This window comes from Nicotiana tomentosiformis, chromosome 7 (assembly GCF_000390325.3).
Source record: "Nicotiana tomentosiformis chromosome 7, ASM39032v3, whole genome shotgun sequence".
Lineage (NCBI taxonomy): Eukaryota > Viridiplantae > Streptophyta > Magnoliopsida > Solanales > Solanaceae > Nicotiana > Nicotiana tomentosiformis.
Window position 1 is genome coordinate 45,365,519 of NC_090818.1, and position 72,089 is coordinate 45,437,607.

Genomic DNA, 72,089 nt, shown 5'->3' on the forward strand with positions numbered 1-72,089 from the left:
TGAGCCAATGAGTAGTTAGTAGTTGATTCAAGAAGAGCCTAGTTATGGCTAGACAAGAGGATACAGAAAAATCAATAAATCGTGCAAGATAAACGGAGTGAACCCCAACATGGGGAATTCAATCTCGCAAATATGACATCGTGACCTTGAGAAATATTCGGATAGGAGTTGGGGAAGTTAAAGATACCGTATGAGTGTTAAGGGAAGACAGTCAAAACTTCAGTTCAGGAGAAACCGTACAAGCATATAAGTATGGAGGTAAGTAACTAAGGAATTTTATATGTGAGTATGAACATCAAAAATTCCGACGAGTATACGATGTAATAAGCTCGCAAGCCTTGCAAGAATCAGAGGGTCCTCCCTAAGTATTACAATGAAAGACTAGCGGAGAAAATAAGGAAGAAGGCTTTAACCAAGCACAGTCACCTAAAGAGGAAATGGTCATGTAACAACAGTCTCACAACAACATTTTATGCACTCCATCAGCAGGTGGCACCTATTGTGGCTAATGAATGGGAAGAAAAAAAATATATATATATATCAAAATCAAAAGGTGATATTCAAGATCATATGGGTTGTATGGAATTCAAATATGTGTGGGCACTAAAATATGCATGCAACAAGAAGGCAGAACGACCAGGTAAAACAATTGCTTGCATTTAAAGAAAGTTGAGAAGGAATGAAAGGAATTATTCGATCAATGATCCAGAGATAATTACATAATAAATGTACCTAAGATTTTAGAGTATTATCTATGCGGCATATATGTTGACAATCATACAGCCGTAGAAGATTCCGGTATAGGTTAAAAGAAAGAATTGAGCCCAAGTCATAGACAAAAGATTGAATTGTTATAAGATTGTATCATGGATATTCCATAGCGTCCATGAAGGGTTAAAGTAATAACTACTGCCATGAGCCACAGATCGGAAGATAGCTTAGGCCTACATAAAGGTTGATCAGAAGGAAGAGGAAACTAAAGAGTTACAACAACGAAGTAAATCAGAAGTCTGATTATTGGACCTAGAAAATTATAGAAATTACGCTTGAGAACATGGCAGAATCACTCTTAATGTCAGAGGTGCAAGAGAGATAATGCAACAACCATATTCTATAATGGCTCTATAAGGAAGCCAGTTAGAAGAAGTACCAACCTTATAAGAAGTCGATATGAAGCTCTCACTAGATTGTGTATACACCAGAGGTGCAAGTATTATAATAGAGCTTTAAGTTATGAATATGAATTATACCTATGTGGAAAGGAGGTCATGAAAGAGATAGAAGATGTGATGCGAGATTTTAAGGTAAGTAAGGTAAAAATGAACAACATACGAGATACTCAGATGCAAAAGATTGGGAATAGTCCATACTTCGGATAGAAGGCTAGAACCGCGGGGATTCAATATCCAGGAATGATAGCGGTATCGTCAGTGGCATATCTTATAGCCTATGGTTTTTAGGTATCGAGAGGTCTAGTTAATAAAGTAAAAGAAGAGTTAGAGACGATGTGATATCTCACTTGATGTTCCAGAATAACACAAGGAAATCTATGGTGCAAGGAAGTTGAAGGAAGGTTGCGAGTAGTATAAATAGATATGTATGGGTCGCAAGCTAAAGTATGGTAGAGCGACAAGATTGTAGGAAGACAGGAGTAAGGATAAGAAAGGTCGAGTGAGAAGGTGACGAGAATGGATAAGCCCTCGGGATTAAGCCCACGAAAATGACAGAGAGCTGATGGGTGCCTGAATAAGCTCAAAGGAGTCTATGACTAGTAGCATTTAGAAGAGATGGAATACTACACTGGTAGTGAAACAAGGGTGTGATTGCCATAGATAAAGGATGATGTTTAGGCCTTCGAGTGAGTAATGATTTGAATAGGATTTCATGGATTGTACGAGATTAAAATACCCACATAAGTGAATCACATTGGGAGGCTATAAAATACGGTCATTGAAGTACAATATCACCCCCTAAGTGGATTAGGAAAGTCACTTCAAATGTTCCCCGATGAGACGTGAGCCCTAGCGGTAGTGTTACATAAGAGGCCAAGTTATCGGTATTAAGATGAATCAACAATGGATGGACAAAGGTCACAAAGTATGAGATAAGATTAGGCCGTCATTATTAAGATGAACAGTAATGAGGGGGCATTAAAGGACTTAGCTTATTGCATATAGGATAAGCAACGAAAGTAACCTGGAGTTCGGTAGCAACCCTCAATAACGATAAATCAAAGTAAGAGTTATGGCAGTAAATTCATACGGATGGATAAACGGATCTATGACAGAAGGTAGCAACAGTTACAAGATTAGAAGGATTCCGACTACAAGTCGTGGTGTGAGAAAGAAGCTTAAAGGGGGGAATGCCCTGGCCCTTAGAATTATTCACAGAACAATTGATTAGATGGAAAGGAAAGTACTAAAGTATTCAGAGGACATAAGTTATGAAAATGATAAATATATCAGTCAACATTCGAGGACAAATGTTCCAAAGGGGGGAATAATGTTACATCCCGCATTTTCGTACGATAAAGTTCGTCGTAAGTTAATCGACGCAAGTTAGGGAATGAAATTATTTTGTGATTATAAGCATTATGCTATTTTAAAAAGTGATGAGTAAATTGGTGAAGGTGAGAGGGTAAGCACATCGAAGAAAATGAATTTCGTCGAAGTTTGACATTTTGGGATAAGATATGGCCCGAGCTAAAATACCCGATATTTATAGACTAGTACCATACAAGGTACTACATGACCATGGTAGTAAGGTATATTAAAAATGGGTAATTGATTAATTATTGGGTAATGAGAGATTGCCTAGTTAATTAAGAAATTATTGGGTAATTAATTAAAAAGTTGAATAAGATTTAACCCTCCCCACGTGGCAGTAAGCCACCCCATGAAATTGTGACTCTTAAGACCTTACATTATGTGGAAAAATTATAGATATGGGATTTTGCATTCTTAAAAAAAACGTGAGTCACATATATCCACTCTTAAGAAAGTGTAATATATCCATTCTTAACATATCCTTTCTTAAGAAACGTGAGAGTTATATAGTCATATATCCACTCTTAAGAGAGAGTATGATATCCATTCTTAACATATCCTTTCTTAAGAAACGTGAGAGTTATATAGTCACATTTCCATTCTTACAAGAGAATCACATATCCTTTTAGTAAAAGAAAACCATTATAAGTCTTAAGGAACTTGAAATCACACCTCCATTCTTAAAGACGTAAGATTTCAAGGATCTTGCAAGAATGGAAACAGTTGTAAGTTTCTGCATGGTGGATTTGGAGAGGAAAATACTCCTAGCAATGTTGAGTATTTTGATGAGATTTTGCGTGTGAAAGCATTACAACAACGGCAAGGATTTTTCAATTATAAGAGAGTACAGTGCAATCTTTCTCAAGAATATCATAAGGATTTTTCCCTACTTTGATCGAGCGTTACATGTTTTTCGCAAAGATGTGTATTAGAAGGATTGTTAAGAAAACTGGCTCAGGTATATTACGGCTAAGCTCTTCCTTCATTTTGCATGATCTCGTAATTACACAAGTTTGATAACGAGGTATAAAGAAAAAAATTTATGTCCCGGAATTTACGTATATTTTTCTAGTCTTGTAAGTTACAATATTCTCCTTATCGGGACTTTATATTCAATTGAGTATTTTTTTTTTCTAGTCAAGAGATCAGAAAGTCTATATATAAAGTGTTACAGTATTTTTATTACCATCGAGCTATAATCGATGGGCAAGCCCCTATTAGGCAACCTTTGATCAGATGGTAAGTTATATACCTAGCCTACTATGGCCGAGCGCCTATGAGCGAGCCTAGTTGGTCGAGATACAGATCCTATCTGTTCTATTATATTATCTGCTTTCAGTTATTATATTATCTGTTCAGTTTCAGCTTTCAGTATAGTGCCTTACATACTCGGTACATTATTTCGTACTAACATTCCTTTTCTGGGGGCGCTGCATTTCATGCGTTCAGGTTCAGATAGATAGACGGGTAGACCTCCTTATTAGGTGTTGCCCAAGTTCAGCTTGATCAATAAACTCCATACCCTTCGGAGTTGCCGGGTCTAGCTATATATATATATATGTGTGTGTGTGTGTATGTTATGAGTAGGTCGGAGCTTTGTTCCGATCACAGTATATCCATCAGTAGAGGCTTGTAGACATATCCTGTCAGTTAATGCAGTATGTTGGGCTTGTAGGCCTTTTATGTACATTTTGTTGTGTTGTCTGCTGTAGTAGTTATGACGGCCTTGTTGGCCCAACTTTTTATTGATATTTAGTTAGTATTCGCAATTGTCTTGCAATGTGGCCCATGGTCAAAGTATGACATTATATGTTCAGAGTTTCTTAGTCGCAAGTTGGTACGCGAGGATAGGTGAGGCACCGAGTGTCGGTCTCGCCCCCAGGTTCGGGATATGGCAAATAATTTGTAAATGAGACAGTTGGGGAATTAGTGGAATGGGGAACGAGTATCCTTTAATCTTCATATAAATGGGCAGAGAGCATGCCTAAAGGGGTTCACATGCTTTGTTTGCTGCTTTGTTCTACATGCTCCTATTCTACACCCTCATAGAAATCATGTCTATAGGAATCATGCACACCTCACTTGTACACTGTTCAAACACGTTAGTCCAAGTATTTTCCATACATGTTTCTATGTTAGTACTGTGCATTTAGACAGTATGCCTATAGGATGTAATAACATATGCTTTGTTAATCTGGATACCATGCCTATAGGACTCCTACTAATCAATCGGCCAATCGCTTCTATTGCTTTTAGTATGCTGCCCATCTAGATATCATGAATATAGGATCTTAATTGATTAATCAACTACTTTTGTTGCTTCATTGTATTGCCATACTTTGATGACATGCCTATAGGGATAAAGTATCATAAAACCAGTTTCAATTGCCAACCATTAGAAATCCTGCCTATAGGATATTGTCACCTTTTTAAAACGCATATCTATAAAATCAGCATTGGTAATTCAGAGTTCTGGGATTGTTTTCACTACTTTATTACGCAAACAATTAGAGATCCTACCTATAGGACTTAACGACTCTAAGTCTTAATTCTGAAATCTTCTATTGCCTAATATAAGAATCTGAACGCGAGCTTTTGTGCTTACGTGTGGAGGTCAACTTGAACATTTCATTGCAATTATGTGCAGTCCTATCTGTTTTGAATGTCGCCTAGTTTTATCATTTTGAGCAACCTAAGTGAAGTATAAAACTACCAAATAGTAGGTCCAAAGCCTCCTGGACCATAGGCATGGGGAGGGTAGTGCACGCATAGGATACAGTTTAGAATTGAATTAGCGCGCCTCTAAGTAATAATTTCAATATAGTAATTGGGTAGTAGGAGATGATAGTCTGTGCCCGCTGAATAATATGAGCAACCCCTACCCCAAGGAAGTTGCGAAGTATTATTTATGTTGCACGGGGTGATCCTTTAGGCTAAAGAACTTAGGACCCCCTATCCTTTATATATACTTGTTGTTCACACTTAGTCGTAGATCGACGCAATTGTACTCTTTGTGATTTTTTAAGACTTGTGTCAATTTGTCATGTTATAATATAGTTTTTAACTTTTACATCTTTCTTTACTTATTTGATCACATAGCTTAATTATCTAATCCACATAGCATAAATTTCGGATGGGACCTACAATTGTGGACCTCGAAGAGTGCCTAATACCTTCTCTTTGAGGTAATTTGAGCTCTTACCCAATCTTTGGTGGCGTTGACTAGTCAAATAGAGTTATTTTCAAATAGGTGCCCTAACGTACCTTAAAATCATTAGGTGGTGACTCTTCTCTTTTAATACCCATTTAAAAGAGTTGTCATATGTCGAAACCCGCTTTCGCAAGAAAACGGGGCGCGACAGCATGACGACTCTGCTGGGGATATACTTAGGCTCTTACCATAACAAATTTGACTTATGTGGATTATTTCCCTTTATTTGTCTAAATTACTATGACGTGCACATCCCTTCCTTTATTCCCCCTTATTTGTCTAAATTACTATGACATGCACATCTCTTCCCTTATTTCCCTTTATTGCTGTGACATGTACTCCCTCTCCCGCTCCTTTCATCTTGTCTAAAACTACTATATCATGACTCTCCCGTCCATGTTTCCCTATTTTCTTCATTACGTTCTCGCACATTTTCATGAGTTAAACTGACTTCTCTCTTTTGTTCTTCTTTTCTTTTATCTTCTTTTTCATCTTTACCGTGTTATTTACTGTTTTGTGCACTTTTAGCATGCAAATACTTGGTAACATGTTACTATTTCTGCATAAAGCATGCTCCACTCATTCTTATTATCAACATAGTGACACTTGATGAGTGTCCGCGCTTTCTTAAAATAACCCCTTTTAAATCTGAAAAGCTTATTTGAGATAGACTAGTCGATCAACGGTGCAGTCAACAGTCCAGTGTCTTTCCCTCTCAAGTTGTCCACTTGAGAATACCAGTCTAGACCCTTTCAGAAACCCCACTCTAATTTGAAATGTACATGCATCATGCTAAACTAGTACGGATTGAAGCGTCATTGACGTAACAACCCGCTTAGATAAACCTTTTCCAAAGTCCGACGGGATTTCCATAATCCCAAAGGACACTATCATGTTATGTGCATTACTATGAGAAAATGTGCCAACATGTTGATCATTATTGCGTAAGTAGTCGAATCTGGATGGGGAAAAGGCTAACCTTTGTTTGTTTGCAGAAAATGAAGCATGAAGTCCCCAGGTTCGGTATGGTCCAAAATTTCTCGCCTTTGCTAATTGACCAGTGGAAAGACCTCGCACCGTGTGATAAAAATCATGTGAGGAAAGTATTAGGTAACCTACCATCTTTGCTGAACATTCAACCTAATGGGGAACTGATTGAGGTTGCTACCATGTTCTGGGATGAGAAGAGAGCTGCTTTTTGATTTAGCAATTTACAAATGACTCCTCTCCGAGAAGAAATATGGGGTTTCGCCAAGTTACCATGTGATAGTCCGGGACTACTGGTGCCAGAAAATCGCACTCCTCGTGGTTTATTGAAAATGTTGGGGTTTAAGAAGAATGATGAACATCATATCGCCTTCATCATGACGAACTAGCCATTACCTCTTTGGGATGGGTGCACCGCCGGGTTTATGTTTTCATCATATGCTTCTTGGGATTGTTGATCTTTCCGATGCAAAGAGGAAGGATTCATACCCACTTAGCCATGGTCACCAGGACCTTAATGGATGGCATCAAAGGATAGACTTACACAATCATCCCCATGATCTTAGCTGAGATGTACCGTGCTCTGGATCGGTGCAAGTAGGGGTTCGAACACTTCGAGGGTTGTAATCTATTGCTACAAGTTTGGATGTTGGAACACTTTCAGGGGGGAGAGTATCATCAAGAGCATCTGCGAAGGCCACTGAACGACTACATAGCCAACTATCACCCAAAGAAAATGACCTTCATTCTGGACAGATTTGCAAAGCCCGAAAATGATGTAATCTGGGTACGTTTCTTTAGCAATCTGACGGACGAGCAAGTGCATTGGATGTTTAAATGGTTTCCTAGTAGTGAGTTCATCATCAGATCAAAAGGTACTGCTCACTTGGTACTGATCGGGCTGCGGGACATCTACCCTTACGCTCCTATAAGGGTAATGAGACAAGCTAGACGAAAACAAGTCATACCTCGGGTTTCCAACATGGTTCATTACAAGGCAGATTTCAAAGGGGATGTCATCCATTCAAGTTCGAAGTGCAACACATGTGGAACCAAAAGATCATCATGGAAGGAGAAACTATTGAGCCAGACAGGTATTACACTGGCCATATGTACTACTATCTATCATGGTTAGAAGACGATATAGCTGGGGACGTCAAACCAGGAATCAATCTGAAGGATATGATCATAGACGAAGTGGCAGAGGCACATGTGAAGTACAAGAGGCTACGCAAAAGGGTGTTCGAATCTCAAGCTAAGCATCTGGAGCAACATAAAGTAAACATGTAGGCGATAAGGGAATGAAAAGAGATTGCCACTAAGTCGACGGAGAGGTTAGGATACCAAGAGCAACGGTTGATGGAGCTAGAAGGGAAGATGAGAAAGAGGCTTTGTGATTGTCAAGGCATGGACTATGATGAAGGAGGAAAGTTAACAAAAACTTACTTATTGCTGGACATGCGCGATCTGGGAAACATGATTGATGGGGTCAAGAGAGCCAAGCATGGAGAAGGTCCTTCAGGGGCAAAATATAGGAGTGTTCATAAAAACCCGAAAAACTGAACCAAACTGTAAACAGAACCAAACCGACCAAAAAACCCGATACAAGATCCAGAGGTCCTCCACCTCCTCCTCCACCTAGCAACTCGAAAAGCAAAGGCAAGGGAAAAGAGAAGATGGATGACATAAGTGGTATTCGGAAAGATAACGCTACCATGACAGAGAATGTTGAAACTTCAGATAGTAGAAGCACCCCAGGGCAGAATGAGTTGGTCTTACGTTTGGAGCAGAAAATCCTGGAGCTATAGGGTGATCTTGAACAAGTCCGAAATCTGGAAAACCTTTCCCTTACTCTTAATGTTCCCGACATCAACCAGCAAAACCTAATTACCTAAAACCAAACACCGCCACAAAATGCACAAAACCAGAATCCACCACCCATAGCTCCGAATACTCTCGCACCGCACTAGTATCATAATCCCATGCCTCTCTAAAATCTTAACCCACCACCAGTGCAAACCCCTCAACAACACCACCATCACCCAATTCAATACCCGTACACCACTACTTACCACACTCCCTAAAATGCACCACAACCTACTCCCGATCCCCAAAACTTAACCAACGATCACCCATATACCCAAGTTCCAGGAACTCATCAAAATAACCCGATAAATGTGGAAACCTTACCCCATACCCTGCAACAAATCATATACATACCTGAGCCGACTGAGAATGACCTGCTCATTCGAAACATGGCAGAGGAATTCAAGAAACTTACAGGGAGAGTCCAGAGTGTTGAAGGTGGGAAATACGTTGGAAGTTTAAACTATGAAGATTTGTGCATTCAGCCAGATGTAGAACTGCCAGAGGGTTACAAACCTCCTAAGTTCGAAATATTCGATGGCACTGGTGATCCGAAGGTGCATCTAAGAACCTACTATGACATTCTTGTAGGAATGGGTAAGAATGAACAAATCCGCATGAAACTGTTTATGTGAAGTCTTACAGAAGATGCCTTGTCCTGTTATATCAATCAAAACCCGAAGAAGTGGGCACATTGGGTAAGTATGGCCTCAGATTTCATGGACATATTTAGGTTCAACATAGAGAACGTGCCAGACATTTTCTACATCCAAAACATCAAGAAGAAGCCGATAGAAACCTTCCGCGAGTATTCTACTCGTTGGAGATCGGAGCCTTCAAAGGTAAGGCCAGCACTTGAACAAGAAAAAATGAACAAGTTCTTTTTTAGAGCTTAAGATCCGCAGTATTATGAAATGTTGATGGTTATCGAGAATCACAAGTTCTCAGACATCATCAAGTTAGGATATAGGATAGAAGAAGGAATCAAGAGTGGGATGGTGACTAATTTTGAGGCACTGCAAGCCACAAATAAAGCCTTGCAATGAGGAGGTATCTCAAAGAAGAAAGAAGTGTGTGTTGTGATGGTAGCCCAGGGCCCTAAGCCTCCCCTCACATACCAAACACCTCCACCCGCATATCAACCCTCACCCCCAAAATACCAATACCCTGCCACCACCTACCATACCTATAACACTCAACCTGCATACTACCATTCACCTCCACCCGCCCGCCAAAACTACCCAAATCCATGCCCAAACTTTGATCGCAGAACTCCCAGATAATACACCCCAATTGCTGAACCCATAGCCCAACTGTATGAGAGATTGAAGGCCACTGGTTATGTCACCCCTATTCCTGCTGGTCATCTATATTCCTGTTGTTGCTATCGAGAACCCTTCCCGGTGGATCAATCCCAACAAAATTTGTGCCTATCATTCATACATGAAGGGTCATACCAATAAAGAGTGTCGCATGTTAAAAGACAAGATTCAAACACTGATCGACACTTAGGTTATACAAGCAAAAGAAGCCATACAAAATGTTCGCAATTACCCTCTCCCGGATCATAGGGGTTGGGGGTGAACGTGATAGAAATTGATGAGGAATGGGATCCGGAAGGGTCTATCAGACTCATTCGGGAGGGAGACACTCCTAAAACATCTCCGGTCACCCTCATGCCACTCGTGGTACAAACCCAAGCACCATTTGATGTCAAGGTAACTTCACCCTTCACTGTAATGGTAGCTCTTACACCATCTTACACGTCTGATGCCGTCCCATGGGATTATGTTGCAGAAGCGAGAAGAAAGGGAAAAGCCAAGATGGAAGAAATGGGTGCCGCGCAAGGTATAACTAGAACTAGCAGAGTTTACACACCCGAGAATCTGGGAGGAACAAGTAAAGAATCTGAACCTAAGCCGCCTATTGTTGAGACATGCACTGACGATCTTTGGAGGAAGATACAATCAAGGGAATACTCTGTTGTGGACCAAAACTCCCGCTCAGATATCCATTTTATCACTGTTGCAAAATTTAGACGCATACAAGAATGCCTTGATGAAAGTGTTATGTGAAGCTTTTGTACATGCCGAAATCACTAGTGGACAGATGGCTAACATGGTCGGACGAGTACTGGAGAGTCACAAAATTACTTTCCACGAAGATGAGTTACCGCAGGAAGGATTGGGTCACAACAAGGCATTGCACATCACAGTGCAATTTGTAGGATAAGTTCATTGCCATGGTCCTGATAGATGGGGTTCAAGCCTGAAAAAATGCTCATTGACCACTCTGAAAAGATTAGGTAAAGTCCTGCACGTGATACGGATGGGAAGCATGAATGTGAAGGCATTCGACGGATCTCAAAGAGCCACTATCGGAGAAATCAACCTGGATCTACAGATGGGTGCGACTTGGTTTATTGTTGAGTTCCAAGTGTTAGATATATCTGCTACTTACAACCTATTATTGGGATGACCATGGATACATGCAGCTGGGGCAGTGGCTTCTACTCTACACTAGGCTGTGAAGTTCGAATGGAATCATCAGGAGGTGAGCATTCATAGAGACAGAAGCAACCCTATCTACACCAACAAGACCATTCCAGTCATCAAAAACATGAGGAAGTTAGGAGGAGAAATATATCACCACATTGAGCGGGTTAACACAATCGAAAAGGATCGATGGTGGAGCAATAAGATACAAAGCATATTGTTGTGGACAAGATATGAACCACGCAAAGGTCTTGGTCGAAAGCTTCAAGGGATCACAAAACCCGTACAACCACAGTATCATGGCACGACCTTTGGACTCGGGCATGAATACACCGTGCAGAAGTATCAGGATTGGATACCACCATGGCACGTCAATTACTACCCTCTAGAACAACCCATACCACCTTTGCACCATACATTCTATCAAGCTGAGATGATGTGGCAATCCGAGGAAGATGAGATTTTGGCAGGTATGAGGAAGTTATTTCTGGAAGAGGAAGACATGGATTGCAGTGTAATTGTGGAAGAGGAGTAGGAGGAAGACCTTACTATTCATACAGTGGGAGATGGAGTTGTTCTCAAGAACTGGACCACTGCACCGTCCCGGGCTCGCCAAGTACCTGGGTAGCCTAGCAGAATTAGCATGACTTATTTTTAAATTATTTTTGAGCATTTAAGACATTTCCAATGTTTTGTTTTGAAAATATTACTCGAGCCATCGAGTCGTACTTGTTGACAATTTTAAGCTTTATTAATGCATTATTACTTTTCGTATTTATTATTATTTTTCTACATTCTTTTCAGCATAATCATTACATATATCGATGAACCTATGATTGTGACATGTAATGAGATAACACAACATAAGGACAGTGATTCGGAAGATGATATAATACCTGAGAAAATTGTCAAAGAAGTAGAAAATTTTGAAAACAAACTAAAGTCTAATTTGGAGGAAACCGAGACCGTTAACTTAGGGGATTCTGAAACAATCAAAGAAACTCGCATAATATTCATCTATCACTGTTAGATAAGAAAGAGTATATCAGGTTCCTAAAGGAATATGAGGGCATTTTTGCATGGTCCTATGACAATATGATTAGGTTAAGCACATCCATCGTAGTTAACAAGCTACCTATCAATCCCATGTGTCCACTGGTAAAGCAGAAGCTTAGAAAGTTCAAGCTAGATATGAGTCTAAAGATAAAAGAGGAGGTTACCAAGCAAATCAAAACCCAGGTCCTTCGAGTGGTCGAATACCAAACTTGGTTAGCTAACATTGTGCCGGTTCCGAAGAAAGATGGGAAAGTCAAGGTATGTGTTGACCATCGAGATCTGAACAGATCAAGTCCTAAGGATGATTTCCCATTGCCCAACATACACATACTGATTGACAATTGCGCTAAGCATGAACTCCAATCCTTTGTGGATTGCTTCGCAGGATATCACCAGAGTTAGATGGAGGAGGAGGACGCCAAAAAGACAACCTTTATTTGTAATAACCCGACCGACTGTTTCGAGATCTAGCGCTTTGTTCGGCAGTTTGAGGCCTTAAGTAGATTCACTTCAGGTATTATGACTTGTACGTGTGGTCAGAATTGAATTTCGGAGTTGATTTGGAAAGAAAATTCCAAATTTGGAAGCTTTAAGTTGGAAGGTTTGACTTGTGAGTAAACGACCTCGGAATCAAGATTTGAAGGTTCCAATAGGTTTGTATGATGATTTTGGACTTGGGAATATATTTGGGTTGAGTATCAGGTGGACCAGAAGTATTTCAGCTCTTATTATGGAAGGTTGGCATTAAGAAGGTTTTAGAATTTATAAGTTTGGTTTGAAGTGGATTTTGATGTTATCAACATCCGTTCGAGGTTTCGAGCCATCCATTAGGTTCTTATTATGATTTTTGACTTGCACACAAAATTTGACGTCATTCCAGGATGTTTAAATGTAATTCGAACGCGTTCGGCAAAATTTGAATGTTTGAAAGTTTAAAGAAGGTTTCGATCGCTGTTTCGTAGATTTGATGTTGTTGGGCATGATTCAAGGCTTCAACTAAGTCCATATTATGTTTTGGGTTGTATTGGTACATTTGGATGGGGTCCTGGTGGCCTCGGGTTTGAAATGGATTGAAAACGGATTGAAACTTGGAATTTAGGACATGCTGATGAAGTCTGGTGCCATCGCACCTGTGGAACGAGTGGCCGCAGGTGCGGTCACGCAGGTGTGAAGGGTCCATCGCAAGTGTGATTTTTGTGGAGGGAGTCTGGGAGTGCAGGTGCGAGGAAAATTCCGCACCTCCGAAGCCACAGATGCGAAGAAGATATCGCAGAAGCGGAGGTTGGCCAAGAAGGCCTGGGCTGCAAAAGCGGACATGGTCACGCATGTGCGTGAGCACAGACGCGCTTGAGGCCCCCAGAAGCAGAAGCGCAGATGCGCTACTTTGGGCGCAGAAGCGAGGGCTGTTGGTTTGAGCTGGAGCCGCACCTGCGATGGATTTTCCCCCGGTGCGGAGCCGCAGAAGCGACTAATTGACAGCAGGTGCGAAGGACGCTGGGTAGTGGAGTGTTTTTAATCCGAGGCTTAGCCCATTTCTCTCACATTTTCATTTGGTTGGGCGATTTTTAGAGCTCTTGGAGAGAAGATTTTCATCATCTATGTCAAGGTAAGTAATTCCCACATATTGTGAGTTAAATACATGGTTTATATATGGATTTGAACATGAAAATTAGTAGAAATTTGAGATTTTGGTAGAAAACCTAGAATTTGGTATTTTTGGATTTTGACCACGCAAAGGGATGTGGAATTTGGAATAACTTATATATTTGAGTTCGTGGTGTTATGGGTAAAGTTTATCTTCAAATATTTTCGGAATCCGAGTACGTGGGCCCGAGGGTTGACTTTATTGACTTTTCGAGCGGAGTTGGGAATTGTTATAAATTGATTAATTATGGGTATTAGAGTATATCTTTATTGGTTTGCACATTGTTTGACTAATTTTGGACCAACGGACATCGGTTTGAGGCGTTAGAGAGGTTTTGGAGACGGTTATGGAACTTCGGAGCGAGATAAGTCTCATATCTAACCCTGTGAAGGGGAAACTACCCCTAGATGATGTAATTGATATGTGATATTTGTTGCGGGGGCTACGTACGCATGAGGTGACGAGAGTCCGTACGTAGCTAGATTCATGTTATGTCCGGGTAGACTTAGGTTCCCGCCATGCTATAATTGTACTATTTGAGTTGTCCCTTGCCTATTAAATTTCTTTATTTTACGTTACAACTTGAGACTAGACTTGTGTAGAGTGTTAGACTTGCTATTTTAGAGATTTGATGAGCTTCATGATTAGCCGTGAAATAATTGTGCTCCTTTTACGAATTTCTCCCGCGCTATGCATTTTCATTGAAAGGTTTTCCTTAAAAAATCATAACTCACACATTTACTCGTGAGTGGGGTCAAGGACCTGTTAAAACTTCTTATTCTAATGGGATCTGGCTGTTTGCCTCATCAGGATTATGTACCACACTCTTATGGAAGTAGGCCATTCGCCTCGGTAGTATAATAGATGCATCTATGGTTCGTTTCGTTCGACCCTCAGCAGTGCACACAGTATGATGGGATCAGGCCGTTCTCCGCAACATTTCTATAAAACACTTTTGTGGATCGGGCCGTTCGCCTCGGCAGCACCGCGCGTAATATTTGACAAGAAACCAGCGTATCAGTATGTTTTTCCTAATTTGAGTTATGACGACCTATCTGGTGAGGCTCATTTTTATATACCTGTTGAGGAGGTAAATGCTAATTGAGAGCTTGAGTTTACCGTTATGAGGAGAATTTTACCCCGTATCGATATTGGTTTATACCGTTTATTTACTCTTCCTTATACTTGTTTACTTCTTACTGTACATGATTGATTGGACCACTAGTAAGTGTCGATATCGACCACTCGTCAGTACTTCTCTGGGGTTAGGCTAGATACTTACTAGGTACGCGTTGATTTGCGTACTCATACTACACTTCTGCACTTATTATGCAGGTTTACATTTTTGGTGGTCTTTTGGATGCAGAGGCATAGCTATTGCAGGGACTTTACGGTGAGCTGCATTCTATATTATGATCCGCAGCATACAGAGTCTCCATTAGCATTATTGATATTCTCCTGTCTAACTTGTATTCATGACAAATGTTGTACTTTATTATAATTCCTAGTTGATGCTCATGCGTTTCTGATACCGGGTTTTGCGGGTTTCTACTGGATGTCTAGTATGGCGGTTCACGTAATTATTATCATTTCACCCTGTAAATTCTACTTTTTACTATTTAATTAATGAAAATTATGATTTTAAGAGTAATAAAAAGAATGAGTAATTAAGTTTATCAATCACCGTTGTCTTGCTTGACGGCAGCGTTAGGCGCCATCACGGCCTATAGTAGATTTTGGGTCGTGACATTATCACACCATGAGGCATATACTATTACAAAATGATGTCATTTGGTTTGAAAAATGCTGGGGCCACCTACATGAGGGCCATGACGACTCTTTTCTATGACATGATACACAAGGAAATAGAGGTGTACGTGGATGATGTTATCATCAAATCTAAAAGAAGTTCAGATCACATAGCAGACCTAAAAAGGTTTTTCAATCGACTTCGAAAGTACAATTTGAAGTCGAACCCAACAAAATGTGCCTTCAGCGTCCATGCTGAAAAATTGTTAAGTTTCATTGTCAGCCGCCGGGGTATTGAGATAGACCCGTCAAAAATCAAAGCTATCCAGGACTTGCCACCACCGAAGAACAAGAAGGATGAGATGAGTTTTCTAGGATGCCTCAATTATATCAGCCGCTTTATAGCACAATCAACGGTGATATGTGAGCCGATCTTCAAAATGTTGACGAAGGATGTTGCAACAAGCTGGACTGATGAATGCTAGAAAGCCTTCGACAAAATCAAGGAGTATTTATCTAAACCGCCTGTGTTGGTCCGACCAGAACCAGGAAGACCTCTATTACTTTGCCTGTCTGTGTTGGATAGAGCCTTTGGTTGCGTTCAGGGACAACATGATAAAACTGGGAGGAAAAAGCAAGCGATATATTATCTGAGCAAGAAGTTCACGCCTTACGAGGCTCGGTACTCTTTGTTAGAATGCACCTGCTGTGCTTTGACATGGATAGCCCAGAAGTTGAGACATTATTTCTATGCATACACAACATATCTCATATCAAGGATGGATCTACTAAAATACATCTTTCAGAAACCCATGCCTACGGGTAAGTTAGCAAAGTGGCAGATATTGCTAAGTAAGTTCGACATCATCTATGTAACTCAGAAAGCAGTCAAAGGGCAAGCGCTGGCTGATCACTTGGAAAAGAATCATGTAGACGGAGAATACAAACTATTGAAGACGTAATTTTTCGAGGTGTCGTTTGTAGGTGAAGATATTACCGAGGCATACGACGGTTGGAGGATGTTCTTCGACGGAGCAACAAACTTCAAGAGAGTGGGCATCAGAGTTGTCTTAGTATCAGAAACCGGTCAACATTACCCGTTATCCGCAAAATTCAGGTTCCCATGCACCAACAATATGACAGAATATAAGGCCTGCATCTTGGGACTTAGGTTGGCCATCGACATAAACATTCAAGAGTTGCTGGTAATCTGAGATTCTGACCTATTGGTACACTAGGTATTAGGAGAATAGGCTACTAAGAACACTAAAATATTGCCATACTTGCATTGTGTACAAGAGTTGATCAAGAGGTTCACAAAGATAGAATTCAAACATGTTCCAAGGATTCAGAATGAGTTTGCAGATCCATTAGCCACCTTGTCTTCCATGATACAACATCCAGACAAGAATTTCATAGATCATATCCCAATAGGAATTCATAAGCAGCCAGCTTATTGTGCTCATGTTGAAGAAGAGTTAGACAGAAATCAATGGTTCCACAATATCAAGGAATACTTAGAAAAGGGAGAATATCCGAAGAATGCTACACACACTCAGAAGTGCATGCTTCGAAGATTGGCTAACTATTTCTTTCAAAATGGAGGAATTCTATACTGAATGACTCCTGATTTGGGATTGTTGCGATATGTCGATGCCAAGTAGGCATCTAAATTGCTCGAATAAATATATGTCGGAACTAGCGGACCTCACATTAATGGTTTTGTTTTGACCAAGAAAATATTAAGAGCAGGGTATTTCTGGATAACTATGGAAACAGACAAATATGTTCAAAAGTGTCACCAATGTCAGATACATGCTGATATGATACGAGTGCCACCCAACGAACTCAATGCAATGAGTTCACCTTGGACTTTCTCTGCTTGGGGCATGGATGTCATCGGACCAATTAAACCCGCTGCTTCAAACAGACACAGGTTTATATTGGTGGCTATAGACTACTTCACAAAATTGGTTGAAGCCACATCCTATAAGGCTGTAACTAAGAAGGTCGTAGCAGATTTTGTCCAGGACCGCATTGTTTGTCGATTTGGGATACCTGAGTCAATCATTATTGAAAATGCCGCCAATATCAATAGCGACCTGATGAAAGCTATGTGTGAAACATTCAATATCAAGCATCGGAACTCTACAGCATGCATGCTGCAAATGAATGGAGCCGTAGAATCTGCTAACAAGAACATCAAGAAGATATTGAGGAAAATGGTGGACAACTATAAATAATGGCATGAAAAGCTACCATTTTCTTTGCTTGGGTATCGAACCACCGTTCGTACATCAATTGGGGCAACTCCCTATCTATTGGTCTACGGTACTGAAGCCGTTATTCCTGCCGAAGTGGAGATTCCTTCCTTAAGAATCATACAAGAAGACGAGCTTATCGGCGCAGAGCTGCAGAGTGGGTACAGAACTGGTATGAACAACTAGCTCTCATTGATGGTAAGAGAATGAACGCAGTGTGTCATGGTCAACTCTACCAGAACAGGATGGCAAGGGCTTTCAACAAAAAGGTTAGATCAAGGCAATTCAAACCAGGACAATTGGTGCTGAAATGAATCTTCCCACATCAGGATGAAGCAAAGGGGAAATTCTCACCCAACTGGCAAGGCCCTTACATGGTTCACCGAGTACTGACAGGAGGAGAACATATACTTGTAGAGATGGATGGAGAGATATTGCCAAAACCTATCAACTCAGATGCAGTCAAGAGATATTACGTTTAAGATTATGTTTTCACTTTCTATTTGATGTAACCTGAACTATGCTTGACTTGATTCCCGTTTAAGAGGGGATATGTTGGTAGCCCTGTGGGTTCGATCACATCATAATAAGATCTTCATTCTCCCTATGGTCAGAAATTGGGGCAAGATTCCGAGTTTGTCAGATCTCGTCAAGGATTGCCAAGAAATGTATCGCCAGAAGTACGCATTTAAACTGGGGCAGAATTTTGAGGAGGGTCCTCAAAATTCCGAGCCGAGGAGGTTGCAATGTATCAAAATATGTCACAGTCTCCGATCCAAACAATATTTGTTTTATGCATCATCACACATTTTGAACAAACTGCATTTTTGTATTAACTATTTATCACAAACACATATTTTCAAAACCTCAAGACAAGGAGCAAAGACAAAACGAAGAATCAAAGGCACGAACCAACCTCCCCCCTCCAAAACTCATGATTTTTCTTTGGATGCAGGCACAAGGGACGTAATAAACACGTCCTCAAGCATATACATACAACGAGATCACTATCTTCACATTGAAAGAGGTCGCTAAACACAAGCATGTCAGGATAAGAATCATTTTTCCTCTGACATTTTATTGTCGCTCTTCCTGCATAGGGCTAAACACTGCCCTCACCCTTGCATAAGGTTAAGCATTGTCTTTCTTTGCATGAGACTACGCATTGTCTCCATCCTTTGCATGAGGCTAAGCACTACCTCCATATTGCATAAGGCTAAGCATTGCCTTTTCTTGTATGAGAATAAGCACTATCTCCATCCTTTGCATGAGGCTAAGCACTGCCTTTCCCTGCATGAGATTAAGCATTGTCTCCTTTCCTTGCATGAGGCTAAGCATTGTCTCCACTCCTTGCATAGGGCTAAACATTGCCCTCATCATTGCATAAGGCTAAGCATTACCTTTCCTTGCATGAGACTAGGCACTTTCTCCGTTCCTTGCATGAGGCTAAGCACTGCCTCCATTATTGCATAAGGCTAAGCACCACCTTCCCTTGCATGAGACTAAGCAATGTACCCATCCTTTGCATGAGGCTAAGCACTGTCTCCATTATTGCATAAGGCTAAGCATCGCCTTCTCTTGCATGAGACTAAGCACTGTCTCCATTACATTGTATGAAGCTAAGCACTACCTCCAGTATTGCATAAGACTAAGCATTGTCTCCATTCTTTGTATGAGGCTAAGCACTGCCTCCATTATTGCATAAGGCTAAGCACTGCCTTCCTCTGCATAGGGCTAAACACTGCTCTCATTGCACACAAGGCTAAGCGTTGTCTTGTCTTGTTCTTGCATAAAACCAAGCACCAGTTGTTCCCTCTATCAAATGACCAATATCCCCGCATCGTTACATTTCATGGGCTGAAACATCACCACATTGTCCGAAGGCGTCATAGTCTGAAGGCATCACCCTCATAGCCCGAAGACATCATGCCATGGCAGGAGGATCTCTCGAAATTGTACATCATTATTCAAAGGCATCATAGTCCAGAGGCACCATCCTCATGGCCCGAGGGCACCATTTCATGGCCTGCAAATCCCTTATCATAAGTTTCATGGTCCAAGACGTCACGGTCTAAGGACATCATCCTCATCATCTAAAGACAATTCTCATGGTCCGAAGGGAATTTGCATTATGTTTAAATTTTTGCAATAACCCCATATATTCACGTGCATCGTGTTTTAAGTTTTGCAGGTAACTCGGGAGGTAACTGTCCTACAAACAGGAGTAATTCTTGCTCCGATTTTCGTTCATAATGTTCATATCCTTCGATCATCTCAAACATAACCGATGATCAGCAATTGATTACCCCTTGCCCCGTAACCGTTCAAATATTTGCCTTATACATCCGTAACGTTCAAATTCTCATTCATAGCTCCACCTAATATCATCTGTTACTCACGACACTATCATATCCAAAAGATCTTTTTCGAAACACAAGACCACTCTTATAACAACTCCATCGGTTTCGTTCGCCGTTGGATCCAGAACTACACACGGCCTGATTCCCCTAATACCAGGTATATGTAGGCAACTCAAGAACCAGGCTTCATCCTCTATTTTTTTCAAAAATGCATCATCCCCCGATCATTTCGGACAAAATTGGTCATCATTTTCTTTACCCGACAACTCTTTTCATCATTCCGGGATAAAGAGGGGCAGCTGTTGATACCCAGTTTTGCCATCATATTTTTATAAATGTCATGTATAATTTACAAATATCATTTTTGCATTATTACCTAATTTACATGGTTCATATAAGTATTTTCTATAATTTTCCATAATTTTTAAAGCTTTAAAATTAATTTTCTTTCATTTAAATTACTTGAATATGTATTAATTACCGCTTTAAATTATTTTGGGATGACTTAATCATCAAAATTTATTATTTGCATCCAAAATATATATTTCATAATATTTTACTTCATTTCATATAATTATATTTGTATTTTTAAGCTATTTATATAATTTTACAATAATAGCCTATATGATATGCATAATTATATTTTTATTACATTATTTGTTCCCAAATAGCATTTTTATATTTTTATAATGTTAAGCTATTATTTTCAAATATTTTACTACATAAATAATATTTTATTATTTGTTAATTACTTTTTATAAATTATTTTTGATAAAAATTCGTGTATTTTAATTATGGCCCAGTTTTAAAGTGAATTTTCGGACCAAGAACAAGCCCAGGGCACCTGGACCATTCAATTCAGAAGTTCAATCTAAACGATCCGTGTGACCAACCTGATCGTGACCAGTTTAAACGACCCGCCCCACTCCCGTTTTGATCTTGGCCGTTGATCTCAAATGATCAACGACCCATAATAAACCAACCCCTTTCCTTATATCCCCTCACCCAAACCCTAATCCAATTTTCCCTCAGCAGGCGCCTCTATACTCTCTCAAACCCTCCCCTCACTTCATAAACCCTAGTCGCATCACTCAAATCACATGGAAATATTCCATGTTTCCTTTCCTTTCTTGCATACACGGAGATTCTCACCATCTCCTAAGCATTACAATGTGTTTAGTACTGAGTTATTTATGAAAGTTCATCAACATGCTTTCATTCGACTCTGATTCTGTATTATCGCCATGTTCTTGATTTGATACATTCACCACCAGGTTATAGGGGTCTGATTCAGAGAGATTTTTTAACTATTTGGTTCTCCATCTTGAACTAGGGTTTAACTAATTTTTCTCCTAATTCGATTCTAAATCAATTCTACATGCTATTATTTGCTTTATTATGTTTGATCGACCGTGTTTCCTTGTTTGTTCGTTTAAATTTTACTACTATATAAACCCCTCCCTTAATTCCCTTTAGGGAGAGTTGAATCACTGTATTCTTACTCTCACTCTTCCTATACTATTCTAACACTAAAGCTCTTGGCCAGATGAAAGCCAAGGCCACCGGAATTCGATTATTCGACCTTTCTCAGTGCGAGCACTGCCCAGGGTTCATCCGAAACCCTTAGGAACTCTAGCGCACTGAGATTTTGGGTTCTACTATTCGTCTTGCTACTGACATTCGAGATATTACTGAAATTATTCTTTGTTTACTCGCTTGTCAATTGGTAACTGGTAAGTACTTTTAGCCCTCGCAATTTCCTTCCTTTGTTTGCTTGAATTCCTGTTTTGTATGTTATATCTTTGAAACTTCTGTGAATCATCATGTTGTTACTTGTATCCTTGTCTGTTTTGACGCTATTCTTGAATCTCCATCTTTCTCTGGTAGTTGAACTTGCCTAACTTTAACTTTGATTCTGACTCTCAAGTATGTTTACCCTAATGTGTGTTCGAATGCATTTTACCTGCTATTCCCCTTGAATTTCTCCCTACTTTATTCTGCATCCTTATGATAGACCAACTCATGTGTTCCAACACTTTAAATGTGACCAATTCCTATTTGTGGTGACAACTAATTGTGAGCTTAATGTGTGTTCCATGTTTGGTTCAATCCTGTGTATCTTGATACTACTTATAGTATGTAAGATGAAATGCAACATCTAGCTTTTATGTGACAATCTAGTCTTTGACTATTGTAAATTCTGACCCTCTCAAGTGTCACCTGACCTTCATATTCACCATGAATTCTTTAGACCTTGGAATCTTTGTATTATACTCAGCATGTTAGACTGCTTGTTGACTGCCGTAGACCATGCCTACTTGCTTGTTTACTATGTATAATTGTCATACCCTGACTATGACTCTATTATACCTTCATGCTTTAGACTCCTAGCTTTTGAGTCTTTTTAGGCTAACTTTGGCTGATGCTTTACTACAAACTTGTTGTTCTGAAAAAACTAAGCATGTATATGTACTTACCATGTTAACCTAAGTGACATACCTCTCCAACTTTGCTAATGTTGCGCATGCTAAGCTCTTTCACTTGTTATGAACCTATGTTGTTGGTTTTTCATGTCATGTGGGGACTAAGTTCTACCAGTTCTCCTAGTTTCATGTTTAAGCCCTTGTTTGACCAATCATGTCACCATATCTTCTAGAATGCAAATGCCAATATGCTTTTATGTGAGTCTTGCTGAATGTCATGAAATCCTGTCCCTATGAGGTATTACTTCAAGGTTATTTAATTGATTGCTATGTGTGGTTCGTTAACTTATTTGGCTAAGTGGTTTATCTGTAATTACTGGGTTTGGCATGAGTTCATGCGTGGCCCTGGGCTGTGCAAATGACACACTCTCCTGTTTAGATGCATTTGGATCTGGGTCTTCTATTCGAGTGAGAATGAACCTGTTGAAGGCCCAGGTAGTGCTAGGTTGTTTTCATTTGGGCCTGATCTTGGGCCACCAGTTGTTTAGTGTGTAATATTTATACTTATATTCATTATTTTGGGCCTGTAATAATTTGTAAATGAAACAGTTGGGGAATTAGTGGCATGGGGAACATGTATACTTTAATCTTCATATAAACGGGTAGATAGCATGCCTAAAGGGGTTTACATGCTTTGTTTGCTGCTTTGTTCTACATGCTCCTATTCTACACCCTCATAGAAATTATGCCTATAGGAATCATGCACACCTCACTTGTATACTATTCAAACATGTTAGTCCAAGTATTTGCCATACTTGTTTCTATGTTACTACTGTGCATTTAGACAGTATGCCTATAGGATGTAATAATCTATGCTTTGTTAATCTGGATACCATGCCTATAGGACTCCAACTAATCAATCGGTCAATCGCTTCTATTGCTTTTAGTATACTGCCCATCTAGATATCATGACTATAGGATCTTAATCGACTAATCAACTACTTTTTTGCTTCATTGTATTGCCATACTTAGATGACATGCCTATAGGGATAAAGTATCATAAAACCAGTTTCAATTGCCAACCACTAGAAATCCTGCCTATAGGATATTGTCACCTGCCTAAGATGCACTTTTATAAAATCAGCATTGGTAATTCAGAGTTCTGGGATTTTTCACTACCTTATTACGCAAACAATTAGAGATCCTGCCTATAGGGCTTAACGACTCTAAATCTTAATTCTGAAATCGTCTACTGCCTAATATAAGAATCTGAACACGTGCTTTTGTGCTTACGTGTGGAGGTCAACTTGAACCTTTCATTGCAATTATGTGCAGTCCTATCTGTTTTAAATGTCGCTGAGTTTTATCATTTTGAGCAACCTAAGTGAAGTCTAGAACTACCTAATAGTAGGTCCAAAGCCTCCTGAACTATAGGCATGGGACGGGTAGTGCATGCATAGGATATAATTTAGAATCGAATTAGCGCGCCTCTAAGTAATAACTTCAACATAGTAATTGGGTAGTAGGAGATGATAGTCTGTGTCCGCTGAATGAAATGAGCAACCCCTATCCCAAGAGAGTTATAAAGTATTATATATGTTGCACGAGGTAATCCCTTAGGCTAAAAAACATAGGACCCCCTATCCTTTATATATACTTGTTGTTCACACTTAGTCGTAGATCGACGCAATTGTACTCTTTGTGATTTTTAAGACTTGTGTCAATTTGTCATGTTATAATATAGTTTTTAACTTCTACATCTTGCTTTGCTTATTTGATCACCTAACTTAATTATCTAATCCACATAGCATAAAATTTGGTCGGGATCCACAGTTGTGGACCTCGAAGAGTGTCTAACACCTCCTTTTTGAGGTAATTTGAGCCCTTACCTGATCTTTGTTGGCGTTGACTAGTCAAAACAAAGCTATTTGTAAATAGGTGCCCTAACGCACCTTAAAATCATTAGGTGGTGACTCTTCTCTTTTAATACCCATTTAAAAGAGTTGTCACATGTCGAAACCCTCTTTCGCGAGAAAATGGGGAGCGACAATAACAAGTCTAGCCTTGTATCTTTCTACTTCACCATTAGCTTTGTATTTAATTTTATAGACCCATTTTCAACCAAAGGCATTTTATCTAGGGGTATTTCAAATATATCCCAAGTGTTATTAGCTTCTAGAGCTTCAAACTCTTTTCTCATAGCATCCTGCCAAGCTGGAATAGGGCTGCCTGAGAATAAGTATATGGTTCAAACTCTACAGGTTGGACAGCAGAACAAGAAAGAGATCTAGGTAGTTTGTAGATGTTATCCTTTAGATAAGAGGGATGAGTATGTGTCTTATCAGATTTTCTAGGTGGTACAATAGAGATGGCAAGACTGACATTGGCAGGAGAAGAAATAGAAGGAACAGAATCAAAAAAGGCATCAATAATATTGGGAGAATGCAAAGCATCAGAAGGTGAAAGGTAGTTATCAGTAGCATTGGGAAAAGATGGAGCATCAGAAGGGAAAGAAGCTGAAGGAGCAAGAGAATGGGTGGTAGTAGCAGGAGGCAGAACATGTTTAGGACAATAAGTTAGAACAAAAGATGAAGTGGTTGACAATGGGGACTCTAACACAACTGGAAGGGAAAAATTCGAAGAGAAAGGAAAAAGTTATTTATGAAAAATGACATCTCTAGAGACAAAACACTGCTTGAACTGGAGGTTATACAACTTATATCCTTTCTTTGTAAAAGGATATCTAAGAAATACACATGGGATAACTCTAGGCTTCAGTTTGTCTCTTTGAGGAATTTGAACAGTAGCAAAGTAGAGGCAACCAAAAGTCCTCAAGTGTGAATAACTAGGTTTTTTGCTAAATAACAACTCATAAGGTGATTTATTTTGTGGTAACTTAGAGGGAAGTCTGTTAATGATGTATGTGGCTGTGAGGAGACAGTCTCCCCAAAATCTGATTGGTACCTTGGATTGGAAAAGTCAGGCTCTGGAGGCTTCTAGGAGGGTTCTATATTTTCTCTCCACCACACTATTTTGTTGAGGTATGTGTGGACAACTAGTTTGATGGATAATTCCATGTTCAGAAAAGAAAGAAACGACAACATTGCCATTTCCCAATTTTAGAGCATTATCAGACCTTACGCTTTGAATTGTGACATGAAATTGATTCTGAACCATCAATACAAAAGCCTTTAGGAGAGAAAAGGCATTACTTTTGGACTCCATCAAATGAGTCCAAGTGCATCTAGAGAAGTCATCAACAATGGTAAGAAAATATTTTGAGCCTGAACATGTAGAAGTGTGATGTGGTCCCCAAGTGTCAACATGAACAAGTTGGAAAGGCTTAGAACTATGAATAGAACTATCAAAAAATGGTAATCTAGTTTGTCTAGCCATAGGACAAATAGTACATGGAAAAGACTGTGTGGAGAAAATATCAGAAGAAAATTCAGAAATGCTTTTCATTATAATAAAAGGAACATGTGCAAGTATGTGATGCCAAACAATATCCATTTTATTAATAACAACTTTATTACAAAATGGGAAAACAATATTTACAATACAAGGAAGATGATCAGAAGCACACAGAGATGACAAGTTGTTGCAGGTAGTTGACAAAGTAACCTGAGGCTGAGAAGGCTTTTCCCACACAAATTTGTACAACCCACTGTCTAGTTTACCAAGATCCAGAGGCTTCTTCAGAGAAGGGCTCTGTATGAGACATGAAAGTCGTAAACTGAATCGTGCAATCAAACTGATCTGCGAGTTTGTGTACAAAGATGACATTATGCTTAAAAAAGGTAGATAAATGATATTTTGAAGAATTATAGAATCAGTCAAAACAAAAGAACCAGTGCAGGTAACTTTCACTTTATATACATTTGGAAGAGACACTAGGAAAAAAATAGGTAAGGGTGTGATATTAATGAGATATTCTTTATTAGAAATCATATAGTTAGAAGCACTAGAGTCAATTATCCAGGTTAAGGAATCAGATTGGTTTAACAAAAAATAATTAAAACTATATACTACATTCTTAGGCAATAGAGTACAAACAAAGTTGGCAGAACTCATGATATTGAGTTGAGGTGCAGGATCATAGACATGAGATTGCGGTAATAAGGAAAGCAGTTGAGAGTATTACTGCTTTGTCAGTCCAGGCACCACCGAACCATGTTCAGCAGCAATGACAATAGAGTTTGATTGGAAGAAGTGCATTCAGAGGGAGAAATCAGAGTATGTCACCATATTAGCAGCTGCCTTTCTGCCCTTAGTAAACTTGAAGTTAGCAGAAAAGCCATAAAGCTTGTAACACTTATCAATTAAGTGTCCAGGCTTTTTGCAATACTTACAGAAGAGATTAGAGGCCTTGGACTGATTATCAAAATTCACTCTTTGAGTAAACTGTCTCTGCTGCCCCTGGAATTGCACATTCAGTTGGGGCTGAGTAGGTTTATTAAGGGAATTCATATTGAAAGAGGCTACTTCAGAGGTAAATTGAGGAGGTGGATAGACTTGTCTTTGCTTTTCATCTTGAAGAAGAATATTATAGACATTATCAAGGGATGGTAGAGGTTGTATCATCAACAAATTGCTTCTCATACCAACATAAACCTCATTCAATCCCATGAGGAACTGATAGATTTTATCCTTCCCTTTCTCCTTTTAGATACTCTCTTTAGCAGCATAATTACAAGAATTTGCATGATTACTACACATTACCCCCAAATTCATCCCATATTCTCTTAAGTTTGGTAAAATATGAAGCATCAAGAGATCCTTGATAGGTAGAGGCAAGTTCCTTGTTTAGTTCAAAGACTTTGGTCCCATTTACACTACCATACCTATTATTCAATTGTTTCTATATACTTTTGGCCGTCTTAGAGTATTGAACACTTTCAGCTATATCTGGTGATAACGAGCTTGTTAACCATTATATCACCATATTATTACAGCGGTCCCATTGTTTATAATCAGGGAAAGTTACAGAAGGTTTAGGACACGAACCATCAATAAAAGTAATTTTGTTCCTAGCAGACAACGACACTATCATACTGCGTTTCCAACCTCTAATTCCACTCCCCGAAAATGGCACAGGAACCAGAGACACACCAGGTATATCAGATGACAGAATAAATAAAGGAGATACAGGGTCAAGAGTGTACGCGAAAGATGAAGTAGAACCAGTCATGATTACAATAATTAACTCACCAACAAACACTTTACACCGAAATCACAACGCAACAGATGCAAAAGAGAAATGAAAATACCAGTCTTCTTCGCAACCTGAAGAAGTAAGGCCTTGATATAGTATAGAAACTCCAACGAAATCGAATCCTGATGAAAACTAGATGAAATCACACAGGGGTAACACCTCTCGACGTAGATAGATGAGATCTAACAGATTCCCTGCTCTGATACCATATCAAACTAGTGAAAATGGATCGAAAGAGGAAAAATCGTTAATGGAGGTTAGGGTTTTGTAGGGTGTTTTTCATCACACAGAATAGACGAGGAGAGAGAATGAGAAATAACCGACCAACTATTAATAGCTGGGGCCTCTTCTATTTATACTTTGTTTGTACAATATAAAATTGGCTAACTACTAAATGAATAACTACTATATTATATTAACAAAGAATGGCTAACTAGTACAAAAGACTAAGTACAAAATAAATGGACGGGCCAGCATAAGTGTGCTGCTCTAGGCCTGAAGTGGTGCAAGTTGGTGGCCCAATAGTTAGAGTGCACATTCTGCTCATATCTAACATGCAAAGTGTTGGAAAATATTGGAAAGAAATCACGAAAATTCTCTTTTAGCTTGAGACATGTCAGGGATGACAATGTCCTTAAGGATATTTCATCCGATGTAGGTGTATCCCCCAGATTTTAATAAACTCTTCCAATATAAAACTAGGACAGAAACTAACAAAAGATTTATTCTAGCTAGGTAGAAAATCCAGTAGAAGGAAGGATATTAGTATTTTATGTATTCTTAATTAGTATATACCACAAAAAAAAAATGTGTGTATATATAAATAACAACAACAACAACAACCCAGTATAATCCCACTAGTGAGGTCTGGGGAGGGTAGTGTGTACGCAGACCTTACCCCTACCCTGGGGTAGAGAGGTTGTTTCCGATAGACCCTCGGCTCCCTCCCTCCAAGAACTCCCCACCTTGCTCTTGGGATGATTCGAACTCACAACCTCTTGGTTGGAAGTGGAGGGTGCTCACCACTAGAGCAACCCACTATTGTCCATGTGTGTATATATAGGTGAAGGAAATCAAAAGGTTATGATGGATGAGTAATGGTCCAACGAAAATGTTGAATAATGATCCATTATTATATGAAATAATAAACACACTAAATGTTCAATAAAATAAATCTGGACGCTTTCAGAACATATGAATCTGAGCACTTGCTTTTGAGATACCATATTCACTATTTCTCTAGCACAAAGTCTAAGATATTGATAAATACGATCTAACATGGAGTGCAAATGTAACTACAGTTTTTTCTTGCTTGTAAGTTGATTGAGTCCTTATATACTCATGTTCAGATAAAATGACAGTGCGTGGATTTATTTTAATCAGGTTCCTTAATTGTATCCTAGCGCTACTGCTCCAGGAACAGTAAGACATTGATTTTTTTTCTCCAATTAACAACTGATGAAGTTAGCAAACATCTTTTAATAAAGATCAATATTTGGTAGAATTGCCGATACAATTTGGTAAGAAATAGAATGGACGTGAAGCTGGAACAACAATTCAGAGAAGATTTCGATATTATTTCACAAAATCGGCTTTCTTCCATGGTTGGCATCAACAGAAGAATCCAACAGCTACTGCCTACGGCGTTCCACCAAACGAATGAATCTAATCGCTTTCAGTTGTATTAGCAAGTATAGAAGCCATGTTTTTGTCACTGAGTGACAATTAAAATGACATCTTTCACTGGTGAGATGTCATGACTCAAGCGCTACACCAAAAAAGGGTTTTAGTGATAATTATTTAACGGCAATAATATAATTACCACTAATTTTTATTTCAGAGTGGGCAATAATATAATTGTCAAATAATATTTTTATTTCAGATTTTGTATTACTTAACAGATTAAGGTGTAATTTTTAAAAGTTTGATGATGGTAGGGATAAATTTGGTCGAATAGTATAACGATAGGGATAAATTTGATTGTATAGTACAACGCAAGTTAAATGTAAACAATATTCTAAAATAGAGGGGTATATTTGGCCTTTAACCCTTTAAACTTTAGGTGGTAAAAAGGATCTTTTAGAGGCAAAAAGAGCTGATAAAAACTAAGTACCAACTAGTTAAGTACTAATCTGAAAATTAACTTTGAGGGTAGTCTATTTTGGTCCCTCAAATATATATACAAAAAAATATACAAATTTTATACATTATTTCGGCTATTATTTTTACAGCGGCTATATAGTGTCATTTTCTCATTGAAAACTGGCACAGAAAAGGATATTTTCAAGGTCAAAATTTTAGAACACATTATCTAAAAATGAGTAATTAAAGTGATAATTTGCGTTATCCAATAAAAGGAGAGGAAACATTTTGCTTCAGAGCAGAAGATTTACTTCATGAATCAGAGTTGGGTAACACCGTTAGTGTTTTAACATATTGTGTCGGTAAGACTAAAGGTGCTCAACTTTAGCATACCTAAAAGACTAAATATGCTTAGAGTTATATTTGAGGGACCAAAATCAACCTACCCTCAAACTCAAACTCAAAGACAAGGGACAACAAAAACTCTTATTTAGCATCACTCCAAATTTTCTCTCTCTCAAATTCCCGCAGTTTTCCCGGCTCCTGCTCATTTCCCTCCAATTCAGACCTTTCTCTCTCAATAGCCTAGTTGTGAAGATCTCTCCCTCTGTAGCCTAAGATTTGAAGCGCTCTCCTTCCATGGTAAATTTCTCTCTATCTACGATCTGAATATATTTCCTCTACTTTACCTTTTATTTTATGCTTCGTATAATCTACATGTAAAGACCTTCTGAAGACTTATTTTCTCTGTATTTTTTCGTATATTTTTCCTGTAATCTACAATCTGAAGACGATAGACATATTTCCGCCAGTTTAGCTCCCGATCAGAAAATTTCCTTCTCAGAATCAGTAGCGCAGAGGTGCGTCAAATTGTGAAAATCCATTTGCTATTCATGATTTCGTATGTCTCCTGTTGAATATTATGTGAATTTGTGCACTTTCCCATATATTGATTCTATTATTAAAAGGAAAAACTTATGTATCTGATTTGAAAATATTGATTTGATTATTGTGAATCTTATGCGGATTGAAAAACTTTCATATGTCTCGTTTTCATGTTGTTCTTTGCTTGATGAATATTGCTGCTTTCTGCAAAAGCTTTTTGTGTGCGTTGTATTACAGGCTGTGTTGCTTGCTCGGGTGTTAAAATATGTCTAGCTACTATTGTCGCTAAAACGAAAATGTATTGCCACTAAAAAAGCTTTTGGTGTAGTGATTTAAGGAATAAAGATGCCTTAGACTTAGCAGCATTTGTGAGCTCTAATAGAAAAGGGACTAAAGTAGGCCCTGTTTCACAAGTTATTAAGAAGGTTTCTTCTCAGGGTCCCAAAAGAATGCATGTCAATGACATAAGCATAAATACACGACCATCATCCTCTATTCATCTCATATATACACTAGTACTGTTGACAAAAAAGGCAAAGTTAACACTTTTCAAAAGTCCCAACGGTGATTTTATGTCTATCTTGGGTCTAGAACAGTTCATGACACGGTGTATATCAGCTGACTCTGTTGATTCCTCTCTATAAAAAAACCAGGTTGCTTTGGTTGAGGAAGAACCATATCTTCATTTCCCAACCAGAAAACTACTGATGCTATTGTAGGCCTATCCTCTGGCAGTTTTTGGATGCACAACAAACCAACCTGAATGCATCTTAATACTTGAGATTCTGAAAACGATTCTTCCAAACATTCGTCCATCAGTTCCAACGCTTTGCCTTCATTCCAAAGTAATCATGCCTAAAGTTACAAACAGAACACATTTATACAGTTGCATTCACAATAGAAAGAGTGACTAATGAACAAAGTTTTGTGCTGTATCGCTTACATGTCCCAAAAGATTGTGATGATGTTCCAAATGACAAATTTCCCGTTCCTTCGGCCACTAATTATTTCTAGAATGATCACGCCGATACTGAATACGTCTGATTTTACTGAATATTTCCCGTCAACAGCATATTCTGGGGACATATATCCATTGCATCAACTCATCTAATTTAAGTTCATGTATTGATTGAATATATTAAAGATTCTAGGGTAAGCATATGTAAAACTTACTATGTCCCTATTACTCTCTTAGTTTCCTTCCACTTGGTCTCCGCCCAAAATTTGGCAACGCTGAAATCAGAAATTTTGGCATTCATGCCACCATCTAATAAAATATTGCTGGTTTTGAGATCTTTGTGAATAATTCTTAATCTTGAGTCCTGGTGAAGATAAAGAAGACCTCGAGATATTCCCCTAGCAATTTCAAAGCGGTTGTTCAATCTTCCATGCAAGTGAGGTATTTCTACTTGGATATGCACATTGTAGATCTAATCACTGAGGCTGCAAAGATATTGAGGACTTATCAAATAGGAGCAGTATTTAGTTAATGAATCAATGAGAAGCAGTAGTCCAAGCTAGTGTTTGGCATAACTTCGTAGATTAGCATCCTTTCTTCTCCTTCAAGGCAACAGCCCAAACGCTTGACAAGGTTCCTATGTTGCAGCTTGGAAATGAGAACGATTTCATTCTTTAACTCTTGAAGGCTTTGTCCAGAATACTTTGATAGCCTCTTTACTGCTATCTCTTGTCCATTTGGTAGGATACCCTGCAATTTTCTTTCAAGGGTCAAAGATACCACTTCTAGCTAGAAGCTCAAGATCAAAGTTGATTACCTTGTAAACCGGTCCAAAGCCGCCCTCACCAATCACATTAGCAGAAGAGAAGTTCTTAGTGGCACTAGTAACAGTAATTAAATCAAACAATGGAACTCCATGTCCTCATCTCCATTTTCTGAACCTGTCAATATACGTTTGCCCGTCACAAACATGACAACAATGATAGATAATTCACCTAGGTAACACAACATTCACAGTTACGATTTTCTAATTAAGCTGTTAGACTAGAGTAGTATATTTACCTGTTCTTCTTTTCCTTCTTTGGAAGGAAAACCAAGCTAAAAAGCTGAGGATAAATGTTGTTACTACTACTGTAATGACAACAATCAGGATTGACCTCTTTCTCCTTCGCTTCATGTCTGAATCTGTTAAATAATTAGTCCATAAATGGTCTTCACTTTCAGTAGTGAATTGCATGAGTGTAATAATTGCAACATTTGCAATTATTCAAATGCTCTTTGCAGCAAACTACTTCCATTCTCGTGCCACAAAATGAGGTAAGCGAACATATTGCAGAAGTGCAGCCATTTAATGGTTGATTAATACTTAAACTATTTTTTCCGATGTTTCAGCTTAGGTTTAGCAAAGCCGGAGGGAGACCTTGTCATAGGTTGATAAAGATTTCTTATCCTTTACAATGTGATAGACATATTACTACTAAAACACCTAATGATCAACTTTAATGTCCATCAATTAAGTAAATAAGATAGTAGAGTTCCTTCAACTCTAAAGAGTTGTGCATTTTATGTTGTACATGTTAGGGTCATTACCTAATTCTGAACCAGCGACTCTCACAAACAGGTCTTGCTCATTTTGGCTGAACTCTCTAATATCAGTGAGTTCTTCAAACCATTGTAAGCATCCACTTCCGCCATTTCTTGTCACGACCCCAATTTCCCTCCGTGGGATATCGTGACGGCACCTAGTCTCTAAGACTACGTAAACCTAAACAATATGCGAAAACACTAAATAAGAGATTAAAACTTGAACATCCCAACAATTTCGTAAATGGAATCTACCAAAACTCAATACATAAAATCCCAAAACCTGGCGAGATATAAGTCACAAGCTCTAAAGAGAAAATGCTAAGTATTTCTATACATCAGAGTCTAATGAAAATAAAAAAAATAATATAATAAGGATAGAGGGGGACTCTGAGGTCTGCGGACGCTGGCAGATGTACCTTGAAATCTCCACGTACGGGCTATCTTACTGATATATGGTCTGGTAAGTAGTACCTGGATCTGCACAAAAAGATGTGCAGAAGTGTAGTATGACTACACCATAACGGTACCCAGTAAGTGACAAGCCTAACCTCAGTAGAGTAGTGACGAGGTCAGGTCAGGGCCTTACTGGAAATAATAGAAAACAAGGCAGAAGATATAATAATATAATGAAATGACTGAAAAGTGAACAAATGAGAATTTAGAGAAAGAATACAACACGAGATTCAAGAAGACAACTACAACACGTGAGGAAAAACATAGCAAATAAAGGTAAATAACAAGGGCGCTCCCGAGGTACCGCCTCGTAGTCCCAAAAGTAAATACACAACAGGGGCACTCCCGAGGTACCACCTCGTAGTCCCAAAAGTAAATATGCAATGGAGGCGCTCCCAAGGTATCGCCTCGTAGTCCTAAAAGTAAATACACAACAGGGGGTACAGTCTCGTAGTCCCAAAAGTAAATATGCAACAGGAGCGCTCCCGAGGTACCGCCTCGTAGTCCCAAAAGTAAATACATAACAGGGGCGCTCCCGAGGTACCGCCTCGTAGTCCCGAAAGTAAATATGCAACAGATAACCAATGGGACAATGAAGTTACAGCAAGGAATCCTACAGTTAAAGACTGAATACAAAATCAAGGAAACAGGTAATCCAACTAAGCATGTTGCACAAATTGCAAGTAAGAGATACGACACGTAAACATGCGACATTAGGCTAAACATGATGACTACACATGCTAGAGTAACTCACTTAAGGAATTTAAAAGGAAACTACTTAGCAAGAACCAGATTTTTAACATTTAACCCGAGTACGCACTTGTCACCTCGCGTACACGGCCTTCATGTATTGCAAATACCATAACAGTACCAAAACCCACACAAGGTTAGACAAGTCACTTACCTCAAATCCCGCTAAATCAATCAATAAGAATGCCTTTCCCTCGACTTTTCAACTCTGATCGGCTCGAATCTAGCCAAAACAATTACATACTATAAATATAAGTATAAGAAACTAATTTAAATAATAAATTTACGACATTAGCAAAGAATTGGAAAATCGCCCCAAAAAGTCGACCGGGGCCCACATTTCGGAACCCGACCAAAATCTCAAAATCCAAACACCCATTCGATAACGAGTCCAACCATACAAGAATTACTCAAATCCGACCTCAAATCGCCTTTCAAATCCCCAAATTTTAATCTAAAAAGTTTTCCCAATTTTTCTTCAGATTCCCAACTAAGAACACTAATTAAATGATGAAAACAATAATAGATTCGTTTAATATAGCCAAAACCGAGTGAGAATTTCTTACCCCAATGATTTTTAGAGGGCAAAAATTTTTAGATTTGCTCTAAGTCCAATTTTTGTTTCGTAAATCATTCAGAATCCACCCGAGGCCCCCGGGACCTCAACCAAATATACCAAAAGTCCTAAAACATCATATGAACTTAGTCGAGCTTTTAAATCATATCAAACAACGTAAAAAACACGAATTGCATATTGATTCAAGCCTAATGAACTTTAGAACTTCTAACTTCTACATTCGACGCCGAAACCTATCAAATCAAGTCCGATTGACCTCAAATTTCGCATACAAGTCTCAATTGACATTACGGACCTACTCCAACTTCCGGAATCAGAATCCGACCTCTATATCAAAAAGTCCACTCCCGATCAAACTTTCTAAAAATCAACTAATTTTTCAACTTTCGCCAATTAACGCTGAAATGACCTACAGACCTCCAAATCAACCTCCGGACACGCTCCTAAGACCAAAATTACCCCACGGAGCTCTTGGAACCATCAAAATTCTATTCCGGAATCGTCTTCATACTTCTATTTTAGGGACTACGTGTCCCATTTCACTCCAAAACCAAAAATCAAAAATCAAACCTCCCGGCAAACCTAACCACAGAATGAAATAAAGGGAGCAATAAATAGGGGTTCGTGGCCAATTCTCTCAAAACGACCGGCCGGGTCGTTACATTTCTAACATCAAGATTTGAGTAAGCTGTACAATTGCAATCAGCCAAGCACAATTTCTCGCATTCTTCAAGGTTCATGCTCCAATTATACCAGGTGTGTCTAGAATTCGGCATCTTGATACCTGTAAATTTAAGAAAACCATATCGATTACAATCCATAGAAGTTCTCCTTACACAACCACTAGACTAGTCTGTTGCATACCATCTTGGTTACAATCCAAAGAAGTTCTCCTTACACAACCACTAGACTAGTGTGTTGCATACTGTTGAGGATACCTGTGAAGACATAATTAAGTAATCAAAATAAATTTTTACGTGCTTGGTCCAAGAAACAGAATTATGTAATTAAAAATGTGCTCTCTTTAATACTTAAGAAGAGATGATCACATAGTTTAACAAATACCTAGACTTGAAACCTTTCAGACAATCACATGGAGGAGAGTTATTGATGTTGCAACTTGCATAAGGACTACATAAAGCAAAATGATCATAGTTATCAAATTGCGCTGTCAAATAGAGAAACCAGCTCTGACTGCGCTCAATCCATATTAGGTGTTCTAACACCCCAGCTGAGTTGATCACCACCCTGGTGGGCAGGGACGCATTCTTTATATCGTATTTGTAGTAAATTTCCTGCTGATTAATAACAAACTCGAAAGTATAATATGTATTTGGTTTATTATTCGGACTATCACTAAATGCAATACCATTTCATGGCCCTAAGCTATATACTATAGATGACTTTTTCAACACGAGTAATTGTGGGTGTCCATGAGAATCAAGACGGTTAACATATTCTCCAGGACCAGGACCGCTCTTCCATGACAATGTGTACCAATCCATGCCAGTGACTAAAATATGTCCAAGCTTCATGCCAGGTAATAAAGTATTTCCTGGAAAATCAAAACTCTGCCACGTGAAATTAGTTTCCGGATCCCTATCATTTCCATCACTGATAACAAGATTCCCAGAATCCAGGAGGCATGCTTTTGGATTATTTAAAGACCTTGATGACCAAATTGAGGCATTGGAACTGTTGACAAGCACAAGAATTCCATTAGGATTGAGTGTTAACACCCCTGAAGTGTCATTTAGTGGAATATTTCTTGTTGGCAACCCTGTTATTTGTGGCTTGGATTATTTCAGGGGCGGCTCAATAAATATGGAGGCCTAAAGAAAAAATTCAATGAGAGGCTCTTTTTTTATATAAAAGAAAAAACTCATATAATTTCATTTAAATTCTGTATTTATAGTTTTTTATATGCAAAGTTATTAATAATTTTATCTAATCTATTTATTTTCTCTTGAGATATACACGTTGTGAGACTGTATTAAAATTTTAACCATTTATCGAATCCTTTCTCAATTTATGGTCTAGAAAGTGATTCCCAAAAAGACATGTTTTCTCAATTTATGATCAACAATTTAATCATACTTTTTTACTATAAAAATTTGTACTTTCTCATTTAAAGTACTAAATATTCTTCTAAAAATAAATGAATATATAACCTATTAGAAAATTTTGGGGCCCAAAAAATTATGAGACCCAAAGCAGCTGCTTTAGCAGCCTTACCCTTGGGCCGGCATTGGGTTATTTTCTTGTATTTTTAGGAAATCCATAATCCCTATAGGTTTGGGAAAATCCATTGTTCTAATAATTTTGGGTAAGGAAAACTTATTTTCCTTGTCAAATTGGGAAACCTCTCTCTTATAGGTTTGAGACTATTTGATATATCTATATATGGGTTGTATAGTTGGGGATTTTATAAATTATAGTGTGTTTTTCTTCTCATCATAGTGAAAAACTCTCTCTGCTTCTGCCTCGCATATTAGGCTTAGCCGAACCTCGTTAAATCCTTGTGTTGATATTTTCTTCTCTATTTGCTTTGTGTGTGATTGTGTGCCAATTAACCCTCGATTTTCCGCAACAATTGGTATCAGAGCAAGGTTCGAGTTTCTGCATATAAACTAGGGTTAAGATATCTTCATCATATATAACAAAGTACGAAGTAGAGAAATTTGATAGGGGTTTTAGTTTCAGTCTATGAAAGATTAGGATGAAATCGTCCCTAGTATTACAAGGTTTATGGAAGGCAATTAATGAGGATTTTCTTGAAGAGATGAAAGAGACAGAGAAGGCAGACCTAAAAGAGAGGGCTTTGAGTGTGATCTTCGGGAAATTGCTGAAGAAACTTCTGCATCAACGGCATGGAAGAACCTGGAAGATCTGTACTCTAAGAAATCGCTGACAAAACACCTCTACCTGAAAAAGAGGTTATACTATCTCCGTATGAACGCGAAGTACACCTGATAAAACTCACCTTGATGAATTTAATTCAATTATAATGGACCTGAAGAATGTGGATATCAACATTGAGAGTGAGGATCAAGCCTTGATTGTGTTATGTTCTTTATCACCGTCTTATGATACTTTTGCCGATACACTGCTATATGGGAAAGATAGTATTTCATTGGAAGATGTTAGTAATGCACTAAAGTCTAAAGAGTTGAAAAAAGAGCTTTTCAAACAACAGATTTGAGGTGAGGGTCTTGTGTGTAGAGGAAGAACACAACAAAAGGACTTTAACAGGAAAAAGTCAACCGCCAGATCGAAGTCTAGAGAAAGGGAGCAAAACTGTTATGAGTATGGGGAGCAAGGTCACTACAAGATAGATTGTCCTAAGCTGAAAGAGAAAAGAGGGAAGCAGAAAATAAATAATTCTGCAAATATTGTTGACACTAGCAATAATTCTGATGATAGTGACTATGTAGAGGAAGTCTGTGCTGCGATTTCTAGTCATGGGCAAAATTTTTGGGTTCTTGATTCTGGTGATACTTTCCACATGTGTCCACACAAGAATTGATTTGCAACTTACAAGCAGACGAGTGAGACTGTCTACATGGGAGATGATAATCTATTACCAGTAGAGGGGATTGGTAACATCAAATTGAGAATGTTCGATGGAATTATCAAAAACATTGAGTGTTAGCATGTTCCCCGAATAAAGAAAAATTTGATTTCCCTTTCGACTTTGGATGATCAAGGGTATCATTTTCATTCCGAGAATGGAATACTTAAAGTGTTTAAAGGCTCCATGGTACTCATGAAGGGTAAAATACATTTTTAATTGTATCATCTTCAGGCTAGTGTAGTTGAAGGCGAAACTGTTGTAGCTCCTGAAAGAAGTGATCTAAATCAATCTCAGTTGTGGAACTTGCGACTTGATCATATGAGTGACAAGATATTGTCTTTGTTGAGCAAGTAGAATTTGCTGGATATGTACAAAAATCAAGTTTTGAATTTTTGTGAGCATTGTGTGTTTGGTAAATAGACAAGAGTAAAATTTAGCAAGAGGGCAGAGCACAAGACCAGAGACAAGTTAGATTATATATACATTCTGACTTATGGGGTCCAAACAGAGTTCCCTCCAATAGTGGTGCCAGATATTTTATGACTTTGATTGATGATTACTCAATGATGATGTGGGTATATTTTCTGAAAATAATAGATGAGGCATTTCCGACATTTGTTAAATGGAAGACAATGGTTGAGAGGCAGACAGAAAAAAACGTTAATCATCTTCGGGCTGGAAATTAATGGGTTGTAATTTTTCAATCTTGAGTTTAATAATTTCTACAACAGAGAGGGCATAGTAAGACACCGTAATTGTGTCAGAACACCATAACAGAATGGTGTTGCAGAACGAATGAACAAAATGCTTTATGATAGGGCACGAAGAATGCTTTCACACTCTTGTGTTAGCAAAGATTTTTGGGCTGAAGCAATCAATATAACTTATTATTTGGTCAACAAATCTCGATCCACAACTATTGAGTTCAAAACTCCTTTTGAGGTTTGGTCTGGTTCGCCCGCTGATCATTCAAATTTAAGGATATTTGGTTGTCCCGCTTATACTCATGTGAGGGGTGGAAAACTTGAGTCGCGGGTTAAGAACTGCATATTTTTAGGGTGTGCAATTGGAGTGAAAAGTTATAGGTTGTGATGCACAGATTAAAAGACTCTAGGGCTAATTATCAGTAGGAATGTAACATTCAATGAATCTGCTTCAATGGACAGTCAGAGTGATACGTCAATAGCAGAAACAAATCGCGGTGTCAGTGACCGCATAGAGCTAAAAATTGAATCCTCACTAGCTTGGCCCAGTAGTTCTAAAGTAGAGGAAGTGGAGGAGGTTTAAAATATTGATCAAGATAATAATGTTGGTGCACCTACACAACAATAACTATATAGCATTGCAACATGTTATGGCCACAAAGGTTTACAAACGTAGTTGATGGAAATTTTCTTGGATATAGGAATCCTATGGGATTTGCTTTGACAGTTGCAGAGATCGTTGCTGATTTTGAGTGTTATAGCTATCCAGAAGATATTTTTAGTGTAGAACCAAATTGACGAATTAGTGTTATGGCTGAAGAGATTGAGTCTCTTAACAAATTTAGGTGTTGCCTAGACATGGTTGATGTGTGCGGCAATGGGTAGAGCCCTTGCGAGGGCTGAGGGCAAGGTAGAGAAGCGTGCTCCTATTGATGAAGAAAATTCAAGCCAAAAGGAAAATTTGTTATTTGTGGCTTGAATTACTTCATTGTATATTATTCTAATAGATTTGGGAAAGGAAAACTTATTTTCCTTGTCAAATTGGGAAACCTTTCTCTTATAGGTTTGAGACTATTTGGGATCTATATATACGGGTGGTAGTTGGAGATTCTATAGATTGTATAGTATTTTTCTTCTCATCATAGTGGAAAACTCTCTGCTTCTGCCCCGACGATTAGGCTTTGCTGAACCTTGTTAAATCCTTATGTTGATTTTTTCTTCTCTATTTATTTTGTGTGTGATTGTATGCTATGATTTATGCAACAAAACCAGACGACAGTTCCAGTTGCTATATTCTTGTACCATATGCCAACATAGCGATTCTTGGAATTTCTGGGGCTGAAAAATTCAAGTTCATAAAGCTCACCAGCTGAATCAATTGTGTCACCATCTCTAATGGGTTTATCTGTAGTGATCGTGTCTAATGCTGCGGAAGTTAGTAAGACCAAGAGAAAATGGGATCAAATGAATGAATAATTGAAATGTGAATTGGAGTTTGGAAGCATCTTATCGAAATGGCTCATTTTATTTTGTCACGACCTAATTTTTCCTTCGTTGGGTATCGTAATGGCACTAATCTTAGGGACTAGGTAGGCCTAACATTTATTAAATAACAACAATAATTAAATAACATCTAACAATCTTTGAAATGGAAACCTCCAAAATAAAATTATAATTTTTCAAAATCAGTAGTACAAGTCATAAGCTCTACAGAGTGTTTGCTAGAAAGCTTCTAAATACAACTGTCCAAAAATAAGAATAAACAGTGCAAAATGAAGACTTGAAGGTGACTCTGAAGCCTGCGAACGCAACAACAGGTTTACCTTGAGTCTCCACAACAATGACCCACACAACTGCTAACGAACAATACCTAGATCTGCACAAAAATGTGCAGAAATGTAGAATGAGCACACCACGACGGTGCCCAGTAAGTATCAAGACTAACCTCAGTGGAGTAGTGACGAGGTACAGTCAAGACACTCACTAGTCAAATAACCTGTGTCATGCTAAAATAATCGAGAACAAATAACAGTGGTATAAACAGTAAGGCAGCAAGAACACCACAATTATTGCTCCGACAAATAAGAAAGAACACAAGTACAACCAATTAAACAAGTCTTTCACATAAGAACCCTTTAAATAAAATACCCTCCAAATATATATATTTCTTCAAATAAGTATCCTTCGAATATAAAACTCTTTCAAATAAATATCTTTAAAAATATAATTCTTCAATTTAAAAGTCACCCTGTGACATCTCATTTCAAAATCATCAAATACGGGTCTCAACCCACCTTTAAATTTTCTACGGCACCTCGTGCCCACATTTCTACCACAACTGCACGGACTACTCACGTGCCAATAATATCAATGTATATAAGATCCACATGATCAATTTATTCCTAATAAGGTAAGTTTAAATATTTTTTTAAATCAAGTAAGAAATCAACAAAAGAATGAATTTATTTTAGAAATCATTCGGGCAGAGAAAATAACATTTCAATAAAAACGAAATACCTGATAGTTGCTAATTTGGATGTGAAACTTATAAGAATTAAAGCATACAACTATTTCTTTTATTCAAAACAACTTAACCTTAAAAATTAGTAAAAACTAGAAACACAAATCCTCAGTCTCGTACAAGAGCCAAAGCCAACACATTACAACAAGGAAAACAAACACACAATAAATTCAAATAATACATCACGGAAGAACACAGAGATTTACATATCACGAAAAAATAAAATAACCAAAAGCAAGTGCAACCATAGAAAATATCAACAAAAAGAGCACTCCCGAGGTACCGCCTCGTAGTCCCAAAAGTAAATATGCAACATCAACAATGCCCCCAGGCCATCACAAATCAATCCCCGACATAGCCTACCTTGTCTCGCCACGTGTGCAATAATAAAGTAAGTGCCCGCCTTGTCTCGCCACACGTGCATAATAATATTCCCACCTTGTCTCGCCACATGCGCAAACCCACAAACATATATAAATAGCCCGTCTTATCAAGCCGCATGTGCATAGATCAATAGTAATAATAGCACGGCAGAAACCTCGTGCAAACACCCGAACATAACTCCCACAATATAATGTGCCAATATCACATCTCATAAACTGCACCTCAAGTGCTTAAATATTACAACATAGGACAAAAATCAACAATACCTTATTTTTCACAATAAGGAGCCCATGGCTCGACCATAATGTGCACAAAAACCTTAACAAAATATCCGGAAGTGAACAACTCAACAAAATAATATTTCACATAAAAATCAAGGTGGCAATCACACCAAATCATCGTGTAAAAATAATTTCAACAAACAAGGATCTAGGCATGACAAATAGAGGATTTAATAAGTGCTAATAATTTTCAATTTAATACATAAAGGCATCTACGGATTTTTAATCAATGAAATTTGCACATATAAATCAAGTACGTACTCGTCACCTCGCATACATGGTTTTCAATTACACAAATTGCACATAAGACTCAATGCCTAAGAGGTAATTCCCCCACTCGAGGTTAGGCAAGATACTTACCTTTTTGAAGCTAGGCCGATATTCCAAAATAGCCTTCTTGTTTGAATTGACCTCCGGACCGCTCAAATCTATCCAAATTAATTGTACAACTTCATTAAAATTCATCGAAAATAATTTCAGAAAATAATACGTCGACTTAAAAATTTATTCCAAAAAGTCAACAAAAGTCAATGCGGGACTCGCCCTTTGGAACCCGGCATAATTTTCATGAAATACGAACACCCATTCCGATATGAGTTCAACCATACCAATTTTATCGAATTCCAATAATAACTCAACCTCCAAATCTTAAATTTTCATTTTTGGAAGATTTTACAAAAATCTTGATTTTCTTCCATTAAATCCGAATTAAATGATGGATTCAAAGACCTAATCATGAAAATTAATCAAAACTAGATAAGAATCACTTATCCCAAACACCCACGCAAGAATCTCTCCAAAAATCGCCTTCTACCGAGCTCCAAATATGATTTTGAGGTATGAACTCAAATCCTCGTTTTTGGTACTTTTAATTCTGCTCAGATAGGCCTTCTTCGCGTTCGCGAAGGCCAAAACCCAACTGCCTCAAATCCTTCATCGCGTTCGCGACCTCCTTGTCGCATTCGCGAAGGCCAACTGTTTATGCCCCATCATTTCCTCTTCGCGTTCGCGACCTCCTCGTCGCGTTCGAGATGACCAGCTGACCAGTTCCTTTGCGTTCGCGTTCGCGAAGGCCAAACGATCTCAGGCTCCTCTCTTCCTTTCTTCTTTGCGTTCGCATTGCTTTGGCTGCGTTCGCGAAGGCTTGCCCAGCTCCTTCTTCGCGTTCGCGTCCCCTACTTCGCGTTCGCGAAGGCTAAACCAACCGCCCCTCAAATTCCTCTTCGCGAACGCGGGACTCCCTTCGCGTTCGCGAAGAAGGAAACCAGACTTCAGCAACAGCAGTCCAAACAATTCCAATTTGGTCCAAAACCACCCTGAAACACACCCGAGCCCCTCGGGACCTCGTCCAATCATACCAACCTGTCCCATAACACAACACGGACCTGCTCGAAGTCTCAAATCACATTAAACAACATCGAAATCATGAATCGCACCCTAATTCAAGCTTAATGAACTTTGAAACTTCAACTTCTACCATCAATGCCGAAACCTATCAAATCAAGTCCGATTGACCTCAAATTTTGCACACAAGTCACATTCGACATTACGGACCTACTACAACTTCCGGAATTGGATTCTGACCCCGATATCAAAAAGTCACCCCCCGGTCAAACTTTCCAAAATTTTGAATTTCGCCATTTTAAGCTTAATTCCACTACAGACCTCCAAATAATTTTCGGGACACGCTCCTAAGTCCAAAATCATCATACGGAGCTAACGGAACCGGCGGAACACCATTCTGGAGTTGTCTTCACATAGTTCCGACTACGGTCAAAATCCTAATAATAAAGCTTCCTTTTTAGGGACCAAGTATCCCAAATTACTCTGAATCATCCGGTAACTGAATTCAACCACGCTCGCAGGTCAATACACGTAATACGAAGCTTCTTGGGGCCTTATGCCACCGAATGGGACTTAAATTCTTGAAACGACAAGTCAGGTCGTTACATTCTCCACCTCTTAAACAAACGTTCGTCCTCGAACGTGCTAAGAATCTTTCTGAGGACTTTAAATTACTGAGTATATTCTTGCACACATACTTGTGGGTAATTCTACATTCCCGCAATTTAACACGGGTCTGACAACACCATCTCAATTGAGATTATTTCTTTTCTCCATTCTTATAAGCTTTAGAGAAAAATCCCTAACCCTCTAATAATTTCTAAAATGCCTGATTTTCCCTTCGATGCACGGTATTAGTCTCAACTGGCTATAACAACTCGTGCCTATGCACACATCAACTATTTTGATAGTGTTGAAGTACTTCAAAATTTTTCTGGGGTGTTTCATTCTCCCCCGCTTAGGATCATTCTCTCTCAAACACATAACATAACTTATCTCTTCCTTTGCAAATCTCAATCCTCCAAATTTTACTAACTCCCAAATGTTTTTCAGAAATTTCGGCAGAGTCTCCCCTGTAATTGGGCCTATCCACCTGCCAGAGTAACACCAAAACAACTCCTAACAACCCATCCACAACCCAACACAATACCACAAGGTATATATCAATAACACCAATATCAACATTACAAGCACTGCATTATCATAATGATATTAGGACATGAAGCACATCATATGTATGCTCATTACCACATCTCTAGTCTTAAAAGTTGTTCATAGTTAATTCCAGCATCATCAGTTAATATCTTATTAACCCACCACCTCATTTTGAATTTTCACAACACTTACAACAGAATGTGAGGCATGAAGACCTTATGATTGCTTACTCGGATTAATGAGTCACATTTAACGCCACTTGAGCACTCATCTCATAAGTTAAAACTCAATGTTTATAGCATGAAAATAGCTGAATATGAGCAGAAAATATACAAGAATTATCAAAATAAGCCTAACAGGCATGACTCCATATTAATATTATTGTACAAATTAAATTTCACAAAGGGAGAATTTTTAACTCATAAATATTTCACCACAAGGACCTCGTCCTTATATAACTTCCATCGCGGCTTGCAACCCGGTTTAAATATTTCACATCATATAAAAAAAATGCGAGGATCTCGTCCTCAACTTCGTATCCCAAGTATTTTGCACATTGTGCTAACTGAAATTTCAATTTCCTTTATTTATTCCTTTCAATAAATTCCGTAAACAGTTTTCACAACATATAATGAACTCTCATACCGGTAGGGCGTATAATTCATAAAAATTGAAATCAATTATTCCGAAACACATTTAACCCATTGTAATGAATAATAAAAAATTTACTTTTGGACTTATACCCCTCAATGGTGTACAAAATAAAATGACAGACACGGGTTCACATCTTTAAATCTCCCAACAGGGATAAACATATAAGTGAGTCACAAATTTACGAAGCTCACCCATAAGTGGAGCATAATAGGAGGACTCACCTCAATATTCAAAACCGAATCAAATTAAGAGAAAAATATCCTTTTATAACAAAAATTAGGATCGTAACTGTAACGTCACCATCTGGTGTATTGGCCTCAGCCAAATCATAGCAATTATAACAACGGGTCGGGTCTCCACCTCTTAGGTGCCCACTACCCGCCTATCCTCCACCTCTAGCTGACTGTGCACGTGGAGTATTAACTGGTATAAATCTTATAGCCTAAATATTATAATGAAATCCGTCTCTTCCAAGTCTGGGGCATTCCTCTTGATGCGTGTGGTACAATCACACTGATAACAACCCCTCTGAGCTCGCGGCTGCTCGTACTGAGTCTGTGCCGGATAATTGGAATAACTACTGTAAGAATCTCGTGTCGGTGGTGCATTGCAAGAACTTATTGGAGCACCTCGAGTAATCTGATGTGCGAACTGAGCTAGCTGACTGTTCGAGCCTCTGCTATAATGGGTCCTAGCTGAAGAGTAAAATTCACTGAACCCTCCAGATCTTCGAGACCTTTTGGCCTCTTTAGACTCCCTTTCCTCGCCTAAAACACAATCAATATCCCTTGCAATCTCCACTACTTGTTGAAATGGAGTATCAATTTGCAACTCTTTAGCCATGCATATTTTAATATCATAATCGAGCCCCTCAATGAATCTGCGGACCCGTTCTCTGATTGTAGGAACTAATATAGGTGCATGACAGGCTAACTCACTGAACTTGTTAGCATATTCTGACACTGTCATAATGCCCTGATGCAACCGTTCAAACTCTGTGCGCCACACATCTCGGAGAGTCTGGGGAACAAACTCTTTCAAGAACATTTCTGAAAATTGAGCCCAAGTTGGTGGTGTTGCATCGGCTGGTCTACCTTCTTCATAGATTTTCCACCACCGATACGCTGCGCCTAAAAGTAAAAATGTAGTAAAGGAAACTCCGCCCACTTCCACAATACCCATGATGCGGAGAATACGGTGACACTTTTCTAGAAATCCTTGGGCATCCTCTGAAGCTGTGCCACTGAAAGTAGGTGGGTCATACTTTTTAATCCTCTCAAGCCTCTTTTGTTCTTTTTCTGATGCCTCTAGCCTATCCTCAGGCTGAATCGGAATAACGGGTTATACTGGTACTATACCTGGAACCTGACCAATGTGAACTTGTTGCTCTGGAGTTACTCTGGCTGCGACACGTGCTCCTCGTCGGCCTCTGCCTTTGCCCCTAGCGACATTCGCTCTGGGGTAACGTTATCAGCAACTGCAGCTTGTGTCCTCACCATCTGTGAGAGAATGGAATGATAAAAGTTCAAACTTCGAGATCAATGTACTCGCACAATGGAATGAAAGAAGTGAGATTATCCTAATAGTTCTGTAGCCTCTCGAAGATAAGTACAGATGTCTCCGTACCGATCCGCAAGACTACTAAACTCGCTTATGACTTGTAGCACCTATGAACCTAGAGCTCTGATACCAACTTGTCACGACCCATTTTTCCCTCCGTTGGGTATCGTGATTGCTCTTAGTCTTAGGGACTAGGTAAGCCTAACATTTATTAAATAACAACAATAATTAAATAATATCTAACAATCTTTGAAATGAAAACCTCCAAAATAAAATTATAATTTTACAAAACCGGTAGTACAAGTCATAAGCTCTACAGAGTATTTTCTAGAAAGCTTTTAAATACAACTGTCTAAAAATAAGAATAAACAGTGCAAATTGAAGACTTGAAGGCGACTCCGAAGCCTGCGAACGCAGCAACATGTTTACCTTGAGTCTCCACAGCAACGACCCGCACAACTGCTAACGAACAATACCTGGATCTGCACAAAAATATGCAGAAGTGTAGAATGAGCACACCACGGCGGTGCCCAGTAAGTATCAAGACTAACCTCAGTGGAGTAGTGACGAGGTACAGTCAAGACACTCACTAGTCAAATAACCTGTGTCATACTAAAATAATCGAGAACAAATAACAGTGGTATAAACAGTAAGGCAGCAAGAATACCACAATTATTGCTCTGACAAATAAGAAAGAACACAAGTACAACCAATTAAACAAGTCTTTCACATAAGAACCCTTTAAATAAAATACCCTCCAAATATATATATTTCTTCAAATAAGTATCCTTCGAATATAAAACTCTTTCAAATAAATATCTTTAAAAATATAATTCTTCAATTTAAAAGTCACCAAGTGACACCTCATTTCAAAATCATCAAATACGGGTCTCAACCCACCTTTATATTTTCTACGGCACGTCGTGCCCACATTTCTACCACAACTGCACGGACTACTCACGTGCCAATAATATCAATGTATATAAGATCCACATGATCAATTTATTCCCAATAAGGTAAGTTTTAAAAAACAATTTAAATCAAGTAGGAAATCAATAAAAGAATGAATTTATTTTAGAAATCATTTGGGCGGAGAAAATAACATTTCAATAAAAACAAAATACCTGATAGTTGCTAATTTGGATGTGAAACTTATAAGAATTAAAGCATATGCCAATTTTTTTTATTCAAAACAACTTAACCTTAGAAATTAGTAAAAACTAGAAAAACGAATCCTTAGAGTCTCGTACAAGAGCCAAAGCCAACACATTACAACAAGGAATACAAACACACAATAAAATCAAATAATACATCGCGGAAGAACACAGAGATTTACATATCACGGAAAAATAAAATAACCAAAAGCAAGTGCAACCATAGAAAATATCAACAAAAAGAGCACTCCCGAGGTACCGCCTCGTAGTCTCAAAAGTAAATATGCAACATCAACAATGCCCCAGGCCATCACAAATCAATCTCCGACATAGCCCACCTTATCTCGCCACGCGTGCAATAATAAAGTATGTGCCTGCCTTGTCTCGCCACACGTGCATAATAATATTCTCACCTTGTCTCGCCACATGCGCAAACCCACAAACATATATAAATAGCCCGCCTTATCAAGCCGCATGTGCATAGATCAATAGTAATAATAGCACGGCAGAAACCTCGTGCAAACACCCGAACATAACTCCCACAATATAATGTGCCAATATCACATCTCATAAACTGCACCTCAAGTGCTTAAATATTACAACATAGGACAAAAATCAACAATACCTTATTTTCCACAATAAGGAGCCCATGGCTCGACCATAATGTGCACAAAAACCTTAACAAAATATCCGGAAGTGAACAACTCAACAAAATAATATTTCACATAAAACTCAAGGTGGAAATCACACCAAATCATCATGTAAAAACAATTTTAACAAACAAGGATCTAGGCATGCCAAATAGAGGATTTAATAAGTGCCAATAATTTTCAATTTAATACATAAAGGCATCTACGGATTTTTAATCAATGAAATTTGCACATATAAACCAAGTACGTACTCGTCACCTCGCATACATGATTTTCAATTACACAAATTGCACATAAGACTCAATGCCTAAGAGATAATTTCCCCACTCGAGGTTAGGCAAGATACTTACCTTTTTGAAGTTAGGCCGATATTTCAAAATTGCCTTCTTGCTTGAATTGACCTCCGGACCGCTCAAATCTATCCAAATTAATTGTACAACTTCATTAAAATTCATCGAAAATAATTTCGGAAAATAATACGTCGACTTAAAAATTTATTCCAAAAAGTCAACAAAAGTCAATGCGGGACCCGCCCCTCGGAACCCGGTATAATTTTCATGAAATACGAACACCCATTCCGATACGAGTTCAACCATACCAATTTTATCGAATTCCAATAATAACTCAACCTCCAAATCTTAAATTTTCATTTTTGGAAGATTTTAAAAAAATCTTGATTTTCTTCCATTAAATCCGAATTAAATGATGGATTCAAAGACATAGTCATGGAAATTAATCAAAGCTAGATAAGAATCACTTACCCCAAACACCCACGCAAGAATCTCTCCAAAAATTGCCTTCTACCGAGCTCCAAATTTGATTTTGAGTTATGAACTCAAATCCCCGTTTTTGGGACTTTTAATTCTGCTCAGATAGGCCTTCTTCGCGTTCGCGAAGGCCAAAACCCAACTGCCTCAAATCCTTCATCGCGTTTGCGACCACCTTGTCGCGTTTGCGACCACCTTGTCGCGTTCGCGAAGGCCAACTGTTTATGCCCCATCATTTCCTCTTCGCGTTCGCGACCTCCTCGTCGCGTTCGCGATGACCAGCTGACCAGTTCCTTCGCGTTCATGTTCGCGAAGACCAAACGATGGCAGGCTCCTCTCTTCCTTTCTTCTTCGCGTTCGCGTTGCTTTGGCTGCGTTTGCGAAGGCTTGCCCAGCTCCTTCTTCGCGTTCGCGTCCCCTACTTTGCGTTCCCGAAGGCTAAACCAACCGCCCCTCAAATTCCTCTTTGCGAACGCGGGACTTCCTTCGCGTTCGCGAAGAAGGAAACCAGACTTCAGCAACAGCAGTCCAAACATCTCCAATTTGGTCCGAAACCACCCCGAAACACACCCGAGCCCCTCGGGACCTCGTCCAATCATACCAACCTGTCCCATAACACAACACGGACCTGCTCGAAGTCTCAAATCACATTAAACAACATCGAAATCATGAATCGCACCCTAATTCAAGCTTAATGAACTTTGAAACTTCAACTTCTACCATCAATGCCGAAACCTATCAAATCAAGTCCGATTGACCTCAAATTTTGCACACAAGTCACATTCGACATTACTGACCTACTACAACTTCTAGAATCGGATTCCAACCCTGATATCAAAAAGTCAACCCCCGGTCAAACTTTCCAAAATTTTGAGTTTCTCCATTTCAAGTTTAATTCCACTTCGGAACTCCAAATAATTTTTCCGGACACACTCCTAAGTCCAAAATCGTCATACGGAGCTAACGGAACTCCATTCCGGAGTCGTCTTCACATAGTTTTGACTGCGGTCAAAATCCTAAGACTTAAGCTTCTTTTTTAGGTACCAAGTGCCCAAAATTACTCTGAATCATCCGATAACTGAATTCAACCACGCTCGCAAGTCAATACGCGTAATACGAAGCTTCTCCGGGCCTTATGCCGCCGAATGGGACTTAAATTCTCTAAACGACAAGTCGGGTCGTTACATATTTGTTTTCGAGAATTCTTAGTGAAGGTTTATCGCGGCTTCTACATTTTATTGGCAACAACCTAAAATTTTCTCCTGTGAATTCTTTTTAACTTTTTTACGAGTCAATCACTTCAGTTTACTGATCAATTGAACAATATCTCTTCCCAATTGAGTAATTCGTTCAACGTAACTGTTGGAGGCATGAAGGCGGCTAAGAGCTAGGGCTTATGAGTCCAAATTTATAGGTTACAATTAGAGCTACCGAGCCTAAGTAGAGATCTAACCATGGCCCCAAGTCCTCTAGACTGACCCATCACCATAAACACAGAATACCCATCTCAACCTTGTTCATAGAATTACAAGCCGGCGATGCACAACCGATATCGATCGCTCATATGCGCATATGAATGCGTGGAAGGAATTGAAGGAGTAATGTTACAAGAAAGTGAAATATTTGAAAGGGTTCTGCAGCCTCTCGAAGATAAGTACAGACGTCTCCGTACCGATCTGCAAGACTCTACTAAACCCGCTCATGCCTCGTGAGACCTATGTAACCTAGGCTCTGATACTAATCTGTCACGACCCAAAAACCTAACTTGTCGTGATGGCGCCTATCGTGGAACTAGGCAAGCCGACTCATTCCAAAACAAACTGATATTTTAATTTCAAGGCTATTTAGCGTAAAAAACAACCTTCGTAAAAGAGTTCAAATCAAAACAAAAGTGCGGAAAAGAAAAGCCCGACATCGGGGTGTCACTAGTCATGAGCATCTATTACAAACTGTCTAACAATTTCAAGACTAACTCAACCTGAAAAATTGCTAGATACAACTAAAGGAAGATAGGAGGGAGAAGAGCAGGGCTGCGATCGCCAGGCAGCTACCTTGCTATCCCCGGAAAAATCTGTAATCAGAATAGTCAACACACGCTACCATGTCCAAATACGCCTGAATCTGCACACAAGGTGCAGGGAGTAACGTGAGTACGCCAACTCAGTGAGTAACAACAATAAATAAAGACTAAGAAGTAGTGACGAGCAATAAGCATATAAAGTTCATTTCATGAAATATCAGTAAAATACCACATGCTTTTAAAATCAGGGTTTGAATCAAAACATCTCGTTAAAACCCAGTTCCAGCAAAATCATTTAAAGATATTTTTCAACAGTTTTCAAACAAGGCTCAATGCAAGATGAGCAAAAATGATGAAATCATAAACAGCCCCTCGGGAAAAACATCACTCATACACAGCCCCTCGAGCAAACCTCACAGTCACTCATGCCACTCGGGCACACCTCACAATCACTCATGCCACTCGGGCATACCTCATAATCAATCATGCCACCTAGTCACTCAGCACTCGACACTCGGCACTTGCACTCAGTAGCTACCTGCGCTCACTGGGGGTGTGTACAGACTCCGGAGGGGATCCTTCAGCCCAAGCTCTATAATCTACACGGACAACTCATATGCTGCACAGACAACTCACGTGCTATAATATCATATCAGAATCTGCATGGACAACTCACGTGCCATAAGGCCTGATGCGGCGTGCAGCCCGATCCCAAAAATATCCTCACAAATCAAGCCCTCGGCCTCACCCCGTCATAAACCTCTCAAGCCAATCGGGCATTTCGGTGAAAATAGGGTATTCAATCCAAAACAACATTTATATGCGTCAAAACTGAGTAAAAAACAGAGTTATGCATTAAACAGGTATAACCATGACTGAGTATAGATTTTCAATCGAAAACAGTGAGAGGATACAAAGAAAAGGCCCCAAAGGGTCCACACAGCACTAGCACAAGGCCCAAAATATGGCATTCAGCCCAATTTACAGAAACTCTTTCTAAAACATATAAGTATCATATAGTTTCAACAAAAATATGCAACTTTACAGTTGCTACGGGACGGACCAAGTCACAATCCCCAACAGTGCACGCCCACATGCCCGTCACCTAGCATGTGCGTCACCTCAAAATTGTAGAATGATACGAAATCGGGGGTTTTATACCCTCAAGACTAGATTTACAATCGTTACTTACCTCAAACCGGTCTAATCTCTACCCCGAAATGCTCTTGCCTCTCGACTCGGCCTCTAAATGCTCCAAATCTATTCACAATCAGTACAATACCATCAATATACGCTAATGGAATGAATTTCACAAGAAAAACTATCAAATTAACCCAAAACCCGAAATTGGCTCAAAATCGGCCCCGAGGCCCACGACTGGAATCGGGTAAAAGTTGCAAATTACGAACACCCATTCACTCACGAGTCCAACCATACTAGTTTCACTCAAATCCGATTTTGAATCAACATTCATATCCCAAAAATTCATTTTAAGAAGTTTCTACAAATTTCCCCAAATTCCCACCTCAAAGTACTAATCAGATGATGAAATCATTGATATATTCATCTATATTAACCAAATCCGGGTTAGAATCACTTACCCCGATGAATTTCTTGAAAAATACCTTGAAATATCGCCACAAACCGAGCTCCCTAGGTCCAAAATGTGAAATAATACCCTAAACCCCATTTATATAGTGCACCTCTGATCTCCCACTTCGTGGACCGCGAAATTTTGAGCGCGGCCGCTCCCCGGGTCCCGCGGTCGAGAAAGACTGGTGCATCTGCGAAATTCTTGGGGCTGCACTTCCAGGCTTTACTATTTTGGCCATAACTCTCTCTACAGATGTCCAAATGATGACTTCTTCATCTTTATGGAAACTAGAAACAAAGGGCTACAACTTTCGTTTTTGAATCATCTCAAAATTCATTGTAGATCAAAAGCTATAGGCTTCCGAAGTCGGACCAGCGGATCTACAGATCTGCCCTAGAGCGCCTCCGCGACCAAATTTATGCGCCCCCTCCTCCGCCCTCAGCGAAATTTTGCCGCCCTCAGAAAGATTTTAAGCTCCAAAACCATGCCTCAGTTCCGGTAATGCCCAGACTCGCTCAAAACTCACCCGAAACACACCCGAGGCCTCCGGGACCTCAACCAAACATGCCAACTAATCCTAAAACACCATACGAACTTAGTCGAACCTTCGAATCACTCAAAACAACATCAAAACTTTCATCAATTCAAGCCTAATTCTACCACGGGCCTCCAAATTACATTTCGGACGCTCTCCTAAGTCCAACATCACCTAGCAAAGCTAATGGAACCATCAGAATTTCAATCCGAGGTCAAACGCTAAAAAGTCAAACTTGGTCAACTCTCCCAATTTAAAGCTTCAACAATGAAATTCTTCTTCCAATTTGATTTCGAAATACCTTCAAACCAAAACCGATGATTCACACAAGTCAAAGTACATCATACAGAGCTACTTATGCCCTCAAACAACCGAGCGAAGTGCAAATGTTCAAAACGACTGATCGGGTCGTTACATCCCCCTGCACATTTACGTTTGGGACTACGAGACGGTATCTCGGGAGATCCCCTGTTGTATTTTTGTGTATTGAGCTATTACCTTCTATGATTTTTTTTCTTGTTAAATTTAGTCTTTACGTTACTGCGTTATTTCATTCTTGCCTTGCTTTATTATCATATTCCTATAGGGCCCGTACCTGACCTCGTCACTACTCTAACGAGGATAGGCTTGGCACTTACTGGGTACCGTTATTTTGTACTCATTCTACTCTTCTGCACATATTTTGTGTATAGATCCAGGTACTTTTTATCAGCCCCACTACTAGCTGAGAGTGCTTGCTGCTGTACGGAGACTTCAAGGTATATATGTCGCGTCCGTAGACCTCTGAGTCCCCCTCTATTCCCTCCTATGTCAGTTAGCTTCCTTACTTCTGTTATAATACTCTGGTATATAGAGATACTAGTTTCCTTCTGTAGCTTATGACTTATGATGTCCCAGGTTTTGGGAATATTGTGTATTACTGGAATGATGGATTTTGTACATGCCAAGTGGCATTGTAACCAGTCATTTAGTTACATGTTGTAGATAGTTGTTAAGTTTTACTTCCATTTTTGTTATTTCCGCATTTCGTTAGGCTTACCTAGTCGTAGAGACTAGATGCCATCACGACGTCTTACGGAGGGAGAATTGGGTCGTGAGAAGTTGGTATCAGAGCTCTAGATTTATAGGTTTCGTGAGTCACAAGCCGGTTTATTAGAATCTCGCAGATCGGTATGGAGACGTCTGTACTTATCCTCGGGAAGCTATGGAACTGTTAGGAAAATTTCACTACTTTGATTTCCTTGTCGTGCGAAAATTGTTGACTTCAAAAAAATTCTAAACTTCTGTATTCTATTCTCTCACAGATGGTGAGGGCACGTACAAGCGGATTTGATGACCAGGCACCCGCGCCCCCTGCTAGAGCTGCGAGAGGCTAGGGCTGGAGTAGAGGCCAAGGACGTCCACGTGGTGCAGCCAGAGCACCCGCACGAGCTGCTATAGAGCAGCCCCCAGTAGCTCCAGCTAAAGGGCAGACACATGAGGTACATGTTTCTGCACCAGCCCTCTAGGAGACTCTAGCCCAGTTTCTGAGCATGTTCAACACCTTAACTCAGGCTGGATTTATTCCACTTGCTCCTGCCACATCTCAGGCCGGGGGAGGAGCACAGACGCCCATCGCCGGTACTCCAGAGCAGTGGGTTCAGGTCGACCAGGTTCCAGAGATTGTACCAATGCAGCCGGTAGCTCCCGCTAAGCCCGAGGTTAGGGCAGCAGCTTCTGAGGTGGAGCAACTCAGACTTGAGAGGAACAAAAAGTACCACCCTCCCACATTCAACAGGTTGTGAGTATTTCTAGGAGATTGGAGGGCATGCTTGCCCGAGATAGAGAGAAAAGAGAGGCCAAGAGGTCTCGAGAGACTAGTTATTATTCTGGAGCTCGTGCCCCAGCAACTCTCCATAGTAGGAGTTATATGAGCCGCCCCGTTCATTCCGCTCTTCCAGCCGCCAATGGTGTTCCAGCTCCTTCTAGACCCCAGGAGCTTTATTATGCACCACCAGTATCTAGTGTGCCTCCTGCACGGGATGTTCATAGCAGCCAGTCCAACAGATCTGACCCAAGTCAACCACAACATCCACGCCCTCCGAGAGCTTGTTTTGAGTGTGGTGACACTCTCCATATGATTTGTCCTTACATATGTGATATGAAATGTGAGCACGAGGTGCCGCAGAAATATGATGATTAGGATATTGGCACATGAACTGTCCGTGCAATTGTGATATGAGTTGTGGGCAAGAGGTGCGTGAGTAAATAATAATTGTATTTTTGGCACGTGAGTTCGTGTAATTATGATAGAACTATGTGTACGAGGTGCCGTGAAAATATGAAAGTGGGCTGAGTCCCGTGTTACGAAACTATGAAAGTGGGATGAGACCCGTGCTTTATGATTATGAAATGAGGTGTTACAAAGTGACTTTTATTGGAAAGAAGTATATTCGAAAGACATTTATTTGAAAGAAGTGTATTTGAAAGATATTCATTTGAAAGAAGTATATTCTAAGGATATATATTTGAATGAAATATATTCGGAAGGTATTTATTCGAAAGAATTATATGTGAAAGATTTTTATTTGAAGGACATGTTTAATTGGTTGTACTTGTGTTCCTTATTCATTTGAGTAATAATTATGGTGTTCTTGTTGCCTTGTTGTTTATATCCCTGGTTGATTTTGCTGCTATTATTGCTAGTTGTTTTCTAGTACCATTGTATACTGCTATATTGCACAGGTTATTTGACTAGTGAGTGTCTTGATTGTACCTCGTCACTACTCCACCGAGGTTATTCTTGATACTTACTGGGTACCGACTGTGGTGTACTCATACTATACTTCTGCACATTTTTTTGAAGAGCCAGATATTGGAGATATCAGACTTGGGGAGAGTTAGTGGGTTGATCGCAAGAATTCAAGGTAGAGTTGCTTGGTCATCGCAGTTCCTTGGAGTCTTTCCATTTCATTATACTATTAATTATTATTCAAACAATATTGTATATTCGATCCTTGAGATTATTTAATATATCCAGTTAGAGTTCATGACTCAGTATTACCAGTCTTAGTAGTTTGTTTGAATATTTCCGTTGTTGGTTTTGACACTTATATTAAATTATATGTTTCAAGAAAAAAATGTCTTGAATTGTTGTTATAGTCGGCTTACCTAGTCTTAGAGACTAAGTGCCATCACAATGCCTGTGGTGGGATTTTGGGTCGTGACACCTCGGCTCAGAAAATGCAGTTGGAAATGCTCTTCAACTTGATGATAAAATAAAATAACTGTTAGAAAATAAAGACTGTAAAGTAAAGATAAGTATAAAGAGAAACTGATATATTATTCAACTTCAAACTGATGTACATAATGAACTGAAATCTCTTCTATTTATAGAAGAAATAAAGTTGTTGTGTAAGCTGCTACTGTAAGCTGTTGTATAAGCTGTTTGTAAGCTCCTACTACAAGTTGTTGTGTAAGCTCTTACTGTAAGTTGTGTATGCTGCTTGCAAGCTGTTATTGTACCAGCTATAGATAATCTTCTACATGAGTAATATTTATCCACAACGGAGTACCGAAATGATAAGCTTCTTCTGGAGGCTTATTTCCAATAGAGTACTAAATAGATAAACATATTTACGGTGAAGTCCAATAAGGGTAAGCTTGTTCAGGAAGCTTATTTATAACAGAGTAATAAATTGACATCCACAATATAAAATATTTATAACACTCCCCCTTGGATGTTCATTAAAAGATAATGTGCCTCGTTAAAACCTTAATACAAAAAATCTCGGGGGAAAAAGTTCCCAATGAAGGAAAGACAGTACACATATTTAGTAATACGCATTGCTAGCTAGCTCATTAAAAACATTATAAGGAAAACCATATGGAAAAAACCTTAGGATGGAAAAGGAGTACATCGCGTATTTTACTCCCCCTCATGAAAACCTTATTTCAAATATTTGAGTCTCCACATTCCAATCTTGTATACCATTTTCTCAAACGTTGAAGTTGGTAAGGATTTAGTGAATAAATTTTTCGGGTTGTCACTTGAATGGATTTGCTATTATCTCAGCATGATTTGAAGAAGTAGCAATAATAGATTGTTTTGTAGAGTTCCATGATATGACAGTACCTCCACATGTAAACACGTACCCAGTTTGAGATTGAGCTTTATGGGGATCAGATAAATAACCTACATCTGCATAATCAACAAGATTTGTACTATCTTTGTTAGTATAAAATAAACTCATGTCAAGAGTTCCTTTTAAATATCGCAATATATGCTTAATCCTGTTCCAATATCTTCTTGTAGAGAAGAGAGATATCTTGCTGGTAAATTAACAAAAAATGCCATATCAGGCCTTGTAGCATTAGCAAGATATATAAGTGCACCAATTGCACTGAGATAGGGTATTTAAGGACCAAGGAGTTCCTCATCCTCTTCTAGAGGTCGGAACAGATCCTTATTTACTTCAAGTGATCGAACAACCATTGGCGTACTCAATGGGTGCACTTTGTCCATATAAAAGAGCTTTAATACCCTTTCTCTTTAGGCAGATTGATGGATAAAGATCTCGTCTTCTAAATGTTCAATTTGCAAATCAAGGCAACGTTTTGTCTTTTTAAGATCTTTTATCTCAAATTATTTCTTAAGATATTCAATTGCCTTTTGGATCTCTTCTAGAGTTCCAACAAGATTTATGTCATCAACATAAACAACAAGAATAACAAATTATGATGACATTTTAATTATAAAAATACATGGACAAATGACATCACTTATATAACCTTCTTTCAGCAAATATTCACTGAGGCGATTATACCACATGCGCCCAGATTGATTTAAATCGTACAAAGACCTTTATAATATGATCGAGTACATTTAACCATACTTTGAACTATATGCTTCAGGAATTTTAAATCTTTCACGCATTTTAAATCCCATGGGATCTTCATATAGACTTACTCAAATAGTCATATATGTTATGACTTGCTTTTAAATAGCATGACATCTTCAGGTGTTTGGACTATAGATCTGATCCTCACAGTCTTTTATAATATTGTGCACTATATTGTATCAAAATATCGTCGACAATCATTTTGTAACGGTTCCTAAGCGATATAACTTGTTGAGATCTCATCACTTTCTTTATTTTCAGGTACTAGAACTTCTTCTGGGGTTTCATGAAATGTTATGTCGTGGGATCTTCTAGAGCTCATGTCCTCCTCATTGTGATCACTTTGATCATTTGCCCTATTTGTTTTCAACGATTGTTAACTGTGGAACCAATATATTTACTACGTTTTATGCGTGAAGTAAACTTTATCTTTCAGGGATTTTAATTTTAATAGGAGTGTTTGTATCTGAAATATGATATTTAATTTTGGATCAACAAATGCTTCTGGCATTTGACTTGAATTATCTTCTGAGTGAGGATCATACTAATGATAATTCGATTCATATAGCATATTTTTCAGCTGTTTATTTCATCCACCGAATGTTAGCAAAACTAACATATATCCCCTATCTTATTTGGGAAATCTATTTTTGTGCGTTGCGGTAGAGAAATTAATCATATACCACACATCAAAAGTTAATAGATAATAAAAATGTTTGGTTTCTGATCCTAAACCAATTGTGAGGGGAGGACTTATCATATTTTGTTGGTCTGATGCATACAAATACTGTTGTATGCAATTTAGAAAATCTTATACCAACACATGAAGCTTTATTCTCATAAGTAATACTTTAGACGATTAATAGGCGGTATTCAATGATAAACCATCTTGGATATAAACCAACATCATCAAGACGAACTATCTTGATTTCATAATCTAAAAGTTATGCTCTTAATTGAGAAAAACAATTTCAAATATCAAATTGCAGGTTGACAATAAACATACATGTAACCATCTCATATATGCATCTATAAGTGATTCGCATGATAGGTGAATGGGCCCATATTCACTTTTTATATATTTCAGAATTCAGGGGTCTCAGTCCCAACTTTAACAGGTATAATCAATTCATTATGAGAACAAGCAACATAAGAGAATTCTTAAAGAATCTTCTAGTTCTTCGGTATATGCTTATCTAAATTCTCAAATAGCTCATTTAAAAAATGGCAAATGAAAACTTCAAGTTTATCATGGCATGTGCTATATCTTAGTGAACTTCTGGTGTCACGACCCAAAATCTCACCTGGCGTGATGGTGCCTATCTTAATACTAGACAAGCCGATAACCTCAATAAGCCACAATTTCATTTAAGTTTGAAAACACGATAAATAAATTTAAGAGTAAAACCCCACAAATATTTGATACAAAATATTGTCTTTATACAATACACTATGAGAAATATAGAACAACACAAATAATTAAAAGAGGGGAGAGTCAAGGTCTGCGGACACCAAGCAGCTACTTCGATAGTCTCCAACAGATAAATCTCCAAAATCTAGCAACCGTCGTATCCGGAAGTACCTGGATCTGCACACAAAGCGCAGAGTGTAGTGTGAGCACAACTGGCCCAATGTAATCAATAAGTCACAAGACTAACCTTTGGGCTGAAAGTTGTGACGAGCTCAATAATTATAGTCCAATCATAGAAAATAATAGTACAAAAATGTAGGCATGCTTTCAAGTTCAACAGTTAAACTCAATACAAGAAAAATATATTAAATCTGAATGAATTGAGGAATATGACATCTCTACGTCTATATGCCAATGTACATTTCATATATGATGCAACATAATGAAAACCTCTCGTGCTCAACATAATACCAACTGCGCTCGATGTGAGTGGTGCAGACTCTAGAGGGGATCCTTCAGCCCAAGCGTTATCATAAACCATTTAGGCCTGCTGCGGCGTGCAGCCCAATCCCATAATACTAAACCTTGTACGGCCTGTTTCGACGTTCAACTCAATCCATATAATAATAAAGCCTATAAGGCCTGCTGTAGCGTGTAGCCCGATCCATATAGTAATATATATATCCCCAATCCATATAATAATAAAGTATATAAAGCCAATATGGCATGCTGCGGCGTGCAACCCGATCCCATAAATATCCTCACAAATGAATGAACATGACTAAGTATGAAATTTACATTTTAAAAAACGTAATTCAACGGCAATACGACCCATGTGGGTCCCAAAATATTGGTCCCAAAATATTGGCACGCAGCCCAAAATATTGGCACGCTTGGCAGATCCATGTACTTCTTATCAACCCCGCTACTACCTGAGAGTGCTTGTTTCTATACGGAGACTTCAAGGTATATTTGTAGCTTCTGTAGACCTCAGAAACCCCCTCTATTCCCTCCTATGTCATTTACCTTCCTTACTTCTGTTATTAGACTATGGTGTATAGAGATAATAGTTTCCTTCTGTAGCTTGTGACTTATAATGTTTCGAGTTTTGGGAATATTGTGTATTACTGGAGTGATGGCTATTGTACATGCCAAGCGGCATTGTTACCAGTAATCTATTTACCTGTTGCAGATAGTTGTTAAGTTTTACTTTCATTTTTGTTATTTCCGCATTTAGTAAGGCTTATCTAGTCGTAGAGACTAGGTGCCGTCACGACGTCTTACAGAGGGAGAATTGGGTCGTGACAGATCGCGAAGCACAATTTCCTAGTGCCAAAATTTAACCTTACGCGATCAGGGATAACTTCACGCGATAGCGAAGTATTGGATTCACATACCTACGCGATCGCGGACTTGTCCACGCGATCTCGAAGAATAACTTTGCATGACTAGCTCGTGCTCCAATTCCTATTCGCGAACATGGCATGCCTCACACGTTCGCGATGCACTAGCGTTCGAAACTTCGCGATCGCGTATCTCCCCACGCGACAACATAGAACAAAACCTCCACTGTCTAACTAAGCCTACGCGATCGTGTAGAAGGAAACCAGATAGTGCACCAGAAAATATGCAACTATAACACCAAGTCCAAAATTGATCTGTTAACCATCCAAATCTCACTCGAGGCCCCTGAAACCTCAAACAAATACACCAACAAGTCCTAAAATATCATACGAACTTAGTCGAGGCTTCAAATCACACCAAACAATGCTAAAACCACGAATCGCACCCTAATTCAAGCCTAGTGAAAACTAACGAATTCCAACTTCTATATTCGATGCTGAAACCTATCAAATCAAGTACGATTGAGTTCAAATTTTTACACACAAGTCATAAATGAAATAACGGACCTATGAAATTTTCAAGAACTGGATTCCGACCCCGATATCAATAAAGTCAACTCCCGGTCAAACTTCCAAACCTTTCTTTTCCTAATTTCGTCATTTCAAGACAAAATCAACTACAGACTTCCAAATAATTATTCGGACACACTCCTAAGTCTAAAATCACCATACAAAGCTATTGGAATCATCAAAGCTCTATTCTGGAGTCGTTTACACCTAAGTCAACATTCGGTCAACCTTTTCAACTTAAGTCTTCATCCTTGAGACTAAGTGTCTCAATTCATTCCGAAACCTCACCGGACCCGAACCAATTACCTCGGTAAGTCACATAACTACTGTAAAGCATAAAATGAAAATTAAATGGGGAAAAGAGGTTGTAATACTCAAAACGACCGATCGGGTCGTTACATTCTCCCCCTCTTAAACAAACGTTCGTCCTCGAACGGGTTTAGAATCATACCTGGAGTCTCAAATAGGTGTGGATATTTGCTCTGCATCTCCCGCTCAATCTCCCAGGTGGCTTCTCCAACTAGCTGGCCTCTCCACTGCACCTTCACTGAAGCTATATCCTTGGACCTCAACTTTCGAACCCGCCAACCCAAAATGGCCACCGACTCCACATCATAAGTCAAATCACCATCCAACTAAACTGTACTGAAATCCAAACATGAGACGGATCTCCGACATACTTCCAGAGCATGGATACATGAAACACTAGATGAACACCCGATAGACTAGGCAGCAATAAAACTTCATAAGCCACCTCTCCAATATATTCTTTTAAGTATTTCAAAAGGCCCAATATACCGATGACTCAACTTTCCCTTCTTCCCGAACCTCATAACACCCTTCATAGGCGAAACTTGGAGTAGTACCATTTCTCCTACCATGTAAGCAACATCGCGAACCTTCCGGTTGAAAGAGCTCTTCTGTCTAGACTGCACCGTGCGAAGTCGATCCTGAATCAATTTAACCTTTTCCAAAGCATCCTAAACTAAATCAGTACCCAATAGCCTAGCCTCACTCGTATCAAACCAACCCACCGAAGATCGACACCGTCTTCCATACAAAGCCTCATACGGAGCCATCCGAATGCTCGATTGGTAGCTGTTATTGTAGGAAACCTCTACAAGTGGCAGAAACTGATCCCAAGAACCCCCAAAATCTATAACATAAGCACATAGCATATCTTCCAATTTCTGAATAGGGCGCTTGGATTGTTCGTCCGTCTGAGGGTGAAATGTTGTACTCAACTAAACCTGTATACCTAACTCTCGCTACACTGCTCTCCAAAACTGTGATGTGAACTACGTGCCCTGATCTGCAATGATGGACACTGGCACACCATGAAGGCGAACAATCTCTCGGATATAAACCTCAGCCTACCGCTCCGAAGAATAAGTAGTACCGAATTGAATAAAATGCGCGGGCTTGGTCAACTGATCCGCAATCACCCAAATAGCATCAAACTTCCTCGAAGTATGTGGGAGTCCAATACGAAGTCCATGGTAATACGCTCCCACTTCCACTCCGAAATTTCAAGTCTCTGAAGCAATCCGCCCGGTCTTTGATGCTCGTACTTCACCTGCTAACATTTTAAACACCGAGCTACAAACCCCACTATATCTTTCTTCATCCTTTTCCACCAATAGTGTTGTCTCAAGTCCTGATGCATCTTTGCGGTAGCTGGATGAATGGAATACCGCAAACTGTGGGCCTCCTCAACAATCAACTCCCGCAGTCCATCTATATTTGGTACACAAATACGACCCTACATCCTCAACATCCCATCATCTCCAATAGTAACATATTTGGCATCGCCGTGCTGAACTGTATCCTTCAGGACAAGCAAATGGGGATCATCATATTGTCACTCTCTGATGCGGTCATATAAGGAAGATCGAGAAACGACACAAGCTAGAACTTAACTGGGCTCTAAAACATCTAATCTCACGAACTGGTTGGCCAAGGCCTGAACATCAACTACAAGAGGCCTCTCACCAACAGGAATGAATGCAAGTCTACCCATACTCACCATCTTTCTACTCAAGGCATCGGCCACCACATTGGCCTTCCCGGGATGATACAAAATAGTAATATCATAGTCCTTTAGCAGCTCCAACGATCTTCGCTACCTCAAATTTAGATCCTTCTATCTGAATAAGTGCTGAAGACTCCGATAATGCATGAACAATGGCTGCCAACTCTAAATCATGCACATGATAGTTCTTTTCATGTGGTTTCAATTGGCATGAATAATAAGCAATCACTCTACCCTCCTGCATTAAGACACACCCAATACCGATACGAGAAGTATCACAATACACTTTATAAGAGCCTGAAGTAGAAGGCAAAACTAGAACTAGAGTTGTGGTCAAGGCAGTCTTGAGCTTCTGAAAGAGCTTCGACTTCTGGGACAATTTGGTCAAGGGCGATGCAATAGAGGAGAAGCCCTCCACAAAGTGACGATAATACCTATCCAAGTCGAGAAAACTCCGAATCTCAGTAGCTGAAGATGGGCTGGGCCAACTCTGAATTGTCTCTATCTTCTTCGAATCTACCTCAATCCCATCACTAAACACCACGTGCCCTAAGAACGTGACCGAACTAAGCCAGAACTCACACTTGGAGAACTTAGAATAAAGTTTCTCCTCCCTCAACCTCTGTAATACAATACTCAAGTGTTGTGCATGTTCCTCCTTGCTATGTGAGTACTCCAGGGTATCATCAATAAATACTACGATGAATAAATCAAGATATGGCTAGAATATACTGTTCATCAAGTGCATGAACATTGTTGGGGCGTTAGTAAGCCCAAAAGACATCACGAGAAATTTATAGTGACCATAGCGGGTACTGAATGCCGTCTTTAAAATATCCGAGTCCCCAATCTTCAACTGGAGATACCCAGACCTCAAATCAATCTTAGAGAATACCCTCCCTCCCTAAAGCTAGTCAAATAAATCATCAATATGTGGCAAAGAATACTTGTTCTTGTAAGTTTTTTCAACTATCTGTAGTCGATGCAAATTTGCATATTACCGTCTTTCTTTTTCACAAATAGAACTAGTGAACCCCAAGGCAACACACTAGGCCTAATAAACCCCTTATTAAGAAGTTCCTAAAGTTACTCTTTCAATTCCTTCAACTCAGCTAGTGACATATGATACAGAGGAATAGAAATGGGCTGAGTACCCCACACTAAGTTAAAACCAAAGTCAATATCCCTGTCGGATGGCATACCCGATAGGTCTATAGGAAATACATCAGGAAAGTCTCGCACTACCGGCACAGAATCAATAGTATAAGTGTCTGCATCAACATCTCTCACAAAGGCCAAATATCACAAACTCCTCTTCCCAACCATCCGTTGGCCCTTCAAATAAGAAATTACCCTCCTTGGAACATAATCTAGAGAACATCTCCACTCAACCCTCGGCAATCCCGACATCGCCAATGTCACGATTTTAGAGTGACAATCCAGAATAGCATGACATGGAGACATGCATATCCATACCCAATATTACATCTAAATCAATCATACTAAGCAATAAGATATCAACTCTAGTCTCCAGTACCCCAATAGTCATTACACATGACTGATATACATGATCCAGAATAATAGTATCTCCCACCGGTATAGATACATGAATAAATGTGACTAAGGATTCATGGGGTATATCCAGATAACGTGCAAAATATGATGATATATATGAATATGTGGAACCAGGGTCAAATAATATAGAAGCTACCCTATGACATACTGAGACAATACCCGTGATCACTGTGTCTGTAGTAACGGCATCTGGCCTGGCAGGAATAACATAGAATTGAGCTTGAGTTCTATCGACCTGCCCCTGTAAGGCGACCTCTGGATGCCTGAACCTCACCCTGTGCTGGCTGGGTGGGTGGTGTAGCAGCTGGTGCAGGAATCATAGCCTGACTTTTCTGCTGAATTGGACCTTGGAAAAGGCAGGGACAAAATTTCCTCACATGACCTAGCTCTCCACAATCAAAGTAATCCCGCTCGGAAAATGGTGGCAAGTTCTGAGGTGGACCTCGAGAACCAGAAGAACTTGGTACAGATGAACCCTGAACTGATGGTGCACGAGATGAACTATGAGCTGGAAGTGCACTAAGAGAAGACTGACCCGATCGAGCACTGTATAAACCATGGCTAATTCATGCACCACGATGAGCTAGACGAGCCATCTGAGCGAGCCTATAAGGAAGACCCATGTTGTGATAGGGTTGTCCCCAAGAAGGAACACTGCTGGAATTACCCGGACCACGAAAGCTATTGGCCTCCCTCTCCTCACGCTCCTAAATACGGACTATCTCTAGTCGCCTAGCTCTATCAACCACCTCGTCGAATTTAACACCTGCTACACTCCCTAGAGTCATAACAAAATGTAACTGCTGGTTGAGGCCAATATTGAACCTCCTGATCTTCTCCCTTTCAGTGGGAACCAACCAAACTGCATGACGAGCCAGTTCTGAAAACCGCATCTCATAATGGGTCATGGACAGGTCCTCCTGACGTAGATGCTCGAACTTCCTGGTGCAACTCCTCCTTATGGGTCTGTGGCACAAACTTCTTCAAGAATAATACGAAGAATTCATGCCATGAAAGTGGTGCTGCACCAACTAGTCTACTCCTCTCATAAGTCTCCCACCATCTGAAGGTTGCCCCGGTCAGCTGAAAAGTAGTAAATGAGATCCCACTGGTCTCCAGAATAATCGTTATACGAAGAATCCAATGACATTTGTCTAAGAAAGCTTGAGTATCCTCTGACTCAGTTCCATTTAATGATGGAGGACTCAGTCTCCCAAACCTCTCCAGTCTCTTATGCTCCTCGCCATTCATAATAGGACCCACCTGGCCTGAGCAGTTGTAATCGGCTGCACTGGCAGTGCCCCCGGTACCTGAAGTCCCTGCACCACCTGCTCTAGCATATGAGCAACAGGGGTATGAGTACTTTCCCCGGCCTGAAAAGTGGCTGGTGCGGCCTGAGATGAAACAACCTGAGTATGGCTAGTGCAAACAGTCAATATCTGGATCAAAGCCTCCTGAAGGCCTAGAATCACAATAGGCATAGTTGGTGCCTGAGCTGGTCCCGCCGGCTTAACTATATGTGGAACATGCTCCTGAGCTGGAGCAACTGGTGGTTCTACAGGTGTTGCTCTAACTGTTGTGCAAGCTACACCTCGACCTCTACCACGACCCCGACCTCTCGTGGCCCTAACTGGTGGCACTAGTGGTTGGCCATCTGATATGGTAGTACGTGTCTTCACCATCTATGACAGAATAGAATAAAGAAATTTAGTTTCCAGAATCAACAAATTCGCACGACAGTATACAAGAAAGTGAAATTTTCCTAAAGGTTTGGGAGCCTCTTAAAGATAAGTACAGACGTCTCTGTACCGATCCGCAAGACTCAACTAAACATGCTCATGACTTGTGAGACCTATGTAACCTAGGCTCTAATACAAACTTGTCACGACCCAAAATATCACATGTCGTGATGGCGCCTATCTTAATACTAGGCAAGCCGACAACATCAATAAACCACAATTTCCTTTATGTTTGAAAGCACAATAAATAAATTTAAGAGTAAAATTCTACAAATTTTTGATACAAAATACTGTCTTTATACAATACACTCCCAAATTACAGTCAAATGTACTTTCAATATATACAGTCAAGGTACACTCCCAAATAAGTACAACTGACCCAGTGTACTCAATAAATAACAAGACTAACCTTTGGGCTGAAAGTAGTGATGAGCTCAATAATTACAGTCCCAATCATAGAAAATAATAGTACAGAAATGTAGGCATGCTTTCAAGTTCAACAGTTAAACTCAATACAAGAAAAATAGATTAAATCCGAATGATATGACGAATATGACATCTCTACGTCTATATGCCAATGTACATGTCATATGTGATGCAACATAATGAAAACCTCTCATGCTCAACATAATATCAACTGCACTCACTGTGGGAGGTGCAAACTCCGGAAGGGCTCCTTCAGCCCAAGCGCTATAATAAGCCATTTAGGCCAGCTGCAGCGTGCAGCCCGATCCCATAACAATAAAGCCTGTAAGGCCTGCTGCAGCGTGCAGCTCTATACATATAATAATAAAGCCTATAAGGCCTACTACGGCGTGCATCTGATCCATAGAGTAATATATATTTATATAAAGCCAGTATGGCTAGTTGCGGCATGTAGTTTGATCCCATAAATATCCTCACAAATGGATGAACATGACTGAGTATGAAATTTACATTTTTAAAACAATTTATTCAACGGCAATACGACCCTTGTGGGTCCCAAATTATTGGCATGTACCCTAAGCATGATCTTTAATACGAGTCTCAACTCAAATTTCTCTAACACATAGAGGATATGTGGATAATGACATCATTATTTGATTATGCAACTCAACCGGAAGAATTAAGTCGTGCGTCACCTCCAAACAATTCATATAACACGTAATTCAAGGATTCATACCCTCAGAACTAGTCTTAGAAGTGTTACTTACCTCAAACGGTGAAAATTCTCTATTCCAATATGCCCTTGCCTCGCGAATCGGCCTCTGAATACCTCGAATCTAGTCACAATTAATTCGATACAATCAACACAAATTATAGGAATCAATTCCATATGAAAATACTAAATTTCCCAGTTAAATTCGAAAATCCACCCAAAATCAACAATGGGGCCCATATCTCGGAACCCGACAAATGTTACAAAATATGAACGAACATTCAACCACGAGTCCAACCATACCAAATTTATCAAATTCTAACATCAACTCGACCCTCAAATCTTCAATTTAACCTTAAGGGTTTTCACAATCTTTCCAACTTAAAACACCAATTAAATGCTAAAAATAACCATAGATTCGGGTAATTTGACCAAAATTGAGTTAAGAACTCTTACCCTGATATTTTTCTTGAAAATCTCCCGAAAATCGCCTCTCCCCGAACTCCAAATCGTCAAAAATGGAAATTGAGACGAACTTAAGTTTTGTTTTCCAGTCATTTACTTTATGTGATCGCGGACCAATTCCCGCGATCGCGAAGCACAATTTCCATTGCCAAAATTTAACCTTACGCGATCACGGATAACTTCACGTGATAATGAATTATTGGCTCCACATACCTACGCGATCACGGACTTATTCACGCGATCGATAAGAATAACTTTGTGTGACCAGCTCCTGCTCCAATTCCTCTTCGCAAACGCGACATGCCTCATGTGTTCGCGATGCACTGGTGTACAAAGCTTAGCGATCGCGTACCTCCCCACACGAATGCATAGAACAAAACCTCAATTGTCCATCTAAGCCTACGCGATCGCAGACCATCTCACTCGTTCGCGTAGAAGGAAACCAGACAGTGCACCAGAAAATCTGCAGCTATAATACCAAGTCCAAAATTGATGCGTTAACCATCCGAAACTTACCCGAGGCATCCTGGAGCTCAACCAAATACACCAACAAGTCCTAAAATATCATACGAACTTAGTCGAGGCCTCAAATCACACCAAACAATGCTAAAAACATGAATCGCACCCCAATTCAAGCCTAATGAAAACTAGCGAATTCCAACTTCTACATTCGACGCTGAAATCTATCAAATCAAGTCCGATTTAGTTCAAATCATTTTCACACAAGTCATAAATGACATAACGGACCTATAAAAATGTCCATAACTGGATTCTGACCCCGATATCAACAAAGTCAAATCGCGGTCAAACTTCCAAACCTTCCTTTTCCTTATTTCGTCACTTCTAGCCAAAATTAACTATGGACTTCCAAATAATTATCTGAACACACTCCTAAATCTAAAATCACCATACAGAGCTATTGAAATCATTAAAACTCTATTCCGGAGCAGTTTACATATAAGTCAACATCTGATCAACCTTTTCAAGTTAAGTCTTCATCCTTGAGACTATGTGTCTCAATTCATTCTGAAACCTCACCAGGCCCGAACCAAATACCCCAAAAATTCACATAACAACTGTAAGCAAAAAATGAGCAGTAAATGGGGGAAAGGGGCCATAATACTCAAAACGACCAGTCGGATCGTTACATCTGATTTACTATGGCATAAACATTTGCATTAGTAAACTTCTGGTTTATTGTGGCTACTTTCGTATCAGTAAATTTCTGATTTCTTGTAGCTACTTTTACCTCAGTAAAACTTCTGATTTACTGTGACTGTTTTTGCATTAGTAAACTTCTGGTTTACTGTAATACATGATATAGTACGAATTGAAGAATAAGTCGGGTAACTTTTCACATACATATTATTTTACCCCTATGATTGTGAAAACATGAAGATTTTCATTCTTACAATCATTTGTAGTCTCAATATGATAGCCATTAGTATTAGTAAACTTCGGGTTTACTACAACAAATATTTTGACCATAATCATTTAATATAAATGATATATTTATATGTAAGCTCTTCAAGAGCCTTTATTTATTACCTACAATCTAATATTATTCGGACACTACTGGTGTCATGTGTCTTCTAGACAAACAGTTAGCTCTTCAGGAGTTTTTGATATATTTTGTACTATCAAATATTGCTCAGACACTTTTGGTATCATGAGAGAAAATTATAATCAAATGAACAATATAAAACAATTAAGCACAAGAAAACACCTCTTCATAATATTTTCCTACTTGAGGAGGAAATTTCAATTGTTTTACTTCTTTAGGAGCAAATTTAAAATACGAAAATTTGAGTATATATTATTTCAATCATATTACCTCTTATGGAGGTGAATCGTAATATATTTACATTAAGAGTGCGTTCATATTTATGGCTTTATTAATATTGTCACATTCATTTAAGGGAATATATTAATATTTATCAAAAATTCTCATCCTTCAGAAAGTCAAACATAATTATCTGAACGCGCATTAATCACATCAAATTGTGATAGTGCAACCTCTTTTAAAATATTAACTACTTCAGAAGCAAATAGAGGCGTGCATGTAATAAAGAGAATATTTATCTAGCTTATCTTCAATTGTAATCATATAAAGCCTAAATTATCACTTCTTGTGGTCATAGGCATATACCACTTGTGGTGGTTAACAAAAGTTAGTTACAAGGAGATATGCGAAACATAACCACTTCTGGTGGTTGTATATTTCTTGCAAACTCTACTGGAGTTTAAGTGGATCTAATAATGTTATCCACGTTAAAATTCTTTATTAAAAATAATTAGGATGAAAATAAATACCAAAATAGGTACTGTATACGTAACATATAACCAAACAAACGATGATAAAGATATTAAAATATAAGCAAAAAGCTCAAATTAATTTACGCAAATTTGGCCACTCCAGATGTAAGTGATATCTACATCACTACTGCCAAGAAGAAAAATTTGCCACCTCAAAGATATAATCTGCCTTATGATGCTCGGAATGAGCAAGATCTAACCACAAACGTAAGAGTGTCGCCTTACATCGGAGATGAACACACCTCAAAGACATAAGTTCTCAAAATGGTAGAGTCGCATGCTGATAACGTGTTATAAATAAAAACTGTAAAGTAAAGACAAGTATAGAGAGAAACTGATATATTATTCAACTTCAATCTAATGTACATAATGAACAAAAATCTCTTCTATTTATAGAAGAAAGGAAGTTGTTGTGTAAGTTGCTACTGTAAGTTGTTATGAAAGCTGCTATATAAGCTGCTTGCAAGTTGCAACTGCAAACTGCTGTGTAAGTTATTATTGTACTAGCTATAGATAATCTTATATAGGAGTAATATTTATCCACAACGGAGTGTCGAAATAATAATATTCTTCAGGAGGCTTATTTCCAATAGAACACTAAATAGATAAACATATTT

The 72,089-nt window shown here is 39.0% G+C and overlaps 2 long non-coding RNA genes and 1 pseudogene across 2 annotated transcripts; 1 reads left to right on the forward strand and 2 right to left on the reverse strand.

The window, feature by feature from the left end:
• The first annotated feature begins 30,396 nt into the window (after positions 1–30,396).
• LOC104101821 (uncharacterized) lies at positions 30,397–59,448 on the forward strand. The gene is made up of 3 exons (XR_011409657.1): positions 30,397–30,538; positions 30,687–30,756; positions 59,145–59,448. It is a non-coding gene; the product is annotated as an uncharacterized lncRNA (long non-coding RNA).
• On the reverse strand, positions 32,002–32,954 carry LOC104101822 (uncharacterized). The gene is made up of 3 exons (XR_687558.4): positions 32,802–32,954; positions 32,557–32,680; positions 32,002–32,489 (listed from the first exon to the last, which is right to left on the reverse strand). It is a non-coding gene; the product is annotated as an uncharacterized lncRNA (long non-coding RNA).
• LOC138896478 (G-type lectin S-receptor-like serine/threonine-protein kinase At4g27290) lies at positions 35,212–36,905 on the reverse strand (annotated as a pseudogene).
• Positions 59,449–72,089: the final 12,641 nt, after the last annotated feature.